Source organism: Peromyscus californicus, unplaced genomic scaffold (genome assembly GCF_007827085.1).
Source record: "Peromyscus californicus insignis strain IS unplaced genomic scaffold, ASM782708v3 Scaffold_10__1_contigs__length_136768540, whole genome shotgun sequence".
NCBI classification, from domain to species: domain Eukaryota; kingdom Metazoa; phylum Chordata; class Mammalia; order Rodentia; family Cricetidae; genus Peromyscus; species Peromyscus californicus.
Window position 1 is genome coordinate 100,636,299 of NW_026294391.1, and position 71,204 is coordinate 100,707,502.

The 71,204-nt window shown below is 44.2% G+C and overlaps 2 protein-coding genes, 2 non-coding genes and 1 pseudogene across 5 annotated transcripts; 4 read left to right on the forward strand and 1 right to left on the reverse strand.

Moving 5' to 3' along the window:
• LOC128117490 (zinc finger and BTB domain-containing protein 8B-like) overlaps positions 1-11,389 on the reverse strand; it is a 13,380-nt pseudogene extending 1,991 nt beyond the window's left edge.
• A 4,776-nt stretch (positions 11,390-16,165) lies between these two features.
• Positions 16,166-54,130, forward strand: Slc25a43 (solute carrier family 25 member 43). 2 transcript variants are annotated; one of them, XR_008218202.1, is made up of 6 exons: positions 16,166-17,877; positions 24,499-24,740; positions 29,795-29,967; positions 30,873-31,038; positions 32,912-33,604; positions 49,117-49,228. XR_008218202.1 is itself a non-coding variant. In XM_052738124.1 (5 exons), the coding sequence occupies exons 1-5, from the start codon at positions 17,603-17,605 to the stop codon at positions 51,633-51,635; spliced, it is 1,026 nt and encodes a 341-aa protein (XP_052594084.1). In that variant the 5' UTR covers positions 16,168-17,602; the 3' UTR covers positions 51,636-54,130. The 2 variants fall into 2 exon arrangements, 1 of the variants encoding a protein (XP_052594084.1); XM_052738124.1 differs by lacking the exons at positions 30,873-31,038; positions 32,912-33,604 and adding an exon at positions 51,435-54,130 and having other exon boundaries at positions 16,168-17,877; positions 49,117-49,251.
• On the forward strand, positions 43,409-43,541 carry LOC128118212 (small nucleolar RNA SNORA51). The gene has a single exon (XR_008221048.1). It is a non-coding gene; the product is annotated as a small nucleolar RNA SNORA51 (small nucleolar RNA).
• On the forward strand, positions 50,245-50,355 carry LOC128118157 (small nucleolar RNA SNORA36 family). Its single transcript, XR_008221030.1, has one exon. It is a non-coding gene; the product is annotated as a small nucleolar RNA SNORA36 family (small nucleolar RNA).
• A 10,411-nt stretch (positions 54,131-64,541) lies between the features above and the next one.
• Slc25a5 (solute carrier family 25 member 5) lies at positions 64,542-68,036 on the forward strand. Its single transcript, XM_052738134.1, has 4 exons — positions 64,542-64,770; positions 65,759-66,245; positions 66,927-67,067; positions 67,614-68,036. The coding sequence occupies exons 1-4, from the start codon at positions 64,660-64,662 to the stop codon at positions 67,769-67,771; spliced, it is 897 nt and encodes a 298-aa protein (XP_052594094.1). The 5' UTR covers positions 64,542-64,659; the 3' UTR covers positions 67,772-68,036.
• The last annotated feature ends 3,168 nt before the right edge of the window (positions 68,037-71,204 follow it).

Consider the following 71,204-nt stretch of genomic DNA (forward strand, 5'->3'; position numbering starts at 1 on the left):
TCAACAAAATTATAGAAGAAAACTTTCCCAACTTAAAGAAGGAAATACCTGTGAAGATACAAGAAGCCTATAGAACACCAAACAGACTAGACCCCCCTGAAAAGTTCCCTCACCACATAATAATCAAACTGCTAAACATACAGAATAAAGAAAGAATATTAATAACAGCAAAGGAAAAAGGCCAAGTGACTTATAAAGGCCGACCCATCAGAATAACACCTGACTTCTCCATGGAGACTCTGAAAGCCAGAAGGTCCTGGACAGATGTAATGCAGACGCTAAGAGACCATGGATGCCAGCCCAGACTACTATACCCAGCAAAACTTCTAATCACCATAGGCAGAGTGCACAAGATATTCCAAGACAAAACCAGATTTAAACAATACCTATCCACAAATCCAGCCCTACAGAAAGCACTAGAAGGAAAACTCCAACCTAAGAAAGTCAGATACACCCATGAAAACACGGGCAATAGATAACCCACAGCAGTAAATCCCAAAGAAGGGAAATACACACACACTACCACCAAAAGATAACAGGAATTAACAATCACTGGTCATTAATATCCCTTAACATCAATGGACTCAATTCACCTATAAAAAGACACAGGCTAACAGAATGGATACAAAAACAGGATCCATCCTTCTGCTGCATACAAGAAACACACCTCAACTTCAAAGACAGACACTATCTCAGAATAAAAGGCTGGGAAAAGACTTTCCCATCAAATGGACTTATGAAGCAAGCTGGTGTAGCTATCCTAATGTCTAATAAAATAAATTTCAAACAAAAATCAATCAAAAGAGATCAGAAAGGACATTACATATTCATCACAGGAAAAATCCACCAAGATGAAGTCTCAATTCTGAAAATTTATGTCCCAAACACAAGGGTACCCACATATCTAAAAGAAACATTACTAAAGCTTAAATTACACATCAAACCCCACACACTAGTAGTGGGAAACTTCAACACCCTACTCTCACCAATGAACAGGTCTCCCAGACAGAAACTTAACAGAAATAAGGGATCTAACAGATGTTATGACACAAACGAACTTAATAGATATCTACAGAACATCCCACCATAAAACAAAAGAATATACTTTCTTCTCAGCACCCCATGGAACCTTCTCTAAAATCGACCACAAACTTGGCCACAATGCAAATCTCAACAGATACAAAACAATTGGAATAACCTCCTATATCAGACCACCATGGTTTAAAGTTAAATTTCAACAACAACAAAAATTACAGAAAGCCTACAATCTCATGGAAATTGAATAATGCTCAACTAAATCACCAATGAGTCAAGGAAGAAATAAAGAAATTAAAGACTTCCTAGAATTCAATGAAAATGAATGTACAACATACCCAAGCTTATGGGGCACTATGAAAGCAGTGCTTACGGAAGAATACATAGCACTAAATGCTCACATAAAGAAGTTGGAGAAATCTCACACTAGCGATTTAACAGCACACCTTAAAGCTCTAGAACAAGAAGAAGCAAACTCACCCAGGAGGAATAGACACCAGGAAATAATCAAATTGAAGGCTGAAATCAACAAAATAGAAACAAAGAGAACAATACAAAGAATCAATGAAACAAAGACTTGGTTCTTTGAGATAATCATCAAGATAGACAAGTCCTTATCCAAACTAACGAAAAGGCAAAGAAACAACATCCAAATTAACAAAATCAGAAATAAAAAGGGAGACATAACAATAGACAACAAGGAAATCCAGAGAATCATCAGGTCATACTTCAAAAACCTATACTCCACAAAATTGGAAAATCTAAAAGAAATGGACAATTTTCTGGAAGGTACCACATACCAAAGTTAAATCAAGACCAGATAAATAATTTAAATAGACCTATAACCCCTGAGGAAATAGAAACAATCACTAAAAGTCTCCCAACCAAAAAAAGGCCCAGGATCAGATGGTTTCAGTGCAGAATTCTACCAGAATTTCAAATAAGAGCAAATACCAATACTCTTCAAATTGTTCCACACAATAGAAACAGAAGGAACATTACCAAACTCCTTTTATGAGGCTACAGTTACCCTAATACCTAAACCACACAAAGATGCAACAAAGAAAGAGAATTACAGACCAATCTCCCTCATGAATATTGATGCAAAAATACTCAATAAAATATTGTCAAACCAAATCCAAGAACACATCAAAAAAATTATCCACCATGACCATGTAGGCTTTATCCCAGAGATGCAAGGATAGTTCAACATATGAAAATCTGTCAACGTAATACATCATATAAACAAACTGAAAGAAAAAAAACTACATGATCATCTCATTAGATGCTAAAAAAGCTTCTGACAAAATCCAACACCCCTTCATGATAAAGGTCCTGAAGAGATCAGGAATACGAGGAACATACCTAAACATAATAAAGGCAATTTACAGCAAGCCAACAGCCAACATCAAATTAAATGGAGAGAAACTCAAAGTGATTCCACTAAAATCAGGAACAAGACAAGGCTGTCCACTCTCCCCATATCTATTCAATATAGTACTCAAAGTTCTAGCTAGAGTAAGAAGACAAAAAAAGGAGATCAAGGGGATACAAATTGGAAAGGAAGAAGTCAAACTTTCCCTATTTGCAGAAAATATGATAGTTTACATAAGTGACCCCAAAAACTCTACCAGGGAACTCCTACAGCTGATAAACACCTTCAGTAATGTGGCAGGATACAAGATTAACTAAAAAAAAAATCAATAGCTCTCCAATATACAAATGACAAATGGGCTAAGAAAGAAATCAGAGAAACATCACCCTTTACAATAGCCACAAATAATATAAAATACCTTGGGGTAACTAACTAAACAAGTGAAAGACCTGTTTGACAAGAACTTTAAGTCTCTGAAGAAAGAAATTGAAGAAGATATCAGAAAATGGAAAGATCTCTCATGCTCATGGATAGGTAGGATTAACATAGTAAAAATGGCAATCTTTCCAAAGCAATATACAGATTTCCCATCAAAATCCCAACACAATTCTTCACAGACCTGGAAAGAAGAACAATACTCAGCTTCATGTTGAAAAACAAAAAACTCAGGATAGCTAAAACAATCCTGTACGATAAAGCAACCTCTGGAGGCATCACCATCCCTGACATCAAGCTCTACTATAGAGCTATAGTAATAAAAAAAACAACTTGGTATTGGCATAAAAACTGACATGTGGACCAATGGAATCAAGTTGAAGACCCTGACATTAGTCCACACACCCATGAGCACCTGATTTTTGACAAAGAAGCCGAAACTGTACAATGGGAAAAAGAAAGCATCTTCAACAAATAGTCCTGGCATAACTGGATGGCAGCATATAGAAGAATGCAAATAGATCCACATCTATCGCCATGCACAAGACTCAAATCCAAAGACCTCAACATAAATCCAGTTACACTGAACCTGTTAGAAGAGAAAGTAGGAAGTAGTATTGAATGCACTGGCACAGGAGACCACTTCCTAAATATAACACCAGTAGCACAGACACTGAGAGTAACAATTAATAAATGGGACCTTCTGAAACTGAGAAGCCTCTGTAAGGCAAAGGACACAGTAAATAAGACAAAACGACAGCCTACAGAATGGGAAAAGATCTTCACCAACCACACATCTGACAGATGGCTGATCTCCAAAATATATAAAGAATTCAAGAAACTAGACATCAAAATATCAAAAACTCCAATTAAAAAATGGGCTACAGAGCTAAATAGAGAATTCTCAACAGAAGAATTTCAAATTGCTGAACAACATTTAAGGAATTGCTCAACATCCTTAGCCATCAGGGAGATGCAAGTCAAAACAACTCTGAGATACCATCTTACACCTGTTGGAATGGCTAAGATCAGAAACACTGATAACAGCTTATGTTGGAGAGGATGTGGAGCAAGGGGAACACTCCTCCACTGTTGGTGGGAGTGCAAACTTATACAGCCACTTTGAAAATCAGTATGGTGGTTTCTCAGAAAATTGGGAATCAATATACCTCAAGACCCAACTGTACTGCTCTTGGGTATATACCCATGGAATGCTCAATCTAACCACAAGGACACATGCTCAACTATGTTCACAGCAGCATTATTCAAAATAGCCAGAACCTAGCTGCTGGGTGAGGGACGGATTGGGAGAACAATAACAGAGATATCTTGGGGGGGCTGGAGAGATGGCTCAGTGGTTAAGAGCAATGACTGCTCTTCCAGAGGACCTGGGTTCAAGTCCCAGCACCCACATGGCAGCTCACAACTGTCTGTAACTCAAGATCTGACATCCTCACATAGTCATACATGCATCAAAACACCAATGCAAATAAAATAAAAATAAATAAATTATATTTTTTAAAAAAGAGATATCTTGGTAGAAGGAGACATTATGGGGTTAGGGAGAAACCAGATGCTAGGGAAATTCCCAGGAATCCATAAGGATGACCCCAGCTTAGACTACTAGCAATAGTGGAGAGGGTGCCTGAACTGGCCTACCCCAGTAATCAGATTGGTGAATACCCTGTCATCATAGAGCCTTCATCCAGTAACTGATGAAAGCAGATGCAGAGATCCACAGCCAAGCACCAGGCTGAGTTCCAGGCATCAAAATCATGATGGGAAAACCTACAAAGACAATCAAATCAAATTAGTGGAAACTCATGAAATTTAGACCAACAGCTGTGGAGCCTCCATGGGACTGGACTAGGCCCTCTGCGTAGGTGAGACAGTTGTGTAGCTTGATCTGCTTAAGCCCCCCCCCAAATAGGATCAGGATCCATCCCTGGTGCATGAGCAGGTTTTTGGAGCCCACTACCTATGGTGGGACACCTTGCACAGCCTTGATTCAGGGGTAAGGGCTTGGATCTGCCTCAACTGAATGTCCCAGGCTCTGCTGACTCCCCATGGGAGGCCTTACCTTGTCTGAGAAGGGAATAGGGGCACTTGGGGTAGAGAGAGACTGGAGGGCAAGAGGAGGGAAGAAAGGAGGATCTGTGGTTGATATGTAAAATAATAAAAAATTTTCTTAATTAAAAATATTAAATCACATTGAGCTTGTTTATGTAAATGGTTTGTGATTAAGATGGAATTTTGGTTTTCCATCTGAATAACCAATGGTTCCAGGAACATTATCAAATAATTCTTCATTTCTACACTGTTCATGAATCAAGTTTCAATTTGTATGTAGTTTTGTTTCTGGGCTCTATATATTTCATAGACCTATTTTTCTCTGCACTGTCTTAATTACTAAAACTTTTAGAAAGTATTGAAATCTGGTAGGGTGCATTGGTGTTTTCATATTGTCTTGACTATCCTTGGTCCTATTTGGAATGTCAACTGGAATTATATCAAATACCTAAATGAATATAAAGAGTTTTATACCATTACATTAGTAAGACTTCCCTAAACGTGAACTGATTTTACCCCTTCATTAACTGAAATTTTCTTTAATATTCTTATGATTTGAATATGAAACATTTACATGCTCATAGTTTGAACAGCTGGTCCCCAGACCATGGTGCTACTTTGAAGACAGTGAAGACTTTAGGAGGTGGAGTCTTGGTAGAAGAAATAAATGACTCCAGGATAGCCTTTGAAAGATATACCTGTTTCTGATTCCAAACTTTCCTGCTGCAATGTGAACAAGACACTATCTTAGACTCTATTCACCATGAAGCTGCTCTTCCCCACCATGACGGAAGGAAATACATCTGAAACCATGAAGGAAAATAAGCTTTTCCCTCTTACATTGATTCTGTTGAGTGTTTTGTTATAACAATGAAAAAATAACAAATACAAATATTTTTCAGAGAGCAAATGTATTGTTTTGCATCTAGGATCTGCACATCTTTTGTCTGGTTATTCCTGGATTTCTTTTAGTTTTTATTACTATTCTAGGCTCACATTGTTGCAGTATTGAATATTTTATATTGCTCTTATGTATCCTCCAACCTTGTTAACTAGTCCTTTTAAATCGTTCATATAGACTTTCTTATATTTTTATGTAGACCGTACATAGTTTGTCATTTTGATCAATCCTTACATTTTATTTATTTTCCCTTCTTGTCGCAATTTTTATTACTGCTCCTCATTACAGAACAAGATTGAAAAAGAGGTGCTAAGGGGCTGGAGAGATTGTTCAGTGGTTTAAAAGTATGTACTACTGTTCCAAAAGATCTACATTCAATTCCCAGCACAGACAAGAGACAGCTCATGACCACCTGTATGTAACTCTAGCTCCAAGGGACCTGATACTCTCTTCTGGTCTCTGATGACACCTGCACTCATATGTACAGATCTACACACACACACACACACATACACACACACACACACACACACACACACACACACACACACACACACTTAAAAATAAAAATATAAGGTATTTTAAAATTTTTTTTTGAGATTTTTACATAATTCTATCATTTTCCCCTTCCCTTCCTCCCTCCAAACCCTCCATACACTCCTCCTTGCTCTCTTTCAAATCCATGGCCTCTTTTTTTCATTAATTGTTGTTACATAAAAAGAAGAGCTAGTTTGGGCTCCTTTGTTCTATTATCCTAGTTTATTAAATTAATAGCTTTTTCTAATAATTGTTCTGTTTTATTACTAAGACAAATGCAACTCTATTGCAAGTGTTTTATTTTGGGATTCTCCATGTATGCTCATGAAAAAGAACAGTCTGTAATTTTCTTTTTTCATAGGAGCCTTATGAGTTGGGTGGATATTTAACTGAACACATATAATATTACAATTGTTCCCTGATTGTTTCATGGAATTTCTCTATAGGACCAGTGAGCTAGGGATGATAGTGGCTTGTTTATTTGTAAATCTACCAGCTGATTTACTTTTGTTTTTTACTTACATTTATTAATTGGGGGAAGTATGCGTGTGTGTGAAGGTCAGAAAACAACTCAGAAAAGTTGGGTCCCTCCTTCTATCCTGGGGATCAAATTCAGGTCGTCAGTCTTAGAGTCATCTCACCAGCCTTATTGATTGATATATTTGGGGGAGCATAGCAGCAGGCATGTCTCCAGAGCAGTAACTGAGAGCTCACATCTTAAGACTCAACCATGAGGTAGAGAGAGCTAATTGGAAATGGAAAAGCCCACCCCCAGTGACACACCTCCTCCAACAAGGCCACACCTCATCTTTCCCAAAGAGTTTCACCAGCTGGGAACCAAGTATTCAAATATGTGAGCCTATAGGGGCCATTCTCCTTCAAATCACCAAAGGGGGTAGTGTGAGACTTGACCCCCATGGAGTCAAGAGCATAAATAGCATCTGGTGTCCAGGGAGACAAAAATAGATGAATGCAATGATGGTTAATCCTGACTGTCAACTTGTCAGGATCTGGAATCAACTAAGAGAAATGCCTCTGGGCAGAAAGGATTAACCAAGGGAGGAAGATCAACAGTTTAGAGAAAGGCTGTCAAGGAAGAGTCATGCTAAATGCTGATTTTCCTTCTTGGTCATTGGGAGTCAATTTTGAGAGGTAACTGGGTGTCACTTACAGAGAACTAGAACAATTCATTAAAGAAAAGAGCGCACTAAAAGCAGGGCCGTGATCTGAAAGGGAGCAATGTAGTCGACTGAGTTGGGGGGAGGTGGCTTTAAAGACTGTGGCCAGTCAAGCCCTCTGAAAAGAGATGACATTTAAACTTAGCTCTGAAAGAAAGCAAGAAAGAACGGGCTCTGCAAACATGGGTGGACAGAGCATTCCCAGCAAAGGCAACAGCTTGAGCAGTGGTTCTCAACAGGAACGGCATTGCCTAGTAAGGGTACAGTTTGGAAACTCAAAGGGAGGTACCACAATAGGGTATTCTGCCAGCATTCAATAGAAAGGGGGAAGGATGCTGTCCTTCTGTAACGTACAAGACAGTCCCATAACCATGGTTTTCAAAGATCCCACCAGACCCTGTAGCTGCAAAACCTGTTCAACAGTGATCTGAGTCAAAAGCTTAACTCTGCTTTGCTCATAAAGGTAAAACATGTCTTCTGGGGTGTGTCTATACTCAGTATTCCCCAGGAATGTCAGTAGTGTGTTCTCTTAGTTTGTCAGCTGTTGCTGTGATACAATATCCTAACAAAAGCAACTCAGGGGAGCTAGAGAGATGGCTCAGTGGTGAAGAGTGCTAGCTGCTGGGTCATTCTCCTCACCAGACTCCACACAGATGGGCCAGTCATCCGTGTCACTCTTCTCGTGGCTTTCGGATGCAGCCTTCACCAGGCTAAGGTTGACAGGCATCAAGTCGTCATCTTCGTCATGAGCGTCTGTAACACACGTACAGCTGTCACACAGCCCGAAGCGCCGCAGCCCCTGCGACAGGTGGCTGGTGAAGGTTCTTGGACAGCCTTTGCAGATGACTGGACGGTTGGATCTGTGGACCTGTCATCACAAGTGGACACGGTAAATGTCACAGAAAAGGGCTCGAGGAGCTGGAGAGACGACTCAGCAGTACTTGCTGTAAAAAAAAATGGAAATACATTGCTCTCCCACCCCAGTGCACTGAGTCTGATGGAAAATTGGGGCTACAGCTTACTCTACATCCATATCAGGGGAAAAGGCCCACAGTCTGCCGTCCCTGACAGTTCTGGCCTCATGACAGCCATCCTTGAGCAAAAACTAAGCTTCTTAAAAAATTTCTCTGTTGGCCGGGCGGTGGTGGTGCACACCTTTAATCCCAGCACTCGGGAGGCAGAGCCAGGCGGATCTCTGTGAGTTCGAGGCCAGCCTGGGCTACCGAGTGAGTTCCAGGAAAGGTGCAAAGCTACACAGAGAAACCCTGTCTCGAAAAACCAAAAAAAAAAAAAAAATTTCTCTGTTCCCATGCCAGTGTTAACTTTCTAAGCACCACCAACCGACTTTAATCTGGTAAAAGAAAACGTCACCAAATTCTCTAAAAACCTCGGGTGGGTGGGTGGGGGACAGAGAAGTGAAAGACAGGCTGACCCTCAGATCAGGAAGTGGACATAGCCCGGCAGCCGCATCACGGACACTTAGGCTCAGGGCGTGGCTCCGGAGGTGCTCCTGTCCTGTGAACCTCTTGCCACAGGTCTCTCAGGGGTAAGGCCGCCCACCTGTGTGCGATCGGGTGTGCGGCTTGAGGATGCCCTTCTGCTTGGCAGTGTAAGGGCAGAAAGGACACTTGTGGAGCTTGATGGGGACCACCAGCACGTCACCTGAGGAATCCAACAGACTGTAAACAGCAACAACCACAGGCACCTTTCGGGAGCGAGGGGACTGGGAAACCCCATCATCCCGGACAGAGAGGGAGACCACCAACGCTACCTGCTAGCAAGCGGCAAGTTACCAGTACAAGTCCAACTCTGTCTGGCTCCCCAAAGGTCAAAGGTCAAGTCAACTAAGTCCCCATCCCCCCACCCCCGTTTTTCCTTCCCTGTGCTAGAGGAAGCCAGGGCCTTGAGTGTGGTACACAAACTTTCTATCACTAAGTGTCATCCCCACATACCCAGCTTGGTTTTTGTCTTAAGCATTAGGGTTTAATGGCTGAGACACCTCTCTAGCCCATAAAAGTTTTTTTTCTGTTGTTTGTTTATTTTTTATGCTGGGCAGTGGTGGTGCAGGCCTTTAACCCCAACACACAAGAGGCAGAGGCAGGCAGATCTCTGTGACTTCAAGGTTAGCCTGGTCTACAGAGTGAGTTCCAGGACAGCCAGGGCTGCACAGTGAAACTCTGCCTGGGAAAACAAACAAAAATTTTTATTTATCTTTATTTATGTAACTGAGTATTGTCTATGTATTAATGACATGTATGTATGGGTACCCATGGGGGCCAGAAGATGTGTCCTTTCAGTTGGAGTTACAGGCATTTATTAGGCACCTGACATAAATGTTTTTGGAACCAAACTTGGGTCTTCTGGAAGAGCAGTCAGTGATCTTTACCTCTGAGCCACATCTCTCCAGTCCCACGTTCAGTGAGTTTTACAAACTTCTGTTGTGGTGTATCAAAATTATTTTTGTGTTCTCTGCAATAACATCCTGTTTCATCCTGGTGTGAGCTGTAAACAGCCAATCAATGTCCTGTGTTATAAAGATCAATCTACATAAAAGTGAAACAATGCACAGGTTCTAACCTGGAAATACCAGGGAAACAACCTAGACACACTTATCACAGAAACATTAAGTGATATCCGATACACCAGCCTTGATCTTCTTGAACCTGCAGGCCTATCATCAAAGCCAATAACAGCGAGTGTGGCTTCATCTCAAAATTTGGAGACTACTGAGGTGTGTTGATTTGAAAGAGAAATGTTCCCTCATAGGCTCATGTACTTGAACCCTTTGTCTCCAGATGGTGGTACTGTTTGGGGGAGGTTATGGAACTTTGAGGATGTGGTGCCTAGCAATCAGAGATTCTTTCAAGATTAAGTCATGTGATGGTTGAATAGGTATGGCCCCCATAGACTCATGTGTTTGAATGCTTGGTCCATATAGGGAGTGGCATTAGAGGAGGTGTGGCCTTGTTGGAATAGGTGTGGTCTTGTTGGAGGTGTGTCACTGGGGGCGGGCTTTGACGTTTCAGAAGCTCAAGCCAGGCCTAGCTTTTTCCTGCTGCCTGCAGATCAAGACGTAGAACTCTCAGCTGTCTCTCCAGCACCATGTCTGCCTGCACACTGCCATGCTTCCCACTGTGATGATAACAGACTAAACCTCTGAAACTGTAAGCCAGCCCCAATTAAATGTTTTCTTTTATAAGAAAAAAAGAAGAGTGCTAGCTGCTCTGTCAGAGGACCCAAGTTTGGTTTCTAGCACCCATCTCAGGCCGCTCACAGCTTCCTGTAACTCCAGCTCCAGGGGATCTGATGTTCTCTTCTAGCCTCCGTGGTCATTGCATTCATGTGCACGAAGCCACATAGAGGCACACACATAACACATTTAAAGCCAGAAGTAATATTTTAAAATTTTAATAATATTTATTGTGTGTCTATTTGTCTGGCTCTCATGCACCATGGAATGTGTCGAGGTCAGGGGACAACTTTTGGGAGTTGGTTGTCTCCTTCCACTGTATGGCTTCCAGAAATAAAATTCAGGTCATCAAGCTTGGCTGGCAATTGCCTTTCTCCACTAAACCATCTCACCTGCCCAAAAATCTTGAAAAGAAAAAAGAAAGCAATTTAGGGGAGAAAGTATTTCGTTGGGCTCACAGCTCCAGGTTCCAGTCCACCACAGGTAGAAAGTCACAGAAACAGAAGCTCAGGGAGCTGATTGGTCACATCAAATACATAATCAGGACCAAAGAGTGAAGAGCACATGCAGCGCTCAGCTCACTCTCTCCCACTCATTCAGTTCATTCTCCCATGAAAAAAGTTTGTCTTCTCACTTCAATTAAACCAATTAAAATCCCTCACAGGCATGTCCACAGACCAACCTAGTCTAGACAATTCTATTCGAGATTCTTTTTCTAGGAGATCCTAAATCATGTCAATCTGATAAAACTAACTAGCACATATGCTTATGAAAGATTGTATCTTGTTTCATTTAGAACTTCATTGAGAATTTTTTTCTCTTTTTTTAATTAAGAAAATTTTTTCCTTCATTTTACACACCAATCAAAGATCCCCCTTCCCTCCTCCTGCCCCGCCCCCCCGAGCCTCCCCTCCCAACCTATCCCCCACTCCCTCCCACAAGAAGGCAAGGCCTCCCATGTGGAGGCACATTCAGTAGAGGCAAATCCAAGTCCTTCCCCCTGCCTCAAGGCTGCACAAGGTGTCCCATCATAGGTAGTGGGCTCCACAAAGCCTGCTCATGAACCAGAGATGAATTCTGATCCTACCGCCAGGGAACCTCCCAAGCAGATCAAGCTACACAACTGTCTCGCCATGCGAAGGGCCTAGTCCACGTAGGCTCCACAGCCATTGATCCAACTTTCATGAGTTCCCACTAGTTTGGTTTGGTCATCTCTGCAGGTTTCCCCATCATGATCCTGATGCACTTGCTCACAGAATCCCTCTTCTCTCTCTTTGACTGTACACCTGGAGCTCTGCCTGGTGATTAGCTGTGGATCTCTGCATCTGCTTCCATCAGTAATTGGAGAAAAGCTCTGTGATGACAGTTAGGGTATTCACTGATCTGATTACTGGGGCAAGCCAGTTCAATTCAGGCACCCTCTCCACTATGGCTAGTAGCCCAGGCTGGGATCATCCTTGGGGATTCCTGGCAACTTCCCTAGCACTAGACTTCTTCTCTATCTCCATGATATCTCTCTCTATCATGCCATCTCTTTCATTGCTTTCCCCCTCCATCCCTGCTCCAATTCAACCATCCCATTCCTTTGTGCTCTCATCCCCTATCCCCTACCCTCCATTGCCCACCCCTCATCCCTAGTTAAAAATTAATCAGCTCACCAAGGGCAAGATAGTGTTACAGAAAACATTGCATTTGATGGGATGCTTCAAAGAAAACTGGTGGAGAGAAATTTTTTTTTTTTGTAATTCATGCCTGTGGTTCTAGGAAAGGAGAAAATGCAAACAGTATAAAAGGACAGAGAGTTCAAATTCCATTATTCTCTAATGTACATGTTTCCCTCTCCACAGACAACCTGATTATAAAAAGATGGTTTTAAAAAAATCATTTCAGAGTACTGATTTTATGTCTATTTAAAGGGAAAGAAGGGATCAGAGAAAAGGGCAGGATGGAAAGAGGGAAGGGGATAGCAAAGAAAACAACTCCACACAAATGAATGTCTGAGCACAGAAAAAGCAAGAAATACAGGGAGAGAGAGAGAGAGAGAGAGAAACAGACAGACAGACAGACAGACACCCACACAAGCACATATGCAAGCATGCACGCACGCACGCACACACATCTCTTAACTGTGGTTACCTGAGAGCATAGACCAGAGAACTTCAGTGTCCCTGATATACCTCTGTTTCATTTGTCTTGGGACAACAGCTCTATACTGCTTTTGCAATTTATAAAATAAAATTCCACAAGAGTAAAGCGTGAAAGGAAAAATAGAACAGGAATTAACTAGAGCCAGATAAACAATCATCTAAGAAGCTACTAGCGAGTGCAGCTAAGGGAATGTGCTGAGAAGGATCTCTTTAGTGAGAAGAGAAACTGAAAGGTGACAGTTGGAGTGACTGAGGTGACAGGAGGCTACCCATCTACTTCCTGCCACAATAGTACTTCTACAACTCTTTACTGACTGCTTCTCTTTTTAGTTATATGTTTGCTTTTAGCATCATATCTCAATTTCACATGCTATACACTTCCCGAGGCTGGAGGTCTCAAGGATCGTTGTAGAGGTTTTTTTTTAAAAAAATAGGTATATAAAAAAAGAACAAGTAAAGTTAGAGTCTACACGTCACAATCTGTTTGCTTAGCATGTGTGAGACCCTGGGCTCCATGCCCAGGACATGATTAAAAAAAAAAAAAAAAAGACTGACATGCATCACATGCCCAGCAAGACTCTAACACAGAAAAATATGAGCACATCTTGTGAGCACATTATCTTGAAAACACAGAAGGCATCAAACACTCACTTTGCTGCTAGTCACTTTACTGTTCAGTGTTAACTGCAGGGAAAAAAAATATACCAAAATATGCTTCTGAGGTTAAAATAGACCTCATTATCTTTCTTGGCCTATAGCTTTCTAGACTTAAAGTGGTTCCATCTCTGGCTCATTTGAAAATCTAAAGACAAAAAGAACCATAAAGAAAAAGAAATAAAAAGCAGAGTACACAGTTCCAAGAAGGTACGTTTGAAGTTCCCATACAAGCTGACTTGAAAAAGTCGTAGCTCAATGGTAGAGTACTTGCCTAGAATGTACAAGGCCACAGGTTCAACTCCATAGCACCAAAAGAAAGTGGTTTTCTTTTTTAGTTGACACTGCTCAGTTGAGCCAACTCTCTGTGCAACAGGATAAAGTGGCAGCAGCTGCAGTCCCATGGTGATGCTTCATGACAGAGCTTTGGGGCCCAGTCCCAGTGGTACCAGAGTGCTTAGGGCACAACTGGTACCTGAAGGTGTCCTCACCACACACAACCCAAAGCTCCAATTCATGCCCTTTTACAATCCTACGTCTTCTGATCTTCAGCCTTGGAAAGCTACATTCTGCCACTTTCCACAGCTAGGAAATTCCCTTCCCACAAGCCACAACAACTCACAAGGCAAGACAAATAAGCATTCCCCCAGCTGCTCAGAGCAGAGCCAGGCTTCCGTAATGCAAATAAGTGCTCCCAGTGGAAGCACTGCCATGCCCAGTGCTTAACAGAGGAGAAAGAGGAAAATAAGAGCATAGCTTGTCAGTATGTTACCATGAAAATGCAGAAGGCATGGAACACATGTTTTGCTGCTAGTCATTTTAATATTCTGTGTATCTGCATAGGAAAAAAATATACTGGAGGGGTTAAAATAGACCTCATCTTTCTTGGCCTATAGCTTGCAAGACTTAAAATGGTTTCTTTTTTTTTTTCAGCAAGTTTCTTTGTCTCTGTGTTGGAAACATTCAAAAATCCTCTTTTTGGTTATTTTGAAATCTACAATAAATTATTGTAAATGTTTAAAGTGATGGATATGCTAATTGCCTTGATTTGATCGCTGTACATTGTATCTATGTAACAGGGGCCCTAAGGATTAGAATTTCCCCTGGGAAAATCCATGCTGGGGTGAGGTTAAGCCACCCTGGTACCAGAGGCTAAGCTGGTTTCTCACGAGAAAAGACTTATCTCTGGCTTCTAATAACTTGGACTCACTGCTACATTTATATATGCATTATTTCCAGCCTGGCGCTTCACCTTTTATAAGTTGTAACACTGACGTGGACAGAGCTGAGAGGGATTCAAAGTTTCTGTTTGCTCAGTTCCGGCCAAAGCAAAATAGACCCTTCACTAATTTTGGTGCATATATGTGCAAAGAGGGGAAGGGAGGGGTGGGGAGCAAGAAGGGAGGGGTGGGGAGCAAGAGGGGAGGGGTGAGGAGCAAGAGGGGAGGGGTGGGGAGCAAGAAGGGAGGGGTGGGGAGCAAGAGGGGAGGGGTGGGGAGCAAGAGGGGAGGGGTGGGGAGGGAGCAAGGAGGGAGGGGTGAGGAGAGAGCAAGAGGGGAGGGGTGGGGAGCAAGAGGGGAGGGGTGGGGAGGGAGCAAGGAGGGAGGGGTGAGGAGGGAGCAAGAGGGGAGGGGTGGGGAGCAAGAGGGGAGGGGTGGGGAGGGAGCAAGGAGGGAGGGGTGAGGAGAGAGCAAGAGGGGAGGGGTGGGGAGCAAGAGGGGAGGGGTGGGGAGCAAGAGGGGAGGGGTGGGGAGGGAGCAAGGAGGGAGGGGTGAGGAGAGAGCAAGAGGGGAGGGGTGGGGAGCAAGAGGGGAGGGGTGGGGAGGGAGCAAGGAGGGAGGGGTGAGGAGGGAGCAAGAGGGGAGGGGTGGGGAGCAAGAGGGGAGGGGTGGGGAGGGAGCAAGGAGGGAGGAGTGAGGAGGGAGCAAGAGGGGAGGGGTGGGGAGCAAGAGGGGAGGGGTGGGGAGGGAGCAAGGAGGGAGGGGTGAGGAGAGAGCAAGAGGGGAGGGGTGGGGAGCAAGAGGGGAGGGGTGGGGAGGGAGCAAGGAGGGAGGGGTGAGGAGGGAGCAAGAGGGGAGGGGTGGGGAGCAAGAGGGGAGGGGTGGGGAGGGAGCAAGGAGGGAGGAGTGAGGAGAGAGCAAGAGGGGAGGGGTGGGGAGCAAGAGGGGAGGGGTGGGGAGGGAGCAAGGAGGGAGGGGTGAGGAGGGAGCAAGAGGGGAGGGGTGGGGAGCAAGAGGGGAGGGGTGGGGTGGGAGCAAGGAGGGAGGGGTGAGGAGAGAGCAAGAGGGGAGGGGTGGGGAGCAAGAGGGGAGGGGTGGGGAGGGAGCAAGGAGGGAGGGGTGAGGAGAGAGCAAGAGGGGAGGGGTGGGGAGCAAGAGGGGAGGGGTGGGGAGGGAGCAAGGAGGGAGGGGTGAGGAGGGAGCAAGAAGGGAGGGTGGGGAGCAAGCTTAGGCATGCTTGTACATGTGGAGGCCAGAGGCCAATATCAAGTGTCTTCCCCGATCATTGTCCTCATTATTTTTCAATATATTGCTTTTACTTATTTTCAATTTAAAATTAACATACACAGTTGTTGGTTTCATTCTAACGTTTCTTCCTGCCTATCTTCTCCCCCATCGCTCTGAGAGCACCACTTCAATTTCTGAGGCAAGTTCTGTCACCAAACCCCGGGTTCACTGTTTCAGACAGACACAGGCCACTGTGCCCAGCTTTGACATGGATCCTAGGGGTCGTCATGCCTGCCCTAAGTGCTTTACCCACTGAACCATCTCCCCAGTTTCTTAGTTGTGAACTGAGGCAAGGACCTGAAATTCCCGTGACACATGTTCAGACATCATACTCTATCCCATGAATATGTACGGTTAGTACGTGTCAACTTGGATGAATATGCCTAACTTAAAAGGAAAATGTTCCATTAGCATCATGATAATCAATACAGAAAATGAGATGCAGACCTAAAGGCAACTAGCAACCTGGCATGTCTTACACTAACAGTGTGTTTGCTAACTGTCCCTTTCCTTGTAATTATTATTGTTGTGCCCTTTAAAAAACGAAAAAAAGTGGAAAGTGTTTAATTCATTAAAATCCTTCTTAGATTCTGGCCAAGCCACAGTTAGCACCTTTTTTATTGCCCTGTTCCTTACCTAACACAATCACTGAATGTCCACACTGCGGTTGTACTATGCAGCCCTTGTATGTGACCCTTAGTAGATGCAGGCCTAAAATCGACCTGCATATGAACCCTGCTTCTGCCTTGCAGTGGACACTCAGCCTTGAGTGAGCGTCTCCGTGTCTTAGTTTCCTCTTCTATAAGGTAATATCTAATCACGACCTCATAGAAGCAACACAGACAGACTGGTTACCTGTCCCAATCAGTGTTCATGTAATCCTCACAGCAACTCCTAGAAAGTTCCATCTCCATGATACAGGTGAAGCAACTGAGGCATCCCTATGTCATATGACCGGTCATCTGCAGGGCCAAGGATTCTAAGGCAGGTAGGTTCCAGAGTTCACGTTTTAACCACACCCACAGCCTCTGCAAATGAGGCCATATCTGCTAAAAAGCTGGTTTGAATGCACCGAGTGTTTGGCAAGTGTCTGCTAGGTAGCAGCTGTGGTTGTTATCCAAGGTCTGTCCTGTCTTCACTCTGCACAGCCTTTTAGTCGGGTTTGAGAATAAAAGAGGTTGATAGAAGAGAAGACAGTCCGGGGAGGCGGAGATAGAATGTGAAAAGGGACAGAGAAGCAACAAGGTAGAGGGACCTGTGAATACCTTGGAAACAAGTGTTGCTGGCTTGGCCTTGAGAGAACAGGGTGCCTATTCGCCACAGAAAATGGAAGCCCCAGTCTTGCCAATTGCATTGCAAATACACACTGACTGGGCATGCCTCAGATACCTGAGAAAGTCGCCTTCGATCCCACCCTAGCCCGGAGGCGCAGCTCAGGCGTGGGCCCGGCTTCCCTAGTTCATCTCGAGAGTCCGCCCCACGCCGGGCGGGGCCTGGCCGGACCACTCTACCGGTGGCCCGCCAGCCCTGGGACACCAGCCACGAGGTGGCCCGCGCGCGGGGCTGGGGCTCGATGGCTACGTGGAGGCGGGATGGCCGGCTAACCGGCAGCCAGCGGCTCCTGTGTGCAGGGCTGGCGGGGGCGTTGAGCCTCAGCCTCACCGCGCCCCTGGAGCTCGCCACCGTGCTGGCCCAGGTCGGCATGGTGCGAGGCCACTCCCAGGGGCTGTGGGCCACTGGACGCCGAGTGTGGCTAGCTGAGGGGCCGAGGGCCCTGTGGAAGGGGAACGGCGTGGCATGCCTGCGCCTCTTCCCCTGCAGCATGGTGCAGCTGGCCGCCTACCGAAAGTAAGAGTCCAGAGGGAGAGGTCGGGAGGTCGGACTGGGGTGGCGGAGCCACCACCCTGATGTACCAGCACTGGGAATCCTAAGAAGTCCCGGCCTCCCTTCTTTCCGGATAACGCGGCGGGGGGTGGGGGGGAGTGGGAGGTGGGGAGGGGGTTTCTTGGGGCCACAAGGCCGTATGTGTGGCCCTTAAAGCAAGGTACCAGTTTTACACATGCTTTTGAGATTCACGCCCTGCGAGTTGTAGTTTTGTGAAATCTTTAGTCTTTTTGGGAGGAATAAGGGGAGGAGGCAGAATTGGCAAATGATATTTGGGGTAAAGAAATGAAAAGGCTTCTCAAGGAGGTAAGGTCTGACCATTCCCAGTGTCCAGTAACTTGGAAATGTTTGCTTTCGCTGGCTTAGGAGAGAATGCTCTGAAGGTGTGTCTGTGAGACCAGTGTACGGGAAGAGGGACCAGTCTTTTTTTTGCCTCAGAAAGATTCCTGCCCATCCCCAGCTCCAGACACAGCCTAACTTGGCTTTAGGATCCAATGGGACCTGCAGTTTCCTTTTCCTCAGCAGGGACCTGTCTCCTCAGCCTAATGTTTTCCCACCCCCAGCCACCCACTGATCTCATCCTGTGGACTTTTCTCACCTTCTCCCACATCAAGCACTGCTACTTAGGGAAAGATGTAGAGATGCAAATGACGGGTGCATGTGAGTGACCTTAACAAGAGCTCAAGAATTTTTGCATGGGAGCTGGGAAGGAAGCCTAAGAGAAGAAAGGCAGCGATGGCATCACTAGAGGAGGGGCTATTTCTCTATTGGGGACGATAGTCCCTGCGTTCCTCATTAGATAGGCATAGTGCCAGCTCTAAAGGCTGGCCTTGGCTCTGAATTAGACAAACAGCCTACAGGCCGGAGCTGGTCAGGCTACTTTTTGTTTTGTTTTGTTTCATTTTGTTTCCAGTGCTGGAGATGAAACTCCAGGCCTTGGAGCAGAGCAGGCCAGTGAGGTGTTTTGCCACTGTATTCCCAGCCCTAAGAACTAGTCAGTCTTAACCACATAGTTAAGTCTTGGAAGAGGGTCAAAAGGTTTTACCTTGACGCTGTTACTTGGAAGGCCAGAGCTGGGAGGCTTGCCTGGCATTTGGCACTCTGAATGGACTCATCCTTACCTTTGAGTGCTCCAGGCCATCTTCTGTGGCTTCTGCCTGGCTTCTTCTGTTACCCCAGCAACATCTGGCATGCACTCTTGAGTTTTAATGATTCACTTTCTCCCGATTTCCCTCTCTTCTCCACAACGCAGTAGGGAAATCTTTCTTTGGATAAGACAGAATGTGTACAAAGGATAACCAGGAGGACACAGATGTTCAAAGCCCAATTCTAATGGCATGGCTTTTCTATTAGCTATCTTATATATGTACATCATTCAGCTTTTCCAACTTCTGCTTCCTGCCTAGAATAGTCCATAGGACAGGAAGTACTATGTCCATTTTCACTGGTACAGAACCAAGCTCACATTGGGGTACCTATAGCCAGTGGCAGTACTACTTGGCCTTCTGATTCCAAACCCCATACTGCAGTACATCATGCCACCTTTCTTTCTGCACTCAATTGACATTAGTAAGGATGCAGAAGTAAGTACCATGCACATGATGCTGGAGACAGAGCAAGAATGAAAGCAGTATGGTCCCCCTACCTCAGTTTATAAAGTAGTTTAATCTTGAAAAACAAAAATAAAAAGTAGTTTAAAAAAAAGAAGACTGGTATATCTCAGTCCCCAAACATAAAATTTAATTTAATTAATATAAATTGCCAGTGGAGCAAGTACTATAAAAATGTACACTTCAGAGGGCTGGGGAGATGGCTCAGCAGTTAAGAGCACTGGCTGCTCTGTCAGGGGACACAGGTTCAGTTCCCAGCACCCACATGGCAGCTCACACCTGTCTATAACTCCAGTTCCAGGGCTTCTGACACCCTCACACAGATATACATGCAGGCAAAACACCAATGCACATAAAAATAAAAAAATAATAAATGTTAAAGATACTATAGAAACATACACTTCAGGTGAGGGATGAGAAGACAGGAAGGCTTCACAGAGGAGAACAAACTAGTTTGGCCTTGGGCGAATGAGTAGGAGTCTCATGGGCAAAGATGAGATGCTGCAGGTAATGTCAACACAGGCAAAGAGAAAAGGCATGCGGCACAACCGGCTGGAAAGGCAGGTTGGAATGCGATCTTGGAAATCAGACTTGGTATGTGAGGGTGGCTGTGGGAAATGTTTGCGCAGGGTGGGGGCAGTGCTGTGATTAGAAATTCAAGGGGAATGATTGTCTCGTGGTGGCAGGGTAGGATGAAAGAGGAGAGAGGCTGTGGGCGGTGGTGCAGCTAGGAGCCTGTCACACCATGCAGCAGCTCAGAGTGATCTGGAATGGGTTGGTGACAAAAGAAGAGAGAGAAGAGAAGAGCAGAGAGTTACGTAGACTAGACTTGCTGATATTTTTTCTGACAGATTGTTTTCTTTCTGCAAACTGAAAGGAAGCATTCCGGTGAATGACAAGGTATAGTTAGAAAGGTTGATCAGTCGTGAGGCCATCCTTCCTACATAAAGATGGTAGTCATGGCTTATCATTATGCCCACTCATTTGCACTCTCTCCTGACCATGAATTTGCAAACAGGTGGCAGGGAATAGCGGTACACTGTCTGATCGTGGGTGGAACAAACCATCCAGCACACTCAGTGAATGGAGTGGTTGAAAAATTATCCACAACTACAGTGACAGAGTGGGAACTTGAAAACATCCTCTGGCTCCTTAGTCCAGGGTTCTGTCCACTACGACACAGCTAAAATGATCGACAATGAAAGGAGATTACTGGTTAGAAAGTTCAGTGCTGTGTTTCTGTCACAAGCAAATGATAGCTGACACAATGGGTGGCTTTCAAATGCATCCAAAGAAAGGTCCTCCTCCAACTTTATTGCACAACTGCTTGTGTGTCTGCATATATATTGGTTTGGGTCCCTGCAATGTGAATTCTTCAGAGCCACCCCCATTTCCTCATTTCATAACCAATCATGAGCTTAGGTTAGCATTGTAAGTACTGATCACACACATCCGGGGTGTGTGTAGACTTCACTAGCTGAAAGGAAGGAGTTCCTGCAGATCACCAGTGCATTCGGTCTCGGGTTCACTTAAAAAAAAAAAAAAAAGCTTCTATGCTTGTATGTACATGAGGAAGATCAAAACTAGAACACTGCCTCCCCAGCCAGTCAGACAGAGCGTTAAAATATAAGGACCACAATGATGTCATTGGTAGCCTAACAAGGTTATCTACACTGACTCTGCTTTTCAAAAACGTGTATGTTTGCCTACATGTACATAGGTGCACCAGATTAGGGTACCAGATCCCCTGGAACTGGAGTTACAGACGGTTGTGAACTGCCATTGTGGGACCAAACCCCAGCCGTCTGCAGGAGCAGCTGGGCTCTTAACCACTGAGCCATCTCTCTAGCCCCTTGACTTTGCTCTTCTAAGGGAAGATTAGAGGTTAGGAGTCTTAGAAGAAAGAACTTCCTTCAGTTCTTCTTTTTCATTTTCTGCATTTGATAGTTAAGACTATTTCATACAACAAACCAACATAATGAGATAGGGTTCCTCTTCCCAGTTCAAGTACTTTAGTAAGCCAAGGGCCTCCTTCCCTCTAAATGCCTCTACCAGTCGTTTCCTTGTCAGGACTGCTGAGCTCTCCTAGGTGATCTGTGCTGAGAACTAGTGCAGTAGCTGGTGCATTATGGTCAACAAATGGGCAATAAACTAGCCCGTGTCCTAGAATGGCTGCATGGGATAGGGACTACGAAAGGGACAATGAGAAAGAATGGTGCTGCCTTTTGCTCCAAGTAAGGTGTTTTTCCAGCTCACTGCAGACAACCAGACCATCATTTCGATTTCGTGTGTCTCCTGTCCCTCCAAGTTGACTGGCCAGGGGAAAGAAACAGTGTGCCGGCATTAACACAGAGGCCAGTGGCCCACTGGTGAATGCCAGCTTTAATTGTCTGTATATCATTTCCCTTCAGTGCTGGGAGCAGAGCCAGAGTTCCAATTGAGATGCACCAATAAGCCCTTGAAGGAGATGTTACGAATGAACTTCAGATGGTTTCATCTGAATGCCACTCATTATTCATCAGGCCAGATGTCATCTGAACAACAGGAAACCTACCCTTCCACTGGAAGTTTGAGAGCCAAAGAACTGGGAATGCTTTCATTTTGAAAAAGATAAAATTATTGTTTTAGCCCAACTCTGTTCACTTAGTTTTTTGTTTTTTGTTTTTTTTTTTTTTTTTTTTTTTTTTTTTTTTTTTTTGTTCACTTAGTTTTATTCCAAGCTCTCGGTATGCGCCTTGTACCATTCTATGACAGAAAGTACTATTTTTCCTAGTTTCCCAGCCTCATCGCTAAGGAATTAACTTGCTTTTTTTGTAGCCTGGAAGGGTGTGCTGTGTAGACGTACCCTTATAAGTATTTCTTCTGGGGTAGGCACTCATGATTGGGGATGCCCTGCTTCCTTCCCAAAAAGGCTTATCATAGGGTTGTTTGTGGTTGGCGCAGGCCGGTAGGATTTGCTGAAGAGGCAGGTGATTTGCATTTAGAAGAGTCTATGCAAAGTAATTTTAACTAAATTGTAAACCTACTGAGAAATACAAAGAATAGTTTGTCAAACACTCATACGCCTACCTTCCATGCTTTACATACTATTTTTAGACAATCTCTCTCTTTGTATTCTAAATTGGCCTTTTTTTTACTTGTTCTGTAGCTCAGATTGGTCTCAAATTCAAGATTCTCCTGTCTTAATTTCCCAAGTGCTGGGATTGCAGGCCCATACCACCAAGCCCAAAATATCTTTGTTGATGTTGAGAGGGGTATGGAGGGGGGTTGGTTAGCTTTTGTTTTTGTTTTTTGTAATGCTGGGCATCAAATCCAGGGCTTTGAGCATGCTAAATAATCATGCTACCACTGAACTCCATCCTCGGTCCCTTTGTTTCATTTTTGAGTTTGAGTCTTAGCCAAGCAGTCTCAAATTACTGAGCTCAAGTGCTTCTTCTGCCACAAGCTCCGGAGAAGCCATGACTACAGGCCTGTGTGATGTGGCAAGACCTGCCACCCATGTATCTCCCTTAAATATAATAAAGCCTGGATGAAGATAGAGTCCTCTTCATTTTTGTTCTTGATTCTAGTCTCTTCCCACTGTCCCAGGGGTTGACTTTTCTACTTCCTCCTAGGTACCTGTTTACCTCAAACAATACCTATGGGTTTTATTGTTTATAGTTGTCAGATACCACAGATCACTGTGCACCTTGTTTTGTTCATTCATCAGTATGCTTTTATGGCTTCTTTCGTGTGTTTCTATGATTTGTCTAAGCTCATTCATTTTAACCAGATGGGATCCATTGAACGACAATGCCATCATTTTTTCCATTCTCCTACATTTTCACTTTTAATTGTTGGAGCTTTTCATTCTTAAAAGAAATGTTTGTAGTGTGTCTTCACATGTAGATCTGTAAGAGTTCTTCTAGGCTATGAACTGGAAAATGGAATTACAGGGTAGAAAATATGTTTCTCCAAATTTGCTAGATACTGCAAAGTGACCCTGCCAATTTTACATTCCTTCCAGCAAAGGGTGAGGTGTCAGTTTCCACACATTCTCTCCATCATTTGACATGATGCCAGTCTGCTGGATGAGAAGTGGATATCTTGTCACTGTTTTTACGTCATTTTTCTGATAACTAGTAAAACCGCAGCTTCACTTATAATTATCATTATAAAGGAAACTAATTCTTTATACTAAGTTTAGCAGAGCTTATTTGAGCAAAACCAAACCAAACCCAATTCTCCAATCAGACATCTCCCAGAACCAAAGAGTTTCCAAGAAGTCCAACCAGCACATGACTGTCAGACAGCATTTCTGGGGGGTGGGAACAAGGCATTGAAACAACTAAATTGGTGGCAGCCTTGTCATCCAGTCAGTCACCTCGTTGTAGGTTAGCTAGTAATCCTTATAGCCTAATCAGCTAGCTGGATGTAGGGCCTTCTGCAGGAAGCCAAAGCCCCATGGCTATGATTAAAGTTGATATTGGCTTGGACTGCTGGGCTCAGAACTCAATTTCTGGAATGCTGGTCTTGGCATGTACCTCAGTAACAGAAGTGTATGCCTAATGTGTAGAAGACAGTTGGATTTCATTCCCAGTGCTAGAGGAGAGTGAAAATTTCTGGATTTTGCCGTTATTTCAGGAATTTCTATTCCCTTTAAATTTCAAGAGTATGGAAAGTATGCATTCCAGTGTAGCAATTGCCACCAGCAAGTTAGATGGTTACGCAGATAAAAGGAGAAAATGCTGACAATGAAGTGGGAAGAATTTGGGGAAGATATCAATCAGAAGCTGGACAGCTCTTCCTTATAACTAGCTAGCATTATATGAGGATAGTGGAATTCAAATTTACTACTCAGTAATCCCAGTATAATTCTATGGTGTTTTTCACATTGTAAAGCACTTCCAAACGCGCAGAAACATTTGAAGTGGTGTAGAGCATGCCAGCATAGTCCAAAGCTCATATCTTGAGCTTTCTCTGTTTCCCCCTGCAGGTTCGTTGTGCTGTTCATGGATGACCTGGGCCGTATTTCCCAGTGGAGCGCCATTGTGGCTGGAAGTCTTGCAGGCATGGTTTCTATGATTGTCACATACCCTACAGACCTCATCAAAACCCGGCTGATTGTGCAGAACATGCTGGAACCATCTTATAGGGGTCTTATCCATGCTTTTTCTACTATTTATCAACAAGAAGGGTTCCTGGCCCTTTATCGAGGGGTGTCCCTCACTGTTTTAGGTAAGGTGGAATTTGATCTCTTCTTGACACATGTGAAGGTATTATATACCTTCATGAGCATTTAAATCAATTTCAGAGGCCTCAAGATTGTAGGTCAAACAATGCAAGTGACTCAGAAAAGCCTGGCTTCAAATCTACCCTAAAAACTGCCCAGTGGACAGGAGTCTTCAGTGTGTATCTCCACCAGTAGGCACAACAGGATCGCAGTGATAGGTATAGCCTTGGACAGAGCTACACATACACAGAGCCTCTGTTTGCCAAATTCAGAAGGATTCAGTCCATCTATGCAGTACTAGATGAGATTAGTCACCCTGTCCTCTGGCAACTTGGTCTCTAGGGTGCCACTGTCTCCTCAGTATCTTCACATCTTTCTTATCCGACCTATCTGGCCAATTTGGGTCATCTGACACTGCCAGTGCTTGTGTTTGGTCCCCAGGCTCCTCCCTCAGCTTTATTTTTACCCTCATTGGCTTTGTTTTTTGTTGGTGTTTATGTTTATTTGTTTGTTTGTTAGACAAAGGGTCTCACTCTGTAGCCCTGGCTGGCCTGGAACTTACTATGTAGACCAGGATAGACTCAAACCTGCAGTGATCCTCCTACCTCTGCCTCCTGAGTACTAAGATTACAAGCACATATCACCATATCCAGCCTTCTACACTGGTTTTCTTACCCTGCATCCCCTCTAGATTTCTCTATCCTAAGCTAGTAGCTTCAACAATCATGAGTATATTTTGACTCCTAATATCTTTAATAATAATGCTAACATTTTTAGGGGTACTTACTGGGTACTAAGTACTTTTCTAGAAGCTTTGTCTACAATTTCTCATTCAAAATTTTTTATTTTTATTCTTAGGTTTTAACTTAATATTTTTATTAAGTCTTTGAGAATTGCACATAATGTATTTGATCATAATCCAACTCCTCCCATAACTCCTCCAAGATCTACCCCCTCAACTTCATGCTTCATGTCTTCTTTGTTAATAACCTACCCAGTCCATTCTGTGCTATATATATATATCTCCACAGAATCATGATCAACCTACCAGGACCACACTCTTGAAGACTCTCCCTCCCCCCACAAAAGTTTGTTTTTATTATTTATTAATCATATGTATATATCTATATCTGTATGCAGAGTTATGTGCTCAGAAATGTGGGTCCCCATCAAGTCCAGAAGAGGACATTGGATGGATGTTCTCACATGGGTGCTGAGAACCAAACTCATCTGCAAGAACACAGCATAATAACTGCTGAGCCATCTCTCAAGCTCTCTTTATTTTTAATTGATATATACTTGTACATATTTATGGGCCATCATTTGATATTTTGATACATGTATATATTCAATGATGATCAAATCAGAGCACTTCGCATATCCATCACCTCAAAAATTTATTGTTCCTCTATTGTGAGTTCCCCCATTCTCCTATCAAGAATCTGAAATGTGCAATACATTGTTATTAACTATAGCCACCATGTTGAGCAATAGAACCCCACAGCTTAGTCTTCATATCTAACATTTCACTGTTTGTTTCATTTTTGAGACAAAGTCTCACTAAGTAACCTAGACTGGCCTGGAACTTGCTATGTAGTCCAGGCTGCTTGATCCTCCTGCCTCAGCTTCCTGAGTGCTAGAATTACAGATGTGTGCCACCTTACCAGGGCTGTCTAACTTTTGGCCTGTTGAACAACCTCTTCATTCTACAGATGAGGAAGTAGGTGCATATCGGAAGCTGCATGACTGACCCAAGGTCACACAAGCAGTGGGATACCCTGACACTATGATTCTGGACCCCTCTCCCTTAGCTACTGACTTACGCCAGTTCCTAATGGAACCATGCCTCTATTGGATGTGTTGGCTTCTATGTTCCCTAGTTGCAAAATCTGAAATGCTCATTCGTCTCCAACTTACTCTTCTTTACATATCCCCTAGTAAGTAAGACTGCCTTCCTTTCTCCCAGCGGCCCAAGCTTGCAGAAACTCAGGAACCACTTTGGTTCCTCTTCTCACTGTTTCCCCTTCAGTCACTAAGCTTTGTCACTTTGACCTCTTTGAATGCACAGCCTGTTCCCTCGTCAAGCCAGCTCTTCTGCCTTAGCTCAAGCCCCTGTCGTCTTTCCTACTGACTCTACAGAGTCAGAATCTTCTGTTCCTATCTGTGGGCCTATGCCCGGTTTGCCCTGTGTACTGCTGCCAGATGGGGGTGATCTTTCCAAATGTTCTGCCCTCATTCCACTGCAATCCTTAAAAGCTAAGGGGGAAAGCCAAAATTCCTATGGCATGCTAGATCCTTCAGGGCTGGCCTCTGCCAGTCTGCCCTACCTCAATCCTCTCCTGTAGCATGCCTCTACCTGCTCTCATGTTCAAGTCATATAGTAATCCGTGTGCTTCCTAGAGAATCACACTCTTCGTACATGGTAGTATGCTCAGCCTTTGCCTGGACTTGCTTTCCCACTCTCCCGGTGTCTGATGGATCTACTCTTTGCTCAAGACCCACTTCAAAAGTTCTCTGTTCTAAACCAAGTGTTGTGATACACGCATATGATGCAATCCCAGTACTCTAGAGGTTACAGCAGGAGAATCATGAGTTCCAGGCTACTCTTGGATACATAATGTTCCTATCTCAAACAACTAGAGACATGCTGGGTCTGTAATCCCTCTCTCCTCCCCTTCCCCGTTAGCTTCAGGAGGTGGAGGCAGAAGTGAAAGTTCAAGGCCCACCTGGGCTACAGAGTTCAAATAAGCCTAGGCAATTTACTGAGACCCATGTCAAAGAATTAGAAAGGTGGTGGGTAGAGTGGGGTTGGGACTATATATTCCATCTCTAACACAACACAGAGAGACAGAGATAATTCTCTTTTCTGTCAATTCTTTCTCGGTTCTTCTGGGCAAAATTAATCACTCTGATACTTGTGTGCATAGAGCATCTTGTATAGCCCACTGTAGGTACATATCAAGGATGTCATATGTAATTCTCCATAGCTATCTCCTGTACTTGATGGTAAATATCTCCAGAAATTAGCTTGCTCTGAGTTGTAATCTCAGTACCTGGCATAGGGCCCCACACACAGCAAAAGATCCCTCAATTCCTATTTCGAGACAGGGTCTAATGTAGTGCAGGCTAGGCTTGAGCTCACTATGTAGGCAAGGCTGGCCTTTAACTCCTGTTCTTCTTGTCTCAGCCTCTCTAGTGCTAGGATTACAGGCGTGTGTTACCACTCCCAGCTTCCCCCAAACGTTTTTGAATAAAAATAGAAAAATGGTGAGTCCTTTTTAATATATTTATAATATGTGTTTATTAAATCATACCAATGCCTAAAGATAAATAATATTCCACTTGTATTCTGCCCCCCTTTTTTGCAGTGCTAGGGATGGAACTTAGAGCTTTGCAAGTACTCTACTACTGAGCTATATCCGCAGCCGTATCCGACCTAGTAGATCTCTTTGTATTTTTACTTTTTACTTTAAGTGTAGGGGTGTTTTGCCTGTATGCATGTCTGTGTATCACATGTGTGCAGTATCCATGGAGGCCTGAAAAAGGTGTCAGATCCTCTGAAACTGGAGTTACAAATGTTCCTGAGCCACAGTGTGGTGCTGGGAATTGAACCTGAATGTTCTGGAAGAATGGCTAGTGCTTTGAACCACTGAGGCATCTCTCTAGCCCAAATCTCACGTTTGAGGGACAAATTAGTCCATCTGTAAACTGGGGATGGCTCCGAAAGTTCTGGAAGTTTGTGAGAGTACTAAATAGTGTGATATTTGCTCATTATCTTAGTTACTAGGAAGGTGAGTGCCACAGTGTATGATGCTAACCAACCCTAAGACATCCAGGTGAGGTCAGGTAACATCCATGGCTACAGTTATCACAGAATGCTTCCTTCTGCACTAGAGAACACTCCCTTTCTAGCCTCCAAAACCGGATCAAGTGCTGCCTACTAACTTCCTTTATGTAAGTGATTTTTTAAAGAGTTTTATTTTCTTTGTAACTCTGTGTGTGTGTGTGTGTGTGTGTGTGTGTGTGTGTAGGTGTAGGTGTGTGCACAAGTATCAGTGCCTGTGGAGGCTAGAAGACTGTGTCACATTCCCTAGAGCTGGAGTTACAGGTGCTTGTGAGCCACCTGATGTAGGCGATCCTCTGCGTGAACAGTAGGTGCTCTTAACTGATGAGCCATCTCTTCAGTACCATGGAAATGACTCCCTGCTCCCCCAATGTCTTCCTCCCCAATGTTTCTTTTCATTCTTTTCTCCTTTTTTTTTTGTATTTCAAACACACAGAAAAGTTCTAAAAATTGTAACTCATTATATACTCACTGAAGACCCCAGTTCCTACTTTCCACTTTGTCACATGTTTATGCATCCCTCAGAGCCATCCATTGCTCCATCTTTTTCTTTGGTGATTTTTTTTTTTCCAAGACAAGGTTTCACTGTGTGACCTTGGCTGTCCTGGAACTCTCTCTGTAGATCAAGCTGGCCTTGAACTCACCGAGATTTGCCTGCCACTGCCTTCTGAGTGCTAGGATTAAAGGCGGGCGCCACCACCTGGCTCCTTTGGTGATTTCAATGTAAACACCAGTGCACTTCATTCCTAAGCTGTTCAACATCTGTATCACAAACTCAAGTTCAGCATCTAGGTTTGGTTGTTTTTCCTTCTGCCTGAAGCAGTGTCTCATGCGGTCAAGTAGTCCAGGCTGGCATAAACATTGCTATGTAGGTGAGGATGGACTTGAACTACTGATCCTCCTGCCTCCACCTCCTAGGTGCTAGGATTATAGGTGTGTGTCACCACACCCAGCTCTCATGATTTGCTTATAGGTCTTTTATGTACTATGTGTTTACAGTAAACTGCACCAACCTTGAGTGAACCAGTTCAGGCATCTTGACCAAATGGTGTTGTCACCCCACCCCCAGAACATGCCCTCTTGCTCTTTAGCTGGGAGGGCTTTAAATATCCCCAGACCCCATGCTATTCCCCTTGTCTATCCCCCATAGGCATTCCTTTGCTGCAGACAGTGGTTCCCCCCAGACAGCAATGTCTCCTTGTACTTGATTCCCAGGTGCTGTTCCCTTCTCTGCTGGCTCCCTTCTAGTTTACATGAACCTGGAGAAAATCTGGAATGGACCCCGGGACCGCTTCTCTCACCTGCAGAACTTTGCCAATGTCTGCGTGGCTGCTGCTGTGAGCCAGACTCTTTCCTTTCCCTTTGACACTGTGAAGAGAAAGATGCAGGTGCGGAGCACTGGCCGGGAGGGGGCTTGAAGCGTTTGCAGTTAGGTAACCACAAAGAGCGCTAGATTCCATCCCCACCCCACCCCCATCTGCCCTATAACCCCACCACTGATGCCATGTTTCTACCGAGTTCAGCTGCTTATGCAAATACTGTGCAGTCTGTAACACTTCTGCTAACCTCAGGGCGACGAGCTATCCTCTAGAAAGCTTCCAGATGAGTCTCCCTTCTCTTTCGTGGTCACTGAATACATCACTTACAGTTCTCCTTCCTGCAACACCAGAAAAGAAGGACACTGTAGTATGCAACCTGTTAACTTGCCCTCCTGATGCCACCACAAGGAGGGCATAGCACTCTTTCTTGTCACCGTGCCTTCCCTCAGTAAAACTGACTGGCTAGGACTAAAATAAACCAAGAACCATAGGGCAGCAAGGGACGTCGGAAAGAAGCTGCATTTCAAACGGGTGCTATCTTGGTGCAACTGGCCATGCATTGTCTGAACAATTCCCCGGGGAAACAGGTTCACTATAGAGCACAAAGGCGAGAGCAAACAGTAAAGACACAAACTGAAGAACTAGCTTAGCCTAAATTCTTATCAACAAAACCGAATCTGATCAGTTGATATAACATGAGGGTGTTGATTACAGCCACGTGTGGGTAATGGGAATCCAAGCTAGACTGGAAGTTTTGTGCCTTCCCTCACCCTGCTCACTCCACTGGCTTATCTGCCTCCTTAGCCTCTCTTATATAATCTGTGTGTCCCTGAAGCTCTGTGTGGAAATGAATCCGGAGTCGTTTGCATTTGCAACTTGAAATGAGTAGTCCCACTAGTTTCTCCACGTGACTCTGACTTGTCGTCCCTCTGGTTTCTCAATGCTCCTCTCCACTTCCTCTTTCTCTACTACAGCATCCTTTGACCAGTCTGGTCAGTGCCAACAAACTAATGCTGTTTTCAGACATGATGACACTCAACTCTGCCACTCCGGTCCACAAAACATCTCATCTGTCTGGCTTGCCTTTTTCCTGTCCTTGTCCAGATGAACCACTGCCACGTTGGTGTCACTGTAGTGCAGGTACAAAATGAAGAGTCTCCTTAGTGCCACTTAAAATGAACATAACTTCTGATTTAAAAAATAATGCACATATTAAAACATGGTTAAAATGGTTGATCTTACATGATGTATGTTTGGCCACAATAAAAAAAGTAATGTGCATGCTGTTGCAGAAATTTTAGGAAAATAATAAATTATTCTTAGGCCAACTCCCATAGACTATAAGTTACTAGTTTTTCTTCTATGTATGTTCACATATTGGTATATACCATATTTTAGGAAATTGCATTTAGACTGTAAATAAAAGTTAGTAGTCTGCTCTTTTCACTTATCACATGGCAGATACAGCTCCAGGCCATTAAGTATTTAATTGTCAAATATTATTTCACCATATGAATGTGTTAGAAATAGTTAAAATTTCTCAGTTTTTAAATAATGAGACTATTACTCCTTCTTTAAGTATAACAACAATGTAATGAAATTTCTTGGGTTTTTTTCACATCATATCCCTAGAAATTGACTTACAGGTCACAAGACCTGAATCAGTCTAAAGCATTTTATTTTGTAGGTATTGAGGATGGAACCCAAGGGACATGTGTGAGTTAGATAGGCATTCTACTACCACTGAGCTACATCCCCTTCCCTTACGTTTTTGTGTGTGTGCCAAGATCTCCCTAATTTGCCAGGGCTAGCCTTGATCTTCCCACATGACCCAGGAAGGGCTTCAAACTAGTTAAGAGCTTCCTACCTCAGCCTGCAGGGTCCAGGGTACTGGGAGTTTAAGCATGAGCTACACATGGCGCGTGTGAGCACACACACACACACACACATACACACACACACACAGTCTCTCTCTCTCTCTCTCTCTCTCTCTCTCTCTCTCTCTCTCTCTCTCTCTCTCTCTCCTGGTTTTTTTGTTTGTTTATTTTGTTTTTAGACGGGGTCTCTCTATGTGTCCTGTAGACCAGGCTGACCTCAAAGTCATAGAGATCCGCCTACCTCTGCCTCCCAAGTGCTGGGATGAAAGGCATGTGCCACCATGCCCAGGCTCTTACTGAAAGTTACACTCCAAAAAGTTAGAGGCTTCATTTGCACCAGTCATAAGGGAGAGTGGTCCAGCTGCTATCACTGACATCACCTGTCGTTTCTCACGTCATTGTGAATGCAAGAGCTGAAAATGCGCTTGCATTGCTTTAATTCTAATCCATTGCTTGTAAGTGAGGTTGCGCAGTTTGCACAGTTGCCCCTTGCATTTCCTTATCATTTTTATATGCCCTTTGCCAATTTGGGGGATATCTAGATTTTCCTATTGATTGGTAACAGGTCTTTACATATTAAAGGCATTAACATTCGTCATGCATTGCACATTGTCCTCGGGTACTAAGCACCCTTACCATATATAGTAAGCTATACCCTTCCCATAACAGTTTGCCACCAATGAGGGCAAGAGATACTGGCAGTGAAAATTTGAGTGCAGTCCTAATCATTTTTCCCTTTGTATGGAAACCTTCTAGACAATGCATACATAGAGCTTCAAGATACTGCATTCAGAGCTGAGTATGGTGGCACATCCCTGTAATCTCAGTACTTGGGAGATAAAGCCAAAAAGACCAAAACTTCAAGGTCATCCTCATATATAGCCTCAAGAAAACAACAAAAGCAGAGAAAACAACTTTCAGATAAATGCAAAAGCATAGTGGTTGTTTTAAAAAACGCAACATAATCAAGCTGTAAAACAGGATAGGCAGTTAATTATGAATGACATCATAAATACCACCTGAAAATACAGTAAGTCAATTAATATGGATCTTATCAAGAATGTTATTTTCATGGGTTAATAAATATAATAACTTGTCCATTTTATATATATACTTTTTTTTTTATTAATACCCAGGACAAAGCCAGGGGCTTTTAAATGCAAACACGGCATTACCTTCTCTGACCACTAGGTGTCACTGCAGTAAATGAAGAGTATCTGAGCCCTGAAAAGGTATGTGAGCCAGCAGCTCAGTAACAGTTACCAACCTCACAATCCCAGATCAAAATCATTCTCAGTTAGGAAGATAAGGAGCCAGAGGCAACAGGAAACACCTCAAGTCTTTTTTTTTCTTGTAAAGCACACAATGCAAAATTCATCTAGAAGAAAACACCATAAAAACCATCTGCCCCCACTGGATTACCAACTTAATTTGTCACAAGGGACTTGTACAGGGCAACCTAGCTGCTGTGACCTGAACACAGTTAATGGTAACATTTGCATTCCATTGGTTTTCTCCATGGCACTGCGCAACATGAAACAAATCAACAGCAGGTGTCTGGTGGATAGCCAACTAAACAGGGAATTTTTCCCAGCACCCACAGTGGCTGGCGCCTTTGTCTGGGTGCCTGGTTGTCTTAATAGGCTTTTATGCAGACACTCGTGCATGCAGTCTGTCTGTTTAATACCACACCAGGTTGGAACCCTTCTGAACACTAATGACAATAACCAGAAGTCTTGTTTAACCACCTGGGCCCTTCCTTCACCAAGCTTACACTCACTTTACTCTGTTTTTCTTTTTCCGTGCTTGGCGTGCTGGAGGATGGAGAGGTAAATAATTTATGCATGTGCATGTTTTGAGAGAATGTCTCTGGTGGGGGGAAGGGTCAGCTGCATGCCCGAGTGGAATGAAGTGCCTCTACCTGGTGTGTTTTCAGATCTAACACAACCCTGCCTGAAATCTTCTCACATTTCGGGCATTTTAACCGAAGCTTTTCCAGATAGAGCCTGGCCCTTCTGTCTGGATCTCCACCCCTGGCTAAGAGCCTGGGCCAGAAGATCCTGGCAGTACTAAGTGTATTGAAGAAACAATATGCTGGGCATAGTGGCCTGACCCTTTAATCACAATACTTGGGAGACAGGGCCAGATGGATTTCTGTGAGTCTGAGGACAGCCTGGTCTACACAGCAGGTCCAAAACCAGCCAGAACTACACAGTGAGACTTTCTCTCTCTCAAAAAAAAAAAAAAAAAAAAAAAAAGGAAGGAAGGAAGGGGAAGGATTCAAGAAAAGAGAAAAGAAAAAAGAAGATGGAAGAAATGTTGATGAAAATTAATTTATGTAGTAATCTATAAGCCCCTATTAAGGACCAAAGAATCCTAAAAAAACATACAATGGTTCCATAGGCAGGAGTATGTGAGAGGGTAAGACAGGTTGGGGAACACTGTCCTGGGAATCTGGGGAGCCACTGCCCACATGGAACCTGGAGTCTGATAGGCCTTCTGAATGAATCAGGAAGGGGGTCCATGTGCACCCTCTCTACTCTGCCGGCTACCTACTCTGTTGCTCGTATTGGGTGTCTCCATTTCATCAAATACAAAGCCACGTATCAGCGTGTTGGTTTGTACCCCGGTGGACTTTGCCGCCACCACAGCTCACAAGGTAGGCAGGACTGGCCCAGGTCAGCATTTGAACTGAACGTGCATAAAGTAGAGGACAAAGGTGGAATCCAAGTAGCCGAGCTGACTGAGCAGAACGCACATGGTCAGTGAATAAGCCGAGGCCCCAGCCTGCTCAAACAGACTCCAGTCTGAGCCAGATGCTCACCGCCTTGAGCAACCTTTGCTGAGCAGGACACAGTCACTTCATACCTCCACTCAGAGCTTCTTGTGTCCCATCCTATGTCTTCCAGCCCAGCCTCCCTCCCTCAGTCCTGGGCCCATGTTTCTCACGGCCTGCTGATCAGTGCCATTGGCTGTCACATCTCCATGGTCACTTCCAACCCACTGTATATCAAAGTTACTATTCTTCCCCTAAAACTGTCTTCCTTAGAGTTTTCCCTTTCAGGGCCATCACTGTCCCACACAGCCAAGCTAAGCAGCCAGAAGTTAGGTTCAGCTCTGCCGTCCCCTCACCCACCCAACCAATCCAAAGCCCGGTCGCTTCTGCACTTTTTTTTTTTTTTTTTTTTTTTTTTTGGCTTTTTCGAGACAGGGTTTCTCTGCCTTTCCTGGAACTCGCTTTGGAGACCAGGCTGGCCTCGAACTCACACAGATTCGCCTGCCTCTGCCTCCCAAGTGCTGGGATTAAAGGCGTGCGCCACCACCGCCCGGCTTCGCTTCTGCACTCTTAACTCTCCCATAAGGGCCCCTTTTCTTCCTGCCCTGACTCCAATCAAGGACCTTATCAGCTCATACTGTAGCACATACTGTTCCCTAGGATTGATTCTGAAAGTGATCATCAGCAATGAGCAGGGAGATACAGTAGGCGCTGGGCCAACTGTATGTTCGTTACGTCATCCAGTCCTTACAACAATTTACCAAGTGCCAAATGAGCACTGTTCCTACTAAGCCTGTTTTATTGCGGGCCCCGGTGCACTCAGACAGCTTGAGGGAGTCAGCGCTCTCTGTGCACCGCGCAGGCTCTGGAGCTTAAACTCGAGGCATCAGTCTTGGCAGCAAGCACTTTTGCGTGCTGAGCCATCTTGCTGGTCGAGATGAGAAAAACGGAGGCACTCCAAGGTTCCGTAGCTTACAAACCCATCTTCGAGTGACTGAACTGGGATAAAGGCCAGGCAGTGTGCCTCCGGGATCAGCACTCATTTCCACCCCAGCAGCCTGCCCCATGAGTTTCTTGCAGAACAAATGTTCTTTAGCCCTGTCTGTGTTGCTCCTTCTCCATCACCTTTAGAGAATAAAGGACGGCCCATTAGTCTGGCATGTTTCCCTCACCAGCTTCACTGTTCTTTTGTGTAGAGGCCCTTTGTAATAGGGAGTTGCAAAATTAAACGTCTGTAGGAATTCCGAAGCAGAATGGACAGGAGAGCTAGGGAAACCCAGATAACAGGCACTCAGCCCCAAACAATAAGCCTTCAAATGCATTCTAAGCCGTCATGCCTTTTGAAAGCATTCTGGAAGGCTAAACTCTGTGCTCACAGAATGTGATTAGCATTTAAATATGCATACCAGAAAAGAGTGAAATGAGCCAGTGCAGGCTGCAGCTTAGCTGCAAGCTTCTCTCCTCCAAAGGATGGTTGTCATTTAGAAATGCAAGCTCAGTTTTCAAGAGAGCCTCTAAATCCAGATTTCGATGTCAAATCTTTGTATTTTTCAAGGTTCCAAATTTAAAAAAAAAAAAAAAGTACTGACTGGGCAAAGGAACACGTGTCTTCTTTTGGTCTCTACTCGATTCAGCATCCACTTGCAATAGTGAAGAAGTTCCCCTCCCCCAAGCCCTGAAGACCAAATGTATTTTATATTCCGGTCAACAGGCCTTTGTTCCTGCAGCTACCTCTGCCTCAGCATCACTTCTGTCTCTGTAAAGGTTCAGCTGAGCTTGCTTTGGTAGTAGGAGCTGCTGCTTTTGTTTGCTGGCTTTTCCCACCCCTGAGGCACTTACCATGTAAAGGCACATATTTGACCCTTTGAGAACCACAATGCAGACCACTGGGGAAGGAATTCTGGGAAGAAAAAACCGAGTTAACTGTAGAGTACCTTCTCTGAAAAGGTAGATCCTGTTTTTCAGTGACTTCCACTTATACCCCCATGTCCAGGGGCACAGTAGTTGCATTCCAAGAAGTTCGTAGGTGAATAACTCCTTTTAAAGAATGCTGTTAGCCTACCCATGGGTCCCTAATTCTGATAATTTTCTCTCCATTCATTTTTTTTATCTCAACATCATTGCTCTGTTGTCCCTTCCCTGTCAAAGCTCCCTCCTGATATTGCCTCTTATTGTCCCAAGCAGAGGTAGTCTCCTCAGTCCCAGTGTCTTTAGCTCGCTTAGCTCTGAGCACCCCTACTATGGAACTCTGAAATCCAAAATGCTCTAAAGTCAGAAACTTTGAGCATCCACATGATGGAAAATTCCACAACTGACCTCGTGTAAAGGACCGCAAACAAAATACAGGCACACTAGACAAATTGTATGTGGGCTGCAGAGATGGTTACTACATACTCACAAGGGTCCCAGTTTGAATTCTCTAAGCCCATACAAAGCTGGGCACGGTAGTGTCCATCTATAATTCCAGCACTCCTATGTTGAGATGGGAGACAGAATTAAAAGAATCCCCAGAAACTCATGGCCTAGATAGCCTGGCACACACAGTAGTAAACAGAGATGCAGTCTCTAATAAAATGGAAGCAAGGACCACATCTGAGATTGTCCTCTCACCTCCACACAGCACACATAAGCCATGGCACACATGCACTAGCACATATACACACCCATACACCATATACACATACACACGTACAGATAATAATAAAAATGAAAAATAATACACAAAATAAAAATCTGTAAGACTGCATAAAATTACCCTCGTGCTAACAAGGGAGATATGAAACATAGTCAATTTCATGCTTAAACTTTGCTCCCATTCAAAGATCTCTCATGAACAAATATTCCAAAGTTAAGAAATATTCAAAATTTGAGGCATTTCTTGTCCCAATCATTTTTAGACAAAGGATACTCAACCTATGTAGCTCTCTTAGGGACCATGCCACAAGATCCCTTGTATTATAAATGTCTGGCTCCTTTCTCTAAATTACAAGCTCTTTGCCTATGGGGAGTATATGCTATACTTTTGTATATCCCTGTAACGTGTAGTCTCACGTAACAGGCACTTGATACTTGTTTAAAAATGAATGTTGTTAAAGGCAGGCTTAGGGGATCTCCCTGTGAGTACAGAGTTGAACCTTTATGGCACTGAGTGAACCTCAAGTCTGTGTGCTTGTCCCTACACAAGCTGAAGGTAAGAGCACCCAAGCCTGCCCTCTTCCCAGCCTGCTTCCCTAAAGAAACCTCTTCTTGTCCCCTCACGCTACCTTCATGTGTGGTTCTGAGAGTGCGGTCTCCTGCCCTGTGCAACCCAGGGCTACAAGCTGCTAACCGGTCAAGACTGGCAAATGGACAAGAACGAGCCAGGCACAGTGTCCAAAGCTTATAGCCCCAACATCTGGGAGGCTGAGGCAGGAGGATCAGGCTTTTCAGATCAAACTTTCAGACCTGCCTGGGCTATAAAGCAAGTTCAAAGCTAGTCCGGGCAATTTAGTGAGGCCCTGTTTCAGCCAAACAAGAAAAGATGACAGGAAAAAAATCTCCACATTGTTTTCATTTGCACTCTTCTTGCATCCCAACCTCCCACCATTTCACACGGGCCCAGGGGCACTTGACCTATCACAGCACCGTCCAATTGATAGTCCTTAGGTGACTGTTTTTCAGGAAGTGTAAGGATGTATATGAATCTGTGCTTGTCTTGGCTGAAGCTTTTGTCAGGGCTAGAGGCATGAGGATTTATTTGTCACAGGAGATAAAGACAGTAAAAAGCCTGCGGTGGATTAAGGAACTGTAATGACAACATACTACCATTTGCTGGTCAGATAATATACACAAGGCAGATTCTTAACTCATTTAATCCTCTTTGTCGACCTCCAGAATAAGTATTATCAGGATTCTCATTTCACGGGTGGGAAACCGTTTGCCCAGGAGTCACACAGCTAGTATATGTTCGAGCAGGCTCTCTCCTTCCCCAGGCCTTTCCTTTATCCACTAGGAAGTACGGGGCTCTTTCCTAGATGCTAGGTAATTAGGTAATTTAGACTTTTGTTCCCTTGCCTCTGCTGAGAGGCGGGGAGCTGGACCTTGAGGACTGGCAGCTCGAAATTTCAGTGCACCAACAGTTGAGAAAAAGAACAATGGGAAAAGGCCCAGAAACTGACAGGCAGAAGGCTTACTCCACGTGAGCTGCTCTAGAACAGTGAGCAGGTGGCTTCTGAACAACAGAAATGGATTTCTCCCAGTACTGGAGGCTGGGAAGTTCAAAGTCAAGGCAAAGTTGACATCCAGGGAGTGCCCACTTCTCATTCTTAGATGACAACGTCGTGCTGTGCCTTTCCGTGGTGGAAGAAGCAGGGCAACTGCTGGCGTGGCTTTTTGGACACTAACCTCATTCCCGAGGGCTCTGGCCTCGTGGTCTTATTACCTCCCAAAGGCTTCATCTCCTGAAACATTACATGGGGATCAGGATTTCAACACAGAAATCAGAAGGAAACACAAATATTTGGAATGTAATAAACCTGGTTTGTGCCAGAAGCTAGTTACCTAAAATTAAAATGGGAAAACTATTCTTATGAAAACTGTACTATTCTGGACCTCAGTAGCAGCAGCCTGGCCCTGGAAGCCCCATTGGCAGCGTTAGCAAGCATAGGAAGGAACAGAGCACAGGCACAGGCCATTAGGCAGCCACAGGCTGATCAAAGGACTGAGAAGGAAGTCCTGAGAGCCCTGGAGGGAGCAGGAGCAAGACCCCAGGAAAGGTAAGGAAATTGCTCTCCTGGCCACTAGTAGAGGATGCTAATGGAGTTTAATGGTTCTGCCCATTTGAGCGTCTCCTGGATGGCACAGCATCTATTCTTAGTGAGAAGAAGGAGACCACTGAAATGTCCTGAAGCACAGTGTTGAGTGCTGAGTGCTGAGCTCTCCGGGTGGTGAGGGAGACTGTGACCCTTACCTTTGTTGCAGCTCACCGGTGTCTGGCCCCTTTGAGGACTCACTTCTGCCCAAGTGAGGGCTGCTGCCTTAGCAGTTAGAAGCAACGGTGAAGCCAGGTAGATATCTGAGCATTCATTAGGGCAAGATGGCCTTGTTTTTTGAGCATTGTTTTTTAAAGTGAAGGGAAAAACAAAACCTGCCTATCCCCCACCCTTGTGTGCTCAAAAAGTATACAGCACCCTAAACACTTTGGGGATAGCAGTTCTTGCTGAGGGAAACAAGACTGTCCCTAGAGGCCAGGCAAGGAGGGAACAGGAGAGCCTTCCCAGCCAAGTGAACTGAACTCTGCCCTTTTCTCCTGACCTGAGCTGCCTTGTTCCTTTGGAGCAATAAAAATCGGGGAGTCTAAACAGCCATTTTGTGCTAAGCTCTGTCTAAATACTAAGAGCAGCTAAGATAAGACCTTCTTCCACCTCCAGCCCCCAAAAGAGCAAGTGAAGATGAAGGAAAGGGAAGAAAGGCCCCAGGAAACACCAGTTGTCAAACATAAAAGGTCAGCAGCCACCTGGGAAGCCTCTGCTGTCTGAAGGATGTGAAAATGGAGTTGTCCGGAGGATATGGAAAATGGAGTTGACTGACCCCACTTGCTCCTTTGCCGCAGTTTTGGAGATGATGCACCTACTTTCACCAGTTTTCCCACCATACAGCTGCCAGTTGCTTATGCTCATGGCTGTGTCCCCCTTGAGCCTTTGATTAACAGATTAGCTCACAGGGGTGATGACATGGTCCCAGCATGGCCCTCTGAGCCTCATCTTCCTCATAGTCCATACAGCATCAGGCAGAGAACTGGGCCTTCTTCAAGTACCTGTGCAAAGACTGAATGGCGTTATTGAACACAGGCACGTTGCAAATGCTGTTCTCAGTGTGCTTGGAGCACCTATTCAGCATTCATGCAGTGGTCAGAGGACAACCTACGGGAGTCAGTTCTCTCCTTCCCCCATGTGGGCTCCAGGCTGCCAGGCTTCCCATCATATGCCCTAACTGGCTGGACCATCTCACCAGGCCAAAATTTAAAAATAAGGTAACAGGGGTCAGGGATACAGCTCAGTTGAAAAGTGCTTGCCTGACATGCACAAGGCCCTGATTTCCATCCCCAGAAAGACAGACATGTACTGAGAAGCCACCAAGCTCCAGTCCTGCATATAACTGCATGTCCTCAGCCTCCTGGAAATTGTCATCTTCCAAATTTGTTTTCTTCATGTACATTCTCCCTTCCAGTCAAGATGTTGCTGTCAAAGTTTGCTCTTAGAAAATTTAGCCATAGCTGCTGGCTGGGGGTGGGGGAGCTCCTCTGGCTCAAGGCCCTGGGCCTCTGCACAGTCTACTCATGCTTCCTCACAAGCTGCTTACCTGCATCTCAAATGCATTCTCTTGGAGGCTCAGCTATGCTCTGGGCTTCCCCACCCCAAGCCCTCAGTGGCCACACTGGCATTGACTGTTCCTCTCCTCTCTTCACAAGCACAAAACTAATCTGCTGTATTTGCTCACCTTTCCTGAAATGATGGCAGGCTTTCAGAGCAGCTCGTCATTGCTCAGGCCTGATGCTGAAATGTAAGACACTTCCACTGGCAGAATCAAGGTGAGCTCAAAGGCACACCACTGCAGAGCCGCTGCCCATGCCCACTGTGTGAATCCATCTACTGTAGAGCATTCCCAGCTACAGCACAACTATATGGGGCCTGGTGACACCAAAAGTGATGTGAGTCATGTGGTTCACAAGACAGAAAGATCCATTTACTGCAATATTATTAATGGCTTGTTATTGCTGCTGTTGTTTAATTATTGATTCTAATTTCATTTATGTAATGATAATAAAATGGTCTGACAAAAAGCAACTCAGAAGAACAGGGATATTATTCAGCTTACAATTCCAGTCTGTTATTATGAGGAAGCTAAGGCAGGAACTTAAAGCATCATATCTACAGTCAAGAGCACAGAGAATAAACCCAACAGCCCTTCCTTCCTTCCTTCTTTTCTTCCTTCCTTCTTTTCTTCCTTCCTTCTTTTCTTCCTGCTTTCTTTCCTCCCTTCCTTCCATTTGAGTTCAGCTAGCTTTCTTTACCTCTATGCAGGTCAGGGTCCAGCCTAGGGAATAGTGCTGCCCTGTCTTCCTACATCAATCAACAGTGAGGACAGTCCCCTGCAGACGTGCCCACAGGCCAATGTAAGCCAGATAATTCCTCATTCAGACTGTCTTCCCAGGTGACTCTAGGTTCCATCAAAATGACAGTTAAAACTAACCAGCACAGTGGCTATTTGCCAAAGGACTCAAGCCTCTTACCATAACTGCCTTCCACATACATGCTTCAGATGGTTTGGGAATTGCACAGCTTTGCATTCACATTGAATCCTACACATCTCCAGAAAATCAAGGTCATTTCCAAGTGACAAGTTGAAAAGTTCTGAGCTCCTGTTTGCTACACTGACAAACCATCTTTTTCCTACTTATTTTTCCCTTCTCTTCCCTGACCCACTGATCTTGAACTCCTAGCCTCAAGTGATTCTCCTGCCCATACCCCCCAAGTATCTGGGACTATACCTTTGTCTTGCTATCTTAAAACTCCTACAATGAAACATTCTCTTTTCAGCAAGTAATACATGCACACAAAATCCAAACGGTGGCATAAACACACATTGAAAACCCAGTCTCCTCACCCTTTGTGCCCTCCCCACCCAGCTCTCTCCCAAAGACAACACCATGGTTCTCACTTTCCTCCCTGTATCTTTCCAAAGATGGCTTATGCAAAGGTCTACATAAATGTGAAGACTTGTGATCTTTCTGGTTTTAGGTAGTCAGCAATGTACTGTGCATAGTCTTCTACACCCGTGGTTCTCAACCTGTGGGTTGCAAACCCTTGGGAGTCGAACAACTCTTTCACAGGGGTTACATATCAGATATCCTGCATATTAGATACTTACATTATGATTCATAACAGTAGCAGAATTGCTGTTATGATGTAGCAATGAAAATAATTTTATGGTTGGGGGTCACCACAGCATGAGGAGCTGTGTTAAAGGGTTGCAGCATTAGGAAGGCTGAGAACCACTGTTCTACACCCTTTCTTTTTCACTAAAAATATGTCTTGAGGGTAACACCTATCCATCCAGATAGAGTAGCCACATATTCTTAATTATGACATAGTAGTCTATAGCATGTCTTATTTCCTACTGGTGAACATCCAGACTTATCTCCAGTCTTTTGCTGTTACTAACACTGCAGTAGCAAACATCCTTGTAACATATATTGTTTCATATATATGCATATATAACTGCAGAATAAATTCCTTAGGTAGTAGTATTTTAACCAAATGTTAGATAGTGGGCTGGGTCTATATAGTCATTTTGTGGAGTCCTTGTTTCACATGTACAAAGCCCTAGGTTTCAACCCAGCACTGAATAAACTAAATATGGTGGTACATACCTGTAATCCCAGCACTCAGGAAGTGGAGGCAGGAGAATCAGAAGTTCAAAGTCATGCTCAACTGTATAGTGAGTTCAAGACCAGCTTAGGTTACATGGACCCTGTCATCAAAAACATGCTAGTATATGTGGTCATTTGAAAGAAAATGGCCCCCATAGGGTCTTAGGGAGTGGCACTATTAGGAGGTATGGCCTTGTCGGAGTAGGTGTGGCTTTGTTGGAGGAAATGTGTCACTGGCTTTCAGGTCTCAAGCTCAAGCCAGGCCTAGTGTGGCTCACTGTCACTCTCTGCTGCCTGCGGATACAAATGTAGAGCTCTCAGCTCCTTCTCCAGCACCATGTCTGCCTGCATGCCACTATGCTTCCTGCCTTGATGATAATGGACTAAACCTCTGAACTGTAAACCAGTCCCAATTAAATGTTTTCCTTTATAAGAGTTGCCACGGTCAGCCTCCTTGTGCTTACCACAGGGTGTGTTCTTACACTGACTGTATAGAAAGAGGAGGCAGAATGAACCTACCCCATGTACACCTCAGCCTAGGCCAGTGTGCCTGGTCTGTATTGTGAATGGGGAGACATGGGGGAAAAAAAGAGTTGCCAAGGTCTTGGTGTTACTTCTCATCAATAAAGCCCTAACTGAGATATGTATATATGTGATATGCATATATACATATATATGTATATATAGGAGTTGTATCTTTGTAAATATTATTTAACTATTTCAATATTCATGGAAAGAATATTTAGCAAATGCTACCTCTTCTGAGGGCCTGGGAAGCTTAGAAACTTTCAAATGTTTAGCATTAAAGTGTTTGTTTTTTCCTTTTTTTCAATATACAGTAAGCACCTACAGTGTGAAAGAAATGTTAGTAGGCTTTTGGAAAAGACCCATGTCAACACAGATGTGGTCACTGACCCTGTGGTATTTGCAGTCCCAGCAGGATAGGGGGTAGGAAGAGAGTACAAGGAAGAAATAATTCTACACAACTGATCATTGCAAATTCTTATCAAATGCCATGAAGAGCATGGTGACCAAGAAGTGCTTGCTTGATAAGCTTTAGTCTAGGTATCTGAGAAGATTTCCCTGAGAAAATGCCATTTCTCCTGATCATTATGACAAACGTGGCTAGACAGAGAATATAGCAGATTTCAAGTCCTAGAGGTAGGAAGGCATGTGGAGTTGGGCCAGCGACAAGGATTATATAAGCTGGAAAGTGTCTTCAAGGTCATTCCATTTCAGTTTCCTTAGTACACACGTGAGGAAACCAAGGTCCCAAAAAGTCAATGACTTAGTCAAGGTCACACTGAGAGTTGCAGAGCCGGGCCTAGTTCTCCTGAGTTCTTTCAGGTGGTGGTATACTGCAGGATCTAGCGTGCTCCTCCTGGGGGCTAGGATCTGAAGCAGGCGGCTGCATTTTACTAGCCTAGAGAGTTGCCTGGCTTTGTGTAGAAGAAACCTTGAGTTCAGGCCCTTGTGACTAGCCATCTACTGTGGTTCTGTTTCTCTTTGCTAGGAAGATGCAATTTAAGAACCCAGCAATCTAGCATTCCAGTCTAGCAGGTTGGCTTGGTCTTCAGCCTACTTGTCTCTTCTCCAAGTTTAGATAATTGTAATAATGATGATCGCCTTAATGATGGCGATTAGTTATTCAGTGCTTGCTCTGTATCAAGTAGAGTTCTAAGCACTTTGCATGTGCTAAATTATTTAATATAAACAACAATCCTATAAGGTATATGTTATTACTCCATTTTACAGGGGAAAGGGGGCCTCAGACAGATCAAGGCATTTGCTGAAGGTTACAAGCTAGTGAGTTATCGCAAGCTGTCTAGCTCCAATGCTTAGAGAATGGCATGAAAGTAGCAAGCCCTGTGGGCAGGCACAGTAAGGATGTAGATGAGGGACAGCAAAGCTGAATGAAATCAAGGATGGGGCTATTTACTGAAACACAAACGGGGCTTAGTACATGCAAGGTCCTGAATTCAATCCCCAGCAGCACAAGAAAAAAAATACCAACGTAAGACCACATCAAGGACAAAGACACCTTATGGTTCTATTCAGCACAGTCCCTCAGCTCATTAATGCCTCTGGTCACTTGCTGGCTCCTTTATGTCCTGTTTGGCTTCATGTTCCTCATCCCCATGTTCTCCCTGCCCCTTCCTCCCTCCCTCCCTCTTCCCCCACTCTGTGAGTTTGTCTGTCGGTGCATGTCATATGTCTGCACATGTGTGTGGAGGCCAGAGGTCAGTGTTGGGTGCTGTTCTTCAGAAGCCATCCACCTTGTTTTTTTGAGAGAGTCTCTCACTGGGGCCTTGCACTAGGCAAGTAGCTATGATGGCTGAGTACTGAGCCACAGGGATCACCTTGTCTCTGCCTCACCAGCACTGGGATAGCAGGCACCGTCATGCCCATCTTTTCCCATGGGTGCTGGGGGTTGAAACCAGACCTTGTATAACAGGCATCTTACTGACTGGACTTATCTCCAGCCCTTTTTCATTCTTTCCTTTGAGACAGGTCTCACATATCCCAGGCTGGTTTTGAACTTGATATTAGCTGAGGATGACCTTGGCGTTTTGATGCTGCTGCCTTCACCGCCCCAGTGCTAGAATTACAGTCGTGGGTCACCATGCCCAGTCCGTGCGGTGCTGCAGATGGAGCCCAGAGCTTTGTTAGAGTGCTAACAAGTGCTCTATCAAGAGAGCTGCAACTCCAGGCCCCTTGCTTTTCATTCTTGTGGCTTTTTTGCTCCCATTCTGAAGTCCATGCCACTTGTCCCTCAGCTTATCGTCAACCCCACAAACTCCCTCTGATTCGTACTGCCGAAGATGAATGCATGGAAGGGCAGCTGGGGGCCACGAAAAGTTCATGGCCTCAGATCTGTGCCACTCCTCAGTCTGCAGAGCTAGTCTTCAGGGTGTCCTTGGCACGTCCCTCATAACGACTTTTTCAAACCTTACCAAACTCCTCACTGCACACCCATCACCTCCTCCCTGAGTAGTTAACCTGGCTTGCTCTGTCATGGGAAACGAGAGTGACAAACAGACTCAACCCTTTGCTTCTTGTCCCACTCTCTGATTCCCAAATGAAAACAGTCCAATTCGCTTGTTTTGGTGCAGAGTTCTAGGAGCCTTGGATGGATGTATAGGTTTGGGTGACTGCCTCCACAATCAAGACATAGAACTGTTCTGTCAATCCCCAAATTCTCGTGCACTCCCTTTGCAGTCAAGGCCTCCAGGACCACCCCTAAGATGATAACACTTCATGTGTTCTCCATCCCTCTAATGTTATCTTCTGAGAATAGCTCACTCAGTATAGTTCCTCTGGAATTTATTCATGCCGTTGTATTCAGCAATAGCTTATTATTTCTATTTTAAGATTATATTTAATTATACATATGTGTGTCTGTCTGTGTGTGGCTATGTACACATGAGTGTGGATGCCTACAGAAATCAGAAGAGGGTACTGGATTTTCCTGGAACTGGAGTTACAGGCAGTTGTGAGCTACCCAACGTAGGTTCTGGGAATTGAATTTAGCCCACTGCAAAAGCAGCAGGTGCTCTTAACCACTGAGCTCTCTCTCCAGCCCCCAGCTTGTTTTTTCTCTTTTCTATAGATTTGATTTAAACTATGTATATGGGGGGTGGGTATACACACCCATGTGGGGGTGCCTGCCTCAGCCTCACAAGTACTGCAATTACAGAGACAAGAGAGTTACTTTCAGGGATTGACCATTTTGATGATGACAGTTTTATCAGTAGTTCTGGGGTGGTTACAAAGTTCATGAGTGGCTGAAGGAAAGGTGAGGCCAGACTGAGACTGGCCCAGACTGTCCTGTTTTGCATTCTCTTACTCTTTGAAAAGTTTAGACACATGTACAAATATCTGGGTCATATGTACCCCTCACTCCCTTCTCCCAACTCCCCCTGGACCATGCCCACAGTGTATCTCCCCTCTCCAGCTTAATATCGTCTTTCCCCCTTTCTTTCTAAAGTTACCTAAGATGATGGTGAAGCTGGGCTTAAACTGAACCACCAGGTGTCAGTCTCCAGTAACTGTCGAAGGGTGGCCAGGAGGTCCACAATGACAATGGGACAAGGACATGGAGTAGTTTGAGCCCCAGATGAGCAATTGTGTCACAAGAGTCAAGCAGACAGCAATAAGCAACCAGAAGAATGCCACAAATAACCCTGTTCTCAACCCTGAAACATTTGTGTTGTGGGAAGATAAGCCCCTATGTGGTGGTTTCTTAGGAGAGGTGTTCAAATCTTAGATGGTCTTATAATAAAAAAAAACCTCTGAGCCAGCCCGTTGGTGGCGGCGGCGGCGGCGGCGGCGGCGGCGGCGGCGGCGGCGGCGGCGGCGGCGGCGGCGGCGCACGCCTTTAATCCCAGCACTCGGGAGGCTGAACCAGGCAGATCTCTGTGAGTTCAAGGCTAGCCTGCTCTACAGAGCGAGATCCAGGACAGGCACCAAAACTACACAGAGAAACTCTGTCTCAAAAAAACAAAACAAAACAAAACAAAAACAAAAACCCTCTGAGTCAGATATTAGGGTGAAAGCTGAAAGATCAGAAAAGCAGAGCAAGACACCTATTACCTCACCAACTCCATGAATCCTCAAACTCAAAGCCTGAGTCTACCGAAAGGGTCTCAGCTGAGCTGCCTTAGTTCCTGTCTCCTCAGCCTTATATACCTTTCTCCACCCTGCTGTCATTTCCTGGGATTAAAGGCATGTGTGTTTTCCAGTACTGGGATTAAAGGTGTGTGCCACCACTGCCTGGCTCTGTTTCCAGTGTGGCCTTGAACTCATAGACATCCACTCTGACTCCCGAGTGATAGGATTAAGGGTGTGTGCCACCACTGCCTGACCTCTATGTCTAATCTAGTGGCTTGTCCTTTGTTCCTCTGGCAAGCTTTATTGGGGTACACAATTTTATATCACCACAGAGAGGGATCCTTTAAAATAAGGAGTTGGGAGGGCACCTAAAATGGTTAGTCCGGGGCTGGAGAGATTGCTCAGTAGTTAAGAGCACTTTTCTTTACCTTGCAGCTAACAACAATTTATAACTCCAGTTCTAAGGGCATCTGATATCCTCACATGTACCTGGTACACAAATCTCCCATATAGGTAAAACAAAAAATAAATAAATCGCCGGGCAGTGGTGGCGCACGCCTTTAATCCCAGCACTTGGGAGGCAGAGCCAGGCGGATCTCTGTGAGTTCGAGGCCAGCCTGGTCTCCAAAGCGAGTTCCAGGAAAGGCGCAAAGCTACACAGAGAAACCCTGTCTCGAAAAACCAAAAAAAAAAAAAAAATAAATAAATAAATAAATAAATAAATAAATAAATCTCAAAAAAAGGTTAAAGGCAAAGGAATATGTAACAGGTCCATTGGGCATAGGCTAGGATGGAATGTAAGTATAAAATTGAATCTGTTCAAAATGCCTACTTTCTTTTAAGCAAAATACACCACAAATAAGTGAACAAGGAAGGCATCGTGGTTCTATAGCAAATCAATATTTGTTCTAAATTAGGCATGGGGGTCACACCTGTAATCTTAGCATTCAAGAGGCTGAAACAGAAGTATGGTGAAGTCCCAGCCAATCTGGGTTACAGAAGAAATACCTCGTCTCAGCCAGGCGGTGGTGGTGCACGCTTTTGATCCCAGTCCTCGGAAGGCAGAGGCAGGTGGATCTCTGTGAGTTCGAGGCCAGCCTGGGTTACAGAGAGAGTTCCAGGAAAGGTGCCAAAGCTACACAGAGAAACCCTGTCTCGGGGGGGAAAAAAAGGAAGAAAAGAAAAGAAAAGAAAAACCTTGTCTCAAAACAATGTTATTCTAGCTGGGCAGTGGTGGCTTTAATCCCAGCACTCAGGAGGCAGAGGCAGGCAGATCTCAGTGAGTTCGAGGCCAGCCTGGTCTACAGACCTAGTTCCAGGACAGCCAGGGCTACACAGAGAAACTTTGTTTAAAAAAAGAAAAACAAACAAACAAACCTTGTTTTCATTCTAAGACCATAGAAGAACATGAACTCTGAAGTTACTATTTTTTGCTGACATCTTGGCCCAGAGCTTCCAGAGTCCCAACCTGAGACCCTACTTACTTTGTGTAGGACATCAATTCCTACGTAAATCACTTCCTCATACATTCTGTTTCCTGCCAGGCTCAAAGTCCTTATCTCCCCCACTGTGGAGGAGTGGATGTCCATTTCTCAGGAGCAGTGGACTGCTTCCGGCAGATAGTGAAGACCCAAGGGGTGCCGGGGCTCTGGAGCGGACTGACAGCTAACTTACTAAAGGTGAGAAGGGTGGCCGTCTCCTGCCTCTCTCTGTCTCCCAGTCACTTCCCTTCCTTATCACCCCAGTACAATTTGCATGAAAACACCCCATCCACCACTAACGGACACTGCCCATCAACCCTGATTAATGCAATAGTGGAGAATCCAACACCCCATCCTAGAAGAACTGAACATTTAGTCTCAACTAGAATTTTCTAACAGTGGGACATATGAACCCCTAAGGAGAATACAGCCCCCTTCTAAAATTGTCTGCCAAAATACAAATATAATACATGATTGCATCATATTTCCATAGACTTCCATCACCAGAATTAAGAACAAGAATTCTGAACTAGCCACGTGAATACATGGATATTCACATGTAAACATCCAGTCAAGACCAGCATATAGAAATGAGCAGTGGGGCTGGAGAGATGGCTCAGAGGTTAAGAGCACCAACTGCTCTTCCAGAGGTCCTGAGTTCAATTCCCAGCACCCACATGGTGGCTCACAACCATCTGTAATGAGATCAGGCACCCTCTTCTGTATACATAATAAATAAATAAATCTTTAAAAAAAAAGGAAAAAAAAAAGAAATGAGCAGTGGCAGTCAGGCGGTGGTAGCACACACCTTTAATCCCAGCACTTGGGAGGCAGAGCCAGGTGAATCTCTGTGAGTTCAAGGCCAGCCTGGGCTACAGGAAAGGTACCAAGACTACACAGAGAAACCCTGTCTCGAAAAACCAAAAAAGAAAGAAAGAAAAAAGAAAGAAATGAGCAGTGGCAGATCAACTATATGTGTATTAATGTAGAGCCAGTGCTTGCCCAGGGCAAGCCCTTCGGTGGCTCTGACACCCTTCTTCCCTCCCACACTGTACCAGTTTTCCTTCCTTCTTTCTATATTCCTTGATTCCAAAAAGAATTACCATGTAGTACTGCCCACAGCTATTATCTTAGTTTACCCTGGTGCAACTCCACTGCAGAAGCACATTTTCTTAATAATTTGATACATGGCTCCAAAGTGTTAAGTTCAGTTCAGGGTAACTTCCCTGATCTGTTAATTAAATTGGCTAAAGGGGAAAGATTCAACAGGGAGTGTTACTCCATATACTTCCTAGTGCACACCAATAAAAAAAAATTAGCCAAGCAGTGGTGGCACACACCTTTAATCCCAGCACTCAGGAGGCAGAGGCAGGTGGATCTCTGTGAGTTCGAGGCCAGCCTGGTCTACAGAGTGAGTTCCAGGACAGCCAGAGCTACACAGGGAAACCCTGTCTCCAAAAAACCAAAAAAAAATTAAATTAAATTAAAATTATTTTTTTTAATTTATAAAAAGTTATTTAACATGTAAGCTGGAGAGATAGTTCAGTGATTAAGAGTGTTTGCTGCTCTTCCAGAGAACCTGAGTTCAGTTCCCCACACCCATGTTGAGAAGCTCACAACCACACATAACTCCATTTCCTAGGGATTTAATACCCTCTTATGACTCCCATGGGTGCCCAAACACACACACACACACACACACACACACACACACACACACACACAAATAAATAAATAAATAAATAAATAAAAGTAAATCTTTTGTTTGTTTGTTTGTTTACCCAAGTTTTATTTGAGAAAAGAACTGCTAACACAGATACTTTTTCAAACAAGGATGAAAGTTTGACCAAGTTATTTTTTTTAATTATGGAATTGTTTCAAAAACATCTGTAGAATTCTGATGCTCTGTTGGGGATTTGAATGAGAAATGTCACATATAGGTTCCTGTGTTTGAGTACCAGTTGTTGGTGCTGTTTGGGAAGATTACAGAACCTTTAGGAGGTAGGGGCTTGCTGGAGGAGGTACATTACAGGGGCGGGGGTGGGGGGGTGGGGGTGGGCTTCAGGTTTTATAACCCGGTCCAATTTTCTGCTGTTTTTCTGCTTCCCGAGTGTGGATACAATAGCTGGCTTTCTGTTCCTGCCACCGTGGCCCCACCCACGCCTTCCTGCCATGGGAGGCTATATCCCCTCTAGAACTATAAGCCAAAAGCTCTTTCAATCCTAAATTACTGTTGTCAGGTTATTTTGTCACAGTAACAGAAAAGTAACTAAGACATGCTTCGGTGATAAAGTGTTTACTTTTTGGTGCCTTTACTTGTAAAGAAGTAAATCTTTTTTTAAAAAAAGAATGTAATGCCATTTTCGTTTTCTGTTTAACAGGTAGTTCCATATTATGGAGTTATGTTTAGTATGTTTGAGTTCTGTAAGAGAATTTTTCTTTATCAAAATGGTTACATCCTGTCCCCAGTGACCTATAAATTGACCCCAGGGGTGGACCAAAGTTTGAAGCCCCAGGAGTTACGGGAATTAAAGAAGTTCTTCAAACCCAGAAAACTGGAATCTAAAAAGCCAACTCTGTAAAGCTGACTGGAAGAAGGCTGGTAGAAGACATGCGCAATCACAGATGACTATGGCCTCTTACCTGTGCACGTCAGAAGGAACAATACATCACCTGGGAACCCCGAATCTTCCCTGTGAATACCTGTGCCTTGAAAAGCTTTTCTGACACTGCTCTGTCGCAATGGCACTCCACCAGACTACAAGGAAGCCTAGTAGCAATCAGATGCGCAGTATACCCCAGGAGAAACCTCGGGAAGGAACATTGCCGCAACACTTCAGAGCACCTTGTAGCTGAGGTAGCAGGGCAGAGAGCATGTCACGAGCCCAGTCATGGAAGTGCAGGTAGAGTAGGGCAAGTTTTTCTCACATTGACCTGTGGCTTCACCACACAGACTTCTTAAACTCATACCTTTGCTGAGAGCACCAACCACCATGTCAGTTAGGCCTTATCAAAAACACCAAATGAAAACGTTTAGATGGTTTTTTTTTTTTTTCTAAATGATCTTGCTACAAAATCCAGGCTGCTCTCAGAGTCATGGTCTTCCTGCCTAGACTCCCAGCCAGCTGAGATTATAAGTGTGTACTGCAATGCTCATCCTCAGAACCTTCATTCTTCATTGAAAAATCAGGCACCTGGAGCCCATGGTGGTGGTGCACGCCTTTAATCCCTGCACTGGAGAGGCAAAGACAGGTGGATCTCTGTGAGTTCGAGGCCATCCTGGGCTACCGAGTGAGTTCCAGGAAAGGCTCCAAAGCTACATAGAAAAACCCTGTCTCAAAAAAGAAAGAAAGAAAAAGAAAAATCAGGCACCAGAAGCTTAGAAACTTCTACTTCAAGAAGGCAGTTTTCCATATGACTTTTTGTTTTGTTTTGTTTTTCTGAGACAGGGTTTCTCTGTGTAAACTTGGCTGTCCTGGAACTCACAGAGATCTGCCTGGCTGTGCCTCCCGAGTGCTGGGGTTAAAGGCGTGCGCCACCACCGTCCCATGACTTCTTAATGATGCACTGAAATTCCTGACTCAAGTCATGCACAGTTCCATCGGCCTTAATTATCTGCCTTTTTAACTTGCTTTGTAAGCCTACCTTGAAAATAAATTATTCAATCATCTTCCACTATTCCCACAAGATGTCCTAGTTGCCTAGATAGGATAAATAGAACATATGATACACATACTTCCCCGCAAATGGCATGAAATAAAAATCCTTTAGGCTAATAACCCATTGGAGAGGTTTTTGTTTGGTTGGTTGGTTTTGTTTTAATGTACTCAAATGGGGATTCCGTGTAAAATTTATACAAATATACTTCTCTAATACTACCATTGTATGCATTTTAAAATGCATTAATATGTAACAATATGTGGTGGTGCCCATCTGCAATCACAGCCCTTGGGAGGCTAAGGCAAGAAGACCATGAGTTCAAGTCCATCCTTAGTTACATAAGTAAGTTCAGGTTCCTCATATACATATTGAAATCTTATCTCAGAAAATAATAGGTAAATAAATAAATATATTTCTGAAATGAATTCACATATATTTTCTGTTCCTTCCCTCTACCATATACATGAAAGTTTTCAGAATGTTTAAAGTATTTTTTTTATTAAACTTATTTTCTAAAGGAAAAAAAAATGGGGCTGGAGAGTTGGCTCAGCAGTTTAGAGCACTTGTTGCTTTGCAGAGGACCTGGGTTCAATTCCCTGCACCTACCTGCATGGTGGCTCAAAACCATCCATAACTCCAGTCCCAGGGATCTAATACCCTCTTCTGAACTCAAGAAGCACCAGACATGCACCTGATGCACATACATACATGCAGAAAAACACCCACATACATAAAATAAATAAGTCTAAATTTTTTTCCTTAAATTTTTTAAAGGAGAGAAAACTGTCATTTATTCCTAATCAAAGTTATAAAACTATGGTTAAGTTCTCAGACCATAGTCTGGTTTACATATACAAAATAACTCATTTTTCCAACTCCTGTAGCAGACTGTTTTATAGAGAGTAGTGTTGACGTGTAGCCTGATGTGTTAGTGTCTGTGGGGAGGCAAATACTGCATCCAGTCAACACTCCATGTTTGTCCGTTGTGGTTTTCTTTGAAGCAACAAAACAAAATTTCAGAAAATGCTGAATTCTATGAGTGTAGTTTTTGATAAAAGTTGCAATCTAACCTCAGATTATTTATATCTTAGTACTCTGTGCATTCTTCCACAAATACAAGACAGATGCCACTTGGCACAGAGGTATTTTCTTAGCTGCAGGGTTTGTTGTTGTTTTGATTTGGTTTTTGAAGAGTTACTTTTAGTTATTTGTGTGTTGGGTACACGTATATGAGTTGCAGGCACCTGTGGAGGCCAGAGACATCAGATCCCTTGGATCTAGAGTTACAGGTGGCTATATGCTACTGACCATGGTTGTTGGAAACTTCTATAGATCAGCATGTGCTCTTACTAATTAAGCCATCTCTCTAGCCTCACTGAGTTGCAATTTTTTTCAATAAAATCAAGAATGTGTCTCATTTTCCTGAAGTTTCAGAACAACTCCTTAAAATTCTAATTCTGTTCCTAATATGAACTTAGAGCTATTTTTATTTCCTTAGAGGTGGGACAAGATGTTCTGCCTTCCTGACTTCTGGTTACCAGTGTGCACCACACAGAACTAAGAACTTCAGAAGAGGGGGCTGGAGAGATGGCTCAGTGGTTAAGAACACTGAGTGTTCTTCTAGAGGTCCTGGGTTCAGTTCCCAGAGCCCATGTGCAGCTCACAGGTGTCTGTAATTCCAAGAGCTGAAGTCTACCTTCATGAAGTGCCTATCAACCTGTGGTAATTCCACACAGAATTCTCTGATCATCCTTTTATGATGAGGAAAATTAGGTTTCTCTTCCTTTACTCAAAGCACTTTTCCAATTAAATGGCTCTCATTCACTCAGCCATTTCTCATATGATATAATGATATCATTTCACTTTCACTTTCATGATGGCCGTGTTTGAATCTATCTTGGTTTCTTTTTCTTTCTCCCTTCCTTCCTTCCTTTCTTTCTTTTTTTGTTTTTTGTTTTTTTGAGACAGGGTTTCTCTGTGTAGCCCTGACTGTCCTGGAACTCACTCTGTGCTGGCCTCAAACTCATAGAGATCCACCTGCCTCTGCCTCCTGAGTGCTGGGATTAAAGGTGTGTGTCACTGTAGTCAGAAATTTTCTCTGGTCCTGCCCGGCCCCACAGTCTGCATTCCTCCAGTCCTGCCTGACCCCATGGTCCCTTAGCTGCTTATAAAATAATCATTCAGAGACTTAATATTAATTATCAACTGTATGGCCTATGGCAGACTTCTTGCTAGCTGTCTCTTATAACTTAACCCATTTCTATTAATCTATAAGTTGCCACATGGTTGTGGCTTACTGGTACTTTCACATCTTGCTTCTCCTGGTGGTGGCTGGCATCCCCCCAAACTCTGCCTTTCTCTTTCCCGTCTCTCTCCTTGGATTTCCTGCCTGCCTCTAAGTTGCCTTGCCATAGGCCAAAGCAGCTTATTTACTAACCAGTGGGAACAACATATACTCACAGCATACAGAAAGGCATGCCCCAGCACGCCACCACCAGCCGGCTGTCCTAGTTTCTTAATTTCCTCTTAAATGTGGCACCCAGAACTGAGCCTAACACTACAGGTTGGCCAGCAAAGACAAAATGGAACTGAAAGTTTCCCTGATCTTATGTTCTATACCATATTAGTCCAACTCAAGCAAGAATCATCAGTGCAAGAATCATCAGCACTTTTGGCATTGGCAACTCCCAATTAACCAAGATCTCCCAGTTCTCTCTCTCTCTCTCTCTCTCTCTCTCTCTCTCTCTCTCTCTCTCTCTCTCTCTCTCTCTCTCTCTCTCAATTTGTGTGTGTTGGTGCTTTGCCCACATGTATGTATGTGCACCACATGTGTGCCTAGTGCTTGAAAAGGGTGTTGGATCCCCTGGGACTGGAGTTTCAGGTGGTTGTGAGCCACCGTGTGGGAGCTAGGAACCAAAGCTGGGTCCTCTGCAAGAGCAGCAAGTGCTCTTAAGTATTTGTACCCGCTGAGCCATCAGTGAATCCAGCACTCCCAGTCCTCCCTTGCACACATGCCACCATTAAATCCTGCCTCTGCACCCTTAAATGCCTTGCTCTAAATAGAATGTTAGAACCCTTTACTGTGCTCCTTCCCATTTTACAAGCCTGGGCCTATTCTGAACTTTGCCTTTTGTGAGTCAACTCCCAGAAGTCTATGGTATGTTGGTCTTTGTCCTGGGAAGACTAGGTGTCCTTCTGTTACCTTTACATGTATTTTGGAAAAAAAACAAAACAAAACAACTGTGCTCATCAAAAAATAACCTATGTGGACATTGTAGTTTACCAGGTGTCTTTCCCTTTTTAATTTCTCATCAGAACTTTTCAAAATTGTACAAATCTGAATTTTCTCTTTGGACTCCTCTCCCTCATGAATTGTCTTTCTCTTTGGTATCTGACCAGGATATCACATTATCTTTTCTCTAAATTCTACCTTAAGCATAGACACAGACACATATTTATGCACACACTTTACCTAGCCTATGTGAGCATGCTGTTTGCTTAGGAGAGACTGATGGCGCAGCCACACCCTTCCAGATTCTTGTCACTCACACTCACCAATCAGATCTTCTTTATCCATTGTCCGTATTAAGTCCAGCCTGGTGACATACCTCATTGTTTCTCATTAGTGTGAGAACTCCTAATTATCAGGGAAAGGGCCAAGAATTTAGCAGACATGGACTGTGAAAAGGTGCTTGCTACAAGCCAGATGATCTGACTTGAATTGCTGGGATGTACATGATATGGTGAAGAGAAGAACCTCTGGCAAGCTGTCCTCAGAGCTCTACAAACACATACATCATAGCACATACATGCCCACACACATACAATGAGTAAATATATGTAATTAAATTCTGAAAAGAACTTATCAGATATGTTGCTATCTAAATAATGAAATTATAATGGATAGTCTTTGTCTATTGTCATAACATCTTGCCTCTGACAGCTAGCTATATGCAGTACTCTTCATTTTATTTTGCTGAGCAATGTCTTATGTATGTCCACACTACATATTCGTATCTCCCTTTCATTCTTTGGTTCTATTTTTGTGGTGGTTTTTAGAGGTGGAGGATCTCCCAGTGCAGCCCATGCTGGCCTGAAATTTACTATTTCCCAAAAGCTAGTCTGAAACTGCAATCTTCCTGCCTCAGCCTTCTGAATGCTGAGACTACGTGGTATGCCACCACACCCGGGGGTGAAATTCTTAGTAACATTTTTCAAGAATTAATTTTAGCTGGATTTAGTGGTTTGTGCCTTTAATCCCAGTACTCAGAAGACAGAGTCGGTTGGATCTCTCTAAGTTCAAGGCCAGCCTGATCTACATAGTGAGGACCCCTTTTAAAAAAGAGAGCTTGTTTTATTTATGATTTTGAGTGTGTGTGTGTGTGCACATCATGTGTGAGAGTGAATACAGGCACACCCGTGCAATGGTGCATGTGTAAAGGTTAGAGGATTACTCACTGGAGTCTGTTCTCTCCACCACTGCACCGTCTTGCTTACCCTCCTCTGGTTACTTTTGAGACAGTGTTTCACTGTGTAATCCCAGCTGGCTTCAGACTCACAGTCTTACTTCCTCAACCTCCAGAGTGCTGCGATTCCAGGTACATACCCCCATGTCCAGCTTTTTCTTGATACTTTTCACATTCTAGTTGATAAATTACTGGTGATAACCTTCTTGAGAAATCATTGTTCTTCACTTCCCTGTGGTATCTCTCAGCCAGGTTTCCCTTTCCTTGACCATATCAGCCAGAAGTCCCATCCCATGGTGTCTGATCAATGTGTATAATATTGTGTTTTCCTGCTTGTAGAAAATTCATTGTATGACCTACATTCTAGGCATCGGTACATAGATATCCAAGGCCTTGGTATTTCTTGAGCTTTTTCCTGTTTTTTTTTTTTTTTCTTCAGAACTACCAGACAGTGCCTTAGCTTCAGTTCCTGTTTCTTTATTACACTTGTATTTTCCATATCCCCCAGAGCCACAATAGTTACTCATATAGAGCCCCACCATGTCTCACTGGAGAAGTGAGTTTCTAATGAACTGACCAAATATAGATCATCAATATAATCATCACCATCATTAATATTATTCTTTATTCTCCTGACCTCTTGTTCCTGGTCTTTTTCTTTTGAAAGTTTTTAACTTTCAGACTTTAAAAAATGTTGCAAAAACAGTACAAGGGAACTGGGGATATAGTTCAGTGGTACAGTGCTTGGCTAGCTAGCATGCACGAGAGCTGACATTCAAGTCCCAACTTTGCAAAAAGGATACACTTGAGAGCGGGTTGACATCCACAATACAAGGCACTCCTAATCTCAACAGAAACAATAATAATAATCCAATTTAAAAGTGAGCAATAAATCTACACTTGATCTCAGTCAAAAGGCCAGGAAGCTATAGCAATGAACCTAATCAGACATTTCCTAAAAGAAGGCATGTAAATTGGCCAATCACCATGAAAAAAAGATGTCTGACATCACTTGTTATTAAGGCAGAGCAAAAAAAAACCACAGTGAGGTAACAACTGCTCTTATCAGAAAGACTGGCAAGAACAAGCACCGATGAGGGAGTGGAGAAAATGGAATCCTTGCATGTCATTGGTAAGGATGTAAATTAATAATGCTACCCTGGAAAACTAGGGAGATTCCTCAAAAGACAGGTGTATTGTATAATTCAGAAAGCTCACTAGAAGGTATGTATCCAAAAGAAATGCAATCTGGCATGTGGAAGAGACATCTTCTTTGTTGTTGTTGTTGTTTTTTGTTTTGTTTTTCTTTTTTTTTTTGCTCTTTTTTTTTTTAAGATTTATTTATTTATTATGTATACAGGAGAGGGTGCCAGATCTCATTACAGATGGTAGTGAGCCACCATGTGGGTGCTGGGAATTGAACTCAGGTCCTCTGGAAGAGCAGTCAGTGCTCTTAACCTCTGAGCCATCTCTCCAGCCCCTTGTTTTTCTTTTTTTAAGATTTTATTTATTTGTTTATTGTGTATACAGTGTTCTGCCTGCATACATGCCTGCACACCAGAAGAGGTCACCAGATCTCATCTCTATAGATGGTTGTGAGCCACCATGTGGTTGCTGAGACTTGAACTCAGGAACTCTGGAAGACCAGCCGGTGCTCTTAACCTCTGAGCCATCTCTCCAGCCCTTGTTTTGTTTTTCGAGACAGGTTTCTCTGTGTAGCTTTGGGCCTTTCCTGGAACTCACTTTGTAGCCCAGGCTGGCCTTGAACTCACAGAGATTCGCCTGGCTCTGCCTCCCAGAGTGCTGGGATTAAAGGCGTGCGCCACCACCAGCTGGCCAAGACTTCTTCTTTCCCACAGTCATTTCTGCACTAATCACAAGAACCTCAAAGTAGACACAGCCTGAATGTCCATCACCTGACAAGTAGACAGAAAATATGAACCATACCCACAATGGAATGCTACTCAGCTATCCAAATAATGAAATCCTGTCATTTGCAATGACAAAAAAAATTTTTTAAAAGGCTAGGAATGTAGCTCCATAATAGAATGTTTGTCTAGTATCTACAGGGCCCTGAATTCCAGCCCCAGCACTACAGAAAAACAAAAACAAAAACTGGAGCTACGAAGATTGCTCAGTGGTTAGGGGCACTTGTAGCTGTTAGAGAGGACCTAGGCTCAGCTCCCAGCACCCATTTCAGGGAGGTCACACCACCTATAACTCTAGTTCCAGGAAATCTGACATCCTCTTCTGAACTCTGTGGGCATCTGCACACCAGTACACATGTGGTACACATAAACACAAGTACACAGATATATGTAGCATGAATTCTAATTGATCTTAAAAATAAAAACTTGGGCCGGGCGGTGGTGGCGCACGCCTTTAATCCCAGCACTCGGGAGGCAGAGGCAGGCGGATCTCTGTGAGTTCGAGGCCAGCCTGGTCTCCAAAGCGAGTTCCAGGAAAGGCGCAAAGCTACACAGAGAAACCCTGTCTCGAAAAACCAAAAAAAAAAAAAAATAAAAATAAAAAAATAAAAATAAAAACTTGGTCTGGAGAGATGGCTCAGAGGTTAAGAGCATTGACTGCTCTTCCAGAGGTTCTGAGTTCAATTCACAGCAACCACATGGTGGCTCACTACCATCTGTAACGATATCTGATGCCCTCTTCTGGCATGCAGTCATACATGCTGTATACATAATAAATAAATACATCTTTAAAAAAAAAAAAACCCACAGTCAGATAGTAGGGTGAAAACAGAGAAGCAGAACAGCCAGCCAGCCACTAGAAAGAGTTCTTTTTTTTTTTTTTTTTTGGTTTTTTGAGACAGGGTTTCTCTATGTCGATTTGGAGCCTGTCCTGGAACTCGCTCTGTAGCCCAGGCTAGCCTCGAACTCACAGAGATCCGCCTGCCTCTACCTCCCGAGTGCTGGGATTAAAGACTTCTTTTTAAAAATATTTTATAATTAAATTAAATTAAATTAAATTTTACATAAGGACCTCTACCGAATCCTCAGACCAAAAGAGGGGCCTCCTGTCTCCTCCCACTTTACATTCCTCTCTCCACCCAGCCATATCACTTCCTGTTTCCTCCTTCCTAGTGCTGGGATTAAAGGTGCATGCCTCCCAAGTACTGGGCTCAAAGGCATGAGATCCCTAGTGTTGGGATTAAAGGTGTGTGCCACCACTGCCTGACCTCTAGAAGCTAGTTCTGCACTCTGATCTCCAGGCAAGCTTCATTTGTTAAGAGTACAAGCAAAATATCACCACAGATACACACATAATAACAAATAAATCTTTTTAAAAATTATTCAGCTGAGTGTAGTGGGAAACATCTTTAATAGCTGCACCCAAGAGGCAGAGGCAGGTGAATCTTTGTGAGTTCAGGCCAGCCTGGTGTACATTGTGACTACCAGGCCAGTAGAGTTACATGGTAAGACCCTGTTTCAAAAAGAAAGAAAAGAAGGAAGGAAGAGAGGGAAGGAGAGAGAGAAGGCAGAAAGAAAGAAAGAGAGAGAGAGAGAGAGAGAAGAAAAGGAAAGATAAGAAAAGAAAAGAAAAAACATAAACACAACCCACAGTCTTCAAATAAAATTCTCTATAGTGCCTAGTGTGCATGAGGTCCAGGGTTTGATCCCCAGCAATGCAATAATTTTTTTTTGTTTTTGTTTTTGTTTTTGTTTTTTTTTCGAGACAGGGTTTCTCTGTGTAGCTTTGCGCCTTTCCTGGAACTCGCTTTGGAGACCAGGCTGGCCTCGAACTCACAGAGATCCGCCTGCCTCTGCCTCCCGAGTGCTGGGATTAAAGGCGTGCGCCACCACCGCCCGGCTCTGCAATAATTTTTTAACTCCAAAATTCAACAACTAAACTTTGCTTTTAACTGTTGTTTCAGCAGAGGGGTGACTGTGGCTTTCACAGAATATGCCTTACTATTATTTGACATGCGCAAGATGGTCATTTCTAAATCTGAATCACTAGTCAGCTAGTAAAGAAACATTGTAGCATCTATCTTACACATGTATTCACGGTTTCCCTTAGGATCAACAAAGCTAGATTCGAAATTGCCGCTTTGGAAGAGGTCAATATATCTTTATGTGTTGATGATAGATAGTAGCCATAGTTAAAAGACCGTAAAGACTCCACCAGAAAATTCTTACATCTGATAAACACTTGCAACAAAGTTTCAGGACACAAAATCAGTAAACAAAAATTAGCAGCTTTTGGCCCACCGAAAGCCATAGCATGAGGACTGGAGTTTAGTGGGTGTGACAACCCACCTGTACCTTGCAGGAGGCAGAGACAGGGGAATCCCTAGAGCAGTGTTTCTCAACCTTCCTAACGCTGCGACCCTTTAATACAGTTCCTCCTGTTGTGGTGACCCCAACTATGAAATTATTTTGTTGCTATTTCATTACTGTAAGTTTGCTATTGTTATGAATCATAATGTAAAGATCTGATATGCAGGATATCTGATATGTGACCCCAAAGGAGTCATGGTCCACAGGTTGAGAGAACCATTGCCCTAGACCAAGCTGGTCAGCTAGACCAGCCATGTCAGGGAACTCTGGGTTCAAGTGAGAGACTCTGTCTCAATATATAAGCAACTGAGGAAGACACATGACATCAACCTCAGGCCGCCACATGCATGTGCACATACATGCACCTTCACACACACATGGGTACATACACACCACACACACAAGGGAGAGAGAGAAAAGAAAGAAAGCTTTTCTATATAGTAATAGCAAACTTCCTAAGAACTCAGGGGGCCTGGGATCCCACTGGCAATAGCCTAAAAATACAAGACTAGGGAGCTAGCTCAATGGGTAAAATGCTTTCCAAACAAGCATAAGAACAGAGTCAGGTTCGCCACGACCCATATAAATGTAGCACTCAGGAAACAGAGACAGGATACTCCTAGGTAGATGAGCCAAATAAGTGAGCTCATGGCTTATGTGAGACCCTGCCTCAATATAAAAGGTGGAAATCAGATGGGCAGTGGTGGCGTACGCCTTTAATCCCAGCACTCTGGGAGACAGAGCCAGGTGGATCTCTGTGAGTTCAAGGCCAGCCTGGGCTACAGAGCGAGATCCAGGAAAGGCTCAAAGCTACACAGAGAAACCCTGTCTTGAAAAACCAAAATAAAATAAAAAAAGGTTAAAAACAACCAAGGAAAAGACCCAGTATCGACGTCTGGTCTCCAATGCATACGTGAGTGCATGCAAAAATAAATAAATAAATAAATAAATAAATAAATAAATAAATAAATAAATAAATAAATAAATAAAATACCTAGGAAGAAATATAACCAAGGAGGGGAAAACTATAATCAAAATTTTAAAATGCTGAAGGCATATTTTAAAAGACTTTAAGAGACAGAAAGCTCTCCCATGCTTTCTGTCACCAGGATTAACACTGTAAAGAGAGCTATATCACAAAACGAATCTAAAGATTCAAAGCAAACCCTAGAAAGATTCAAGTGGCATTTCCTCCAAGAATCCTAAACTGTATATGAGTGCCCAGAAGATTTCCAAGTGCCCAAAGCAATCCTGAGCCGAAAAATAAATGCTGGAGGGATCACAATACCAGATTTTAAGCTCTACTACAGAGCCACAGTACCCAAACCACCATGGTACCGGCACAAAAACAGGCACATATACCAAAGGAATTTTCAAATAAAAATCTAGGGGCTGAGGTTGTAGCTCAGCAGTAGAGCACACACGTCTCACATGCATACGGTAGATATACTGGTTCAAATAAGTTAGATCCCTGAAACTTTTAAGAAAAAGCCACAACGCTCCTTCAAATACCTACAGTTTGTGCCCATCATTTTGCATTGCTGGGCTTCTTGGAGCTAACAATTAACAAACCACACTCATAGAAGAGACTAAAACCCCTGGAGAAAGCTGTACTAGACAGATGTAGATGGGGTGGGAGAAGGCAAGAAAATTATGCTGGGGGCTGACCAAGCCATGAGGAGCAAGCCAGTAAGCAGCTCCCCTCCAGGGCCTTTGCATCAGCTCCTGCCTCCTGGTTTCTGCCCTGTTTGAGTTCCTGTCCTGACTTCCTTGGATGATGGACTCCAAGCTGTAAGATGAAATAAACCCTTCCTCCTCAAGTTGCTTTTGGTCACGGTGTTTTATCACAGAAATAGAAACCCTAACTAAAAGGCTCACTATGTCTTAAGTGTAGACAGGCCTGCTGGCATTTTGCCTTTGGCAATTCTGAAGGCTGGGCACCTACGGATCAGATGCAGTGAAGTTTTCATCTGTCACCTTTATTTCTATAAATACCGATTATTTAGAAGCAGATTTGTGATCACATTATCTGCTGCTGTTCTGAACCTGAGGGAGTGCTCCTGATCTTAAGGTCGTTTGTGGCAAATTCAGTTCAGGGATTAAGGGGCTCAGAGAACACAGGTCCTTTGGCACTACAGATGGAGTTCAGCAATCTATTCAATCCAAAAGCACTTTACCTGGAGTCCAGAGTCAAATGCCAACTGCATTCTTAACCTTTTTAAGCCTTTTACTCTTCTGGATACTCTCTACTTGGCTTCCGGTTAAAATCATTTCCTCCCCTTGAGTCCAGTCCTTTGGACTCTCCTAGGCCAATTCCCTGAAAGATCTTTGTTACACTGTTTGCAAACCAGTCTAGGGCAAGCTGACAGGCTCGCACCCTGCTGATACCTCAGTTCTCTCTGGCTTCGTGGACAAGCTTCAGGGTAGTGCCAGGTCTAGGGTGAAGTTCACAGAGCTCGACACAGAACAACTCAGCAACCAAGATAAATGAATCTCAGTGCAGCGTTTTAAAAACTCAAAAACAATGCAAAAATCCTTGGATTATGAATGTTCAGAACTTTACAAAGACAGGATCCCATCCTGTACTAGCGTGACCTTGATTCGTGTACCCCACTGTAATTCCAGTCCTGGGTCTCCAAACAATTTTCTTTACAAAAATGGGTGAGTTGCCTGCAGTCTGTGTCTGAATGGAATCTTTTTAATATTCCATTAGATATTTATTTCGATTCCTGAGGTTTGGGGAGGTTTTGTCTGTCTGGAGCGTCTTCACCCTAGGCCTGGCCTTAGGCCCGGGTTTTTGTTTTTGTTTTTTCCTTTGGGCCCACTTATCTTCGCCCTTCCTCACCATTCCCAGACCCTTCTCAGGATCCAGCGTCCCAGTTGTAAGTACTACCTGCGGCTGCCCCTTACTCCGGCCTGATCAGGTGCCAAGGGCAGGAGAGGCTGGGAGGGCGACCTCCCTAGACTCCTCCCGCAGGTCCCCAGCCACTCAGCAGCTCAGCCATTCTGCGCGCCTGTGCTGGGCGCCTGCCTTGGCCCGCCCCTTACGCCGGCAGCTCAGCGCCCGGCTGCCACTATATAAATCGGCCATTTGCTTTGCTCCGCCCCAGAGCCCGGGAGTCAAAGCCGGTTGTCAACCCAGTCCTGTCCCGCAGTCCTCTGCCTTTTCTTTTTCTTTCAACATGACAGATGCCGCTGTATCCTTCGCCAAGGACTTCTTGGCAGGTGGAGTGGCCGCGGCCATCTCCAAGACGGCGGTAGCGCCCATCGAGCGGGTCAAGCTGCTGCTGCAGGTATGTCCTGGGATCGAGGGGCCCAGGCAGGAAGTCGGGGATCCACACAGAAAGGGGGGTACCCTAGCGGGAGAGTGGGGCTCAATCTTTAGACTTGGGGCAAGGTGAAGGCCGGGCCTGGCTACAGAGTCAGACCAAAAGGCAAGCTGGAGGAAAGCGCCTTTAAGGACCTGGAGTTGGAGTGTAGTGGTCGGGGCCAGAGGGAGCCGAGGCGCTTGGGGCCATCCCCGGCACAGAGAACTAGGCTAGGGCATCCGGAGAGACACTGTCTACCCAGGATTTAGGGGTAAGGGCAATAGGCCTGAAAGCAGGCCCTGGAAAACAACACCTGGCCTTACCGAGAACCTCAAGGTCACGGCAAGGAGATTACAGCTTTGGGCAGGCCACGCGGACCGGTTCCGCGGCCGCGCCGCCTGTGAACAACGCGGTCTAACCTCGCCGGCCGGCAGGCCGGAAGTGGACGCTGGGAAGAGCATGTGCCTGCTGCTACGTCCGCCCCCGCGCAGCCCCTCGCCGGCCTTCCTGCCGCGCGCTCGCCGCGCTGTGCCTCTAGAGGGCACTCGCGAGCGAAAGTTTAGTCACCCTTCCCCCTCCCAGGACAAAAGTGGGGGTGGGGCGAAAAGGAAGCGGCTCAGGAGACCTGAGAAGTTGACCATGGTCACCAAGGTGACCGTGTCCTATGCAGGTCCCACCCTAATGCCTCTGAATCTGACATGGAGGGAATGACCTTTCTTCCAGGTCTAAAGGTCATAGGTCCACTTGGGGGTGCCCCACTCACAGTGGTGGAGGCTTGCCACTTCTTCTGATGGTGCAGATCAATTCTTAACCCCTGTGATAGTGTCAGTACTTAGGCGAGTCCAGCTCGTGTGATTCTGAAAGCTAGATTTGGAGAAAGGGGAACGAACCTTAAAGATTATATGTCTATGTTCTTCCTTTTTCCCTTCCCTGTGGTTATAACTGTCCCTATTGCCTTCTTCCTGTCCATCAGGTGCAGCATGCCAGCAAGCAAATCACGGCAGATAAGCAATACAAGGGCATTATAGACTGCGTGGTTCGTATCCCCAAGGAACAGGGAGTCCTGTCCTTCTGGCGTGGTAACCTGGCCAATGTCATCAGATACTTCCCCACCCAGGCTCTCAACTTTGCCTTCAAAGATAAATACAAGCAGATCTTTTTGGGTGGTGTGGACAAGAGGACCCAGTTTTGGCGCTACTTTGCTGGGAACCTGGCATCAGGTGGTGCCGCTGGGGCCACATCCTTGTGCTTTGTGTACCCTCTTGATTTTGCCCGTACCCGTCTAGCAGCTGATGTGGGCAAAGCTGGAGCTGAAAGGGAATTCAAAGGCCTTGGTGACTGCCTGGTTAAGATCTACAAATCTGATGGGATTAGGGGCCTGTACCAAGGCTTTAATGTGTCAGTACAGGGCATTATCATCTACCGAGCTGCCTACTTTGGCATCTATGACACTGCAAAGGGTAAGTATGCTATATGCTTAGAAGGTGTGGGAGCTTTGGATATTTGTTTGCACTGCTGGGAACTCAACCTAAGGGTCTTGTGCATACTAATCCCAGTACTGAGCTGTCTGCCCAAGCCCTGGTTATTTTCTCTCTCTTTTTTTTTTCTCTTTTTTCTTTGAGACAGTCTCACTGTGTTTCCCTGGCTGGCCTGGAACTCACTATGTAGACCAGGCTGGCTTCCAACTCACAGCCATCCACCTGCCTCTGACTCCTGAGTACTAGGATTAAAGTCGTGGGCCACCACACCCAGCTCCTGATTTGTTTCTTAGATAAGGTCTTTAGTTAGCCCAGGCTGACCTTAGATTCAAGGTCCTCCTGCCTCAGGTTCCCAAGTGCCTTAGATTTCAGGCTTGTACAATTGTGTCACCACGCTAAGCTCTGAAGCTGTGTTTGTGGGGTTTTTGTTTGTTCTTGGGTGTTTTTTTTTTTTTTTTGAGACAGGATTTCTCTGTGTATCTTAGCTCTCCTGGAACTCACTCTGTAGACCAGGCTGGCCTCAAACTCACAGAGATCCTCCTGCCTCTACCTCCTAAGTGCTAGGATTAAAGGCATGAGCCACCACCAACTGGCCTGAAGCTATTAAGAGATGGTTTGAAAAATCATTGCACCTATCTAACTATATATATATATTATTTTCAGGAATGCTTCCAGATCCCAAGAATACTCACATCTTCATCAGCTGGATGATTGCACAGTCTGTCACTGCTGTTGCTGGCCTGACTTCCTATCCCTTTGACACGGTTCGCCGTCGTATGATGATGCAGTCGGGACGCAAAGGAAGTAAGTTCTGCTTGAGCCTAAAAGTCATGGGCATGGGGCAAGTTATGGCCACAAACTAGTGATGACTGAAACCGCAGGCTGGGGCTGGGGAAGCAGCTCAGTGGTAGAATGCTAGCCCACCATACTCAAGGTCCTGGGTTCAATCTCCAGTGTCATAAAACACTGTAGACAGTGAAGGGATGAAGGTGACCGCATCCATGTTGGCTGCACACCTGCCTTGTGAGCAAGCAGCCCTTTGGATGCCTATGACTTGGGGTGCCTAAATTGTATTTAGAGGTTATCCCTCTACTCCAATCAGAACATTAATACTTAAGCATTGCCTTTGCTAACGTGGAAATTACTGGGTTGAAAACTGACATTAAGTACTTGGAATAGCTCAATAGTAGAGAATGCACAAGGCCCAGGGTTCCATCCTCAGGATGACTCCCCCCAAAAAAACTGAAAATACCTTTTAAAGGTAGGGCTGTTTTCTTTAGTGTTATAAACATGGGGACGGACGTTCATTGGCCTATAGACATCAACTCCGTGTCTTTTTATTCTTTGCAGCTGATATCATGTATACAGGCACGATTGACTGCTGGAGGAAGATCGCTCGTGATGAAGGAAGCAAGGCTTTCTTCAAGGGTGCATGGTCCAACGTTCTCAGGGGAATGGGTGGTGCCTTTGTGCTTGTCTTGTATGATGAGATCAAGAAGTACACATAATTATTATGTCTTAGGTGTTCTCCTGAGAACAGGCATGTTGTATAATACACCGTATCTTGAACATTCTGGACAGATTCTCTGGGCTTGTCTGTTTTATCAATGGCAACTATTTACCAGTTGAAAAGTGGGAAGCAATAATATTCATCTGACCAGTTTTCTCTTAAAGCCATTTCCATAATGACAATAATGATGGGACTCAATTATATTTTTTATTTCAGTCACTCCTGATAATAAAAATTGAAGAAATAAAAAATATCTAAAGACAGTTTTGTTTGTTGTTTCTTTCCATATAAAAATCTTTGTGTGTGGGTAAGCACTACATTTGAATCGAGGCCAGCAATATCTCCTTAGGTGAAGAAAAAAATTTTTGAGACAGGGATTCTCTGTGTAGCCCTGGCTGTCCTAGAACTCACTTTGTAGACCAGGCTAGACTCAAACTCTGAGATTTGCCTGGCTCTGCCTCCTGAGTGCTGGGATTAAAGGTGTGCACTACCACTACCTGGCTGAGATGAGATGAACTTTTAAAACCAATTGTCAGCAATCAATTTTTCAAGGAATAACTTGCATATGTACCTGTCAATATTCCCAATTCACTAGCAAAATAAAATTTGGGACCAGTGTATCTAAACATTTTTGGTCTGTAGCCTGTCATAGCTGTATGAGCTTTCTCCCCAAAAGTATCATGTACCTGCTTTTCCCACTCCGGTGGTTATTAAACAAGAACCATAAGCCAAGTTGTTCATTTTCAAATGACTGTTAATATCACCTCATTTAAATGTTTCTTTGAGACACGAGGTAATTACAGTTCTCAGTTTTCATCCAGTTGCCTTCTTTCATCTTCACCTGGCTCAAGCCATTTTTATTTAATCTCATTCAAAGTAGAGGATTAGGGCTGGCACTGCTCTGTAGTGCTGAGATTGCAGTGCTCTTCAAGATTATGGAGAGCTGGATGACAGCCACAACCTCGGAACTCCCTTGACAAAGGAGAAACAGCACCTGCATCTTGCCTGACATGCTCACAGCCCTCAGGGGAGAATATTCCTGTTTCTATTGAATAAGCTCTTATTTGGGGTCCACAGGGGAGTGTGTGCAATTTCAGAAGCTCTTCATTAGGGCTCAGAAATACAGTGGATTTTGCCGGTACCATGAGATTTATATGAAGAATGAAGTGTCGAAACATGTATAGGAAGTAAGATGGGTGCACTTGCAGATAAAGCTCAGGAACACATGAACACCACTCACTGGTGTGTGTTAAGGCTGTTCACAAACAAGTAATGGGACCTATTAATAATGCCTGGGAGATGCTAAGGCTTTTGCTGTGCACCTACTGGCCAAGCACCCGAGTCACAGTGTAGCTTATTTAAGAGCTCTGTATTGATGACAAGGAGGCGACAGCATTCTCCATTCTCTCCTGTGTGAAGATGTCACTTGGTATTGCTTTGCCTGAATTCATTCTTCTCCAGTGGTTGGTCCCCGTTCCGGCACAGAAGATGAAAAGAGCATCATCTGAGATGTTTCTGGAGGGAAATATTTTAAAAGCAATGCTTTTCTGGTATCACAGAGACCAGAACTAAACTCTGAACTCTAGGTTCGACAAGTTACTTAATTTCTCTAAGCCTCTGTTTCTTAGGCTAAATTGTTTATGGGAACCAGATGCCCCAGAACATATGTAATAAGCACTCCCTAAATGGTACCTGTAATCATCAGGAGGTAGTTGAGCTTCCAGAGTTCTATGATCAGAAGTACCTGGATTTTCATACTGTATGACCTCAGACAAGTCAGTTAATCTCCAGGAGCCTCAGTTACCTCACTGGTAAAATGGCAAGACAGTGATGGATGAAGAACCCTGTTGAGTAGTGGGTTGATACATGGCATCTAATCAACACTCCGATGTGAGGTTTTATTTTGCCATTCAGCACCCATTCCTATTGAACAAAGTATGGCAGAACTTATGAATAAATTCAAGCCCACCTTTAAAAAAAACTAGACATACCATTTTGTGTAGCATTGATATAAAATAAACTTCAGCTCAGGCCTTTCAGTTATAGATTTTGTTCCTGAAAGGGAATAAGAGGCTCTCCACTTAGGGTTGCAAACACAATACAAGAGGACAGAGGACCCAAGCCCCCTTTATGGTTATTACAATAGATGTGTACTCACTGAGCTGCCAGCTATTAAAATAAACGTAGGACTGGGCATTAATGATCAGAAAGCAAGAAGTGGTACCTCCTGTCATTGGGTGGCTGACACAGATGAGGGGGGTTCTGTTGTTTTTCCTCCTATTCTTGTTGTTCAATGATTTTTGAAATTTAATTTAAAGACAAAGTGATTTTAATCTCTCCAAGCTGTGCAGGATAGTGCTATAGAATTCATTACGTCCATTATGCTCATGCAAACGTTGATGGTACACAATCTTAGCAACACCCTAATTTATGCTGTTGTTTTGTTACTATTCAATGCATAACAGGATCTGTGGAGCCTGATTCCAGGTGAGAGAGCCAGAATACAGGTCAGCTTGTGCACAGCGCGCTTTCTATTCCAGAGGACCACTCCACTCAGTCTCTGGAAGCGGTGTGCTGCGGGTGCTCCAGACCGCCGGGGAACGACAAGAGGTTGCTTCCCAGAGGGACAGCTTTCGTGGAGGGTAAGTCATTTAAGCCATTATTTTTGTATTAAAAGAGATGCAGATGTGCTAGACTAGGGGTTTATTAATTAGAAACTATTTTTAAAACCTAAACTGCAAAGTGAGTTCTTGTAAACAAGGACCATTGCTGGCACTTCCCCCAGACGGGGAAGTCCATTCAGTCTCCTCTGCTGTTACGGATACTTTGGGAGAAAAAAAAATATTTTCAAAGTATTGATGGACTGTGCAATGGCTTTTCAGGCATCAGTGTTACTAGGATGCTTTCTATTTCTCCTTTGATATTTGTGGGTATGGTGTTTGTAAGTTACCTTTTAGTTTTTTAATATAGTTAATGTCTGTACATCATAATCAAAGCTAAATTGTAAAGACAAGGCATAAAATGCAAAGTAAAGATCTCTCCATCCATCTGCCTCTTCCATGCCTAGCATCCCGCCTCAAAAGTCACCATTATTGGCAATTTCTGGTCTATCTACCCATCCTCATCAAATTGATGCTTGTTGTTACAACAGTAGCTGATTTCTCGGAACCATATTCTCACCAGTTGGATTTTAAAATGTCATTTTTTTTTTTTTTTTGAGAAGCGTGTCATTCAGCGGGAGCCAAGACTCACAGATGTTGTCAGAGGCAAGAGGGCAGGGAAGCGGCGGCTTCTAGACTCTGAGCACAGGTTGCTGAGTGTGGTTCTTTATTAACACCCCAAAACAGTACTTTCCTTTGGGGTTTTAGCCATGATCACTGAGCAACCGGGAGGCAAATCGTCAAACCATTTCTAACATCTCGGAGCCTTAG

What these genes read in the sequence shown, in the direction of transcription:
- Slc25a43 (XM_052738124.1), top strand. Translation starts at nt 17,603, where the DNA reads ATGGCTACGTGGAGGCGGGATGGCCGGCTAACCGGCAGCCAGCGGCTC. An exon ending in GGTGTCCCTCACTGTTTTAG is followed by an intron (nt 24,741 to 29,794) that starts GTAAGGTGGAAT and finishes CTTGATTCCCAG; the next exon opens with GTGCTGTTCCCTTCTCTGCT. An exon ending in CTGTGAAGAGAAAGATGCAG is followed by an intron (nt 29,968 to 49,116) that starts GTGCGGAGCACT and finishes GTTTCCTGCCAG; the next exon opens with GCTCAAAGTCCTTATCTCCC.
- Slc25a5 (XM_052738134.1), top strand. Translation starts at nt 64,660, where the DNA reads ATGACAGATGCCGCTGTATCCTTCGCCAAGGACTTCTTGGCAGGTGGA. An exon ending in CATCTATGACACTGCAAAGG is followed by an intron (nt 66,246 to 66,926) that starts GTAAGTATGCTA and finishes TATTATTTTCAG; the next exon opens with GAATGCTTCCAGATCCCAAG. An exon ending in GCAGTCGGGACGCAAAGGAA is followed by an intron (nt 67,068 to 67,613) that starts GTAAGTTCTGCT and finishes TATTCTTTGCAG; the next exon opens with CTGATATCATGTATACAGGC.